This window comes from Cupressus sempervirens, chromosome 1 (assembly GCF_028749045.1).
Source record: "Cupressus sempervirens isolate cs-2001-9-10 chromosome 1, ASM2874904v1, whole genome shotgun sequence".
In the NCBI taxonomy this organism is placed as follows: domain Eukaryota; kingdom Viridiplantae; phylum Streptophyta; class Pinopsida; order Cupressales; family Cupressaceae; genus Cupressus; species Cupressus sempervirens.
This window is the reverse complement of record NC_143118.1, coordinates 437,441,091-437,513,179: the sequence shown is the minus strand read 5'-3', so window position 1 is coordinate 437,513,179 and position 72,089 is coordinate 437,441,091. Positions and strand designations below refer to the sequence as shown.

The 72,089-nt window shown below is 35.8% G+C and overlaps 1 protein-coding gene across 1 annotated transcript; it reads right to left on the bottom strand.

Annotated features, from left to right (window-relative positions):
* Positions 1-49,045: 49,045 nt before the first annotated feature.
* Positions 49,046-66,015, bottom strand: LOC149578157 (serine/threonine-protein phosphatase PP1 isozyme 3-like). Its single transcript, XM_089827707.1, has 3 exons — positions 65,700-66,015; positions 49,655-50,214; positions 49,046-49,556 (listed from the first exon to the last, which is right to left on the bottom strand). Exons 1-3 carry the CDS (start codon positions 65,875-65,877, stop codon positions 49,320-49,322), a joined length of 975 nt encoding a protein of 324 aa, XP_089683833.1. The 5' UTR covers positions 65,878-66,015; the 3' UTR covers positions 49,046-49,319.
* Between the last annotated feature and the right edge of the window lie 6,074 nt (positions 66,016-72,089).

Sequence of the window (72,089 nt, the reverse complement as noted above, 5' to 3'; positions counted from 1 at the left end):
TATGCTCTATATTAGGACTTAATTGGCATAGAAAATGAATTAATGGATGTTTGATCAGTACTTCATTATGATGATAGAAAATAGAATTATGTTGTGATTCAAAATGCTTAAATTGATCTTGTTAGGAAAGTTAATAATATTTAGATTCTTAAGGTTTATGACTAAAAGTATGTACAAAAAATGATGGAGAATAGGAAGTCAATTATGGAATGTGTTATTTGTGAATTGTAGAATAAAAAAATTATCATGTATCTTTACTTTCATATGTATTTTATATGTGACTTTTCAATGGATTATTGATGCTCAAGTTTAGTGTATAGGGAAGGAACCATGGAAACATAATGGGGCAAAAAAGTATAAACACATGTTAATATGACACTGCCAAGGTAAATATTTAGGAGATTTGTAAACCTCGTTGTGATGTGTTTATTTTGTGAATGTGAGATGTATGTGTGTAGTATGTATTTCATGAGTAGATTCAAAATATGTCATGTGTGATGTACAGTGATTTTTGTGTGTGTCACTTGGCACTTGTACTAGTTATGTGAAAATGACATGTTCTCTGAAGATGGATCATGTAGCCACCTTATCTGAAGTTAAATTCCTTAATTAAGAATTAGACTTAATTGCCTTGATTTAGTAAGGGAAAAAAGGGTTACCCCATAATAAATTTGAAATTGGACTTTACCTAGCATTATGAGGGCCAAAGTAGCTCTAAGGTGAATTTGTGATGAAAATAAACCCTACCCATGATAATACTTTAAGTTAGGAGGCTAATAGTGACCACTAGGGTGCCTAGAAGTCCTTGGAGACCACAAAAAGAATGCATTTTATATTGAATCCGAAAATGGGAGTCATATATAGGGGCATGGCCAAACTAGAAACCCACTTGCTCACTCTCTAACTTTAGAGACCTTTAGGGTTTGGAGGAAGATGATAAGGAGCTCTACTACAACCTTCATTGTCATTACTTGGTGTAAGGATGGTACCCATGATCCATGGTGTCTCTTCATTTCATTATAGATTTGATATGGTGTTTTCTTCATTGCATTGTAGGATTGATATGGTGTTTCTTCATTGTATTGTAGATTTGTTATGGTGTAGATATGGATTTGTGAAGAATCTTTTTGTATGTGTGTTGAATGTGAGAAGTTTTATGAGATTTATCTCTTGAGTCTTGTTTTTTTCATGTTGATTGTTTGTGTAAAATGGGTGTGAAGCATCACTCACCCTTGGGAGGGAAGAGATGCTTAGGTGAAGGGGTTAGTTGGGCTCACCCATGTAGTTGAGAAACTCTCCCATGTGGGGAGATGATTTTGATGTGTTTCAATGGAGTATGGACTTCGTGTTTACTTGCATTCTTGGGAGGTATAAGAAGGTGTATGAAGGGGAAAGATATTGATAATCCTTCAAAGGCATGTTACTTATGGGAATATGTGATTTTATGAGATTCATGGATTTGAAATGCTCCCCATGGAGAGAGCCCACCTTCACCCTATATCTTGATTCTATTGTAGAATCTAAGTACAAGCCTTTGGATGGGTTGTATTGTGTTGTGTTGAATCGCGTTGTTATAGTTTGCATGATATGTGAATGTAAAGGTGTACAACAATTTGTGCCTTGTTTCCCCAAGCTCAGTGGGTGGCCTCCTTGAGGCCTAGGTTGGAAGGTGAGCCTCCATGGTTCTACATTTTGCCTCTTATTTGCAGGTTTTTTTTGCTTGAGGCCTTGGATATTTGGAAATTGTGAAGTCTTACCTTTGCATAGAAGGAGAGAATACTATTGTATTTGTATTGAAATGGAGGACAACTCCATCTTATTATGGGAATTCATTTTTATTATAGGAGTGTTGTTATTGATTCCATACATGTTCTAATAGAGAGATTCTGAACCATCTATGCTTGTAAAAGGGTTCTTCCATTGTGTAGATCTAGATATGATGATTTCACCACCATATTTGCTTGTGTTGAATGCAATTCTTGAGAGGAATATGAAGGAGAATTTTCATTATGTTGATGTTTTTGTTTCATTACCTTGAATAGGAATGTATTCAATAAAAGGAATTATGTACTATGATATATAGTAGAAGAATGAATAGGAGATTATCTCTTTTTTATTCCATCCCTCCCAAGTCTCATTTAAATAGATGAATGCATTTTTATGTTCAATCTTGGAACTTATAGAAGAATGTAGAATGTGCAAATTAGTGGCTAATGATTTTACCTTAGTTATACTCATGAAATGGATGTCAATAATGTAAATTAAATGTTTGATGTTCATGAAATTATAAGCAAAAGATTTCATTTACATTCCATATTAGTGTATCTTACAAGATGATTTTGTTAGTAATATGATAGTTGTTATACGTTAGATTTGCTTCATAGAATAGATTTTATAATGCATGATACAATGTTCAGTTTAATCAACTCAATTATAAACAATTATAAGGAATGGATGAAGGAACTAGGCAAAAAAAAATTGACTTCAAAGCAGCCTATAGATGCATATTACTTGCTGGAAAATGTATGGCTTTTCAAACAAAACTCTCCTCAAAATATAGTCAATAAAATAATATAAACAAAATAAAATAAACACTTTCCTACCTATACCATTATTAAAAAATCATTAAGTCACAATCATAGTGATATAGCCTTACAAGAAGTTAATCAAATGAAGGGGCTTAGTACTTGTCAGCAATCAATAATAAAGTGAGCAATCAAAATAAAAATTATATATGTATATATATGAGGAGACAGGGTCTTAAATACTAGCGAGTACCCCTTTAAAAGAGAATTTTTTTTTTAAAATGCACTCTCCCTATACAAGGCGGCTGCAGCAAGTTTAAAGTCAAACTTTCTTTTTTTTTTAAATTAGTATAAGTTGGGTCGGAGAAAAGACAAGCATTTTCCCCCTTCCCCATACCTGGCAGCCTTTCTTGTAATAGGAGGGGCAATTAATAAAATAGGGAAGGGAGCCTTATTAGGCATGTAACCCTTCCCTCCTCCTTCCCACGTGGGAAGAGAGAGTAGGAAAGGGGAACATTAGGAGAAGTAAAGCAGGGGTAGGTTTAGGGTAGAGGTAGGTTAGGTTAGAATTGTTTAAAGTTTTGAATAATTTTTTTATTATTTAATTTAATTTATGTGTATGGGAATATGATAAATTAGATGGACATTTAGGTAAGTTTGAATTTTTTTAATTTGTTATTCTAGAGGCTCATTGAGCACCTTATGTAGCACATCCTAGAGTTAAGAAACTCCAAACCAACTTAAGACAGCTACATCATTAGCTGGGTATGAGGATACAGATTGCTAATATTGTAGCCAAATGTCTTGAGTGTCAAAGGGTTGAGGCAAAACATGGACATCCAGGTGGACTCTTGCAGCCCCATGAGATACTGGAGTTGAATTTGACTTGATCTAAAACTTGTAATTATTTCATAATATATCCTTAATGTTTTTTATTACTTCTTTATCATATATAAATATTAACATGATATTCTACAATTATTCTTCATAAAATTCACACCTAATATCAACTTTTACCACATATTTAGCTAACATCACCTTTATATTATTCTTGAGGAGTGAGAAAATGTTAAATGTGTTTGCACAAGTTGGCCTCAAAACTAATTCAAATCTAGTGAAATAAATAATTCTCTAAACTTGTTAGGATTAAAGAGACAAAAATAATAATTATATGTAAATATAACTAATATTAAAAACTAATAATGCACACATAAGAGAACACAAGACACAAATATTTAATTTGGTTCACCTAATCCATGGGCTACATCCACCAACAACAAGTCCAATATTCTTATTATCCATTGATTACAACCTGATTACAATCTTCAATCCTTTACAGCTCAATACTACAACAAAAAGATACTATCTTATCTTGCACAATGAAATCCCTAATCCTAAGTCATTTTATACAAGCTTTTTGTCGCTTACAAAATTAAGACTAGAATATTTCAACCAATATAAAATTAATTGTTCATAACTTTTACAATAGTAAATTCATTTTTGGCTTCAGGGGTGTTTCCCCTCGATCGCACCCTATATCAAGATAAGAAGTGTACCTAGGCCCGCTAACCCTAGGTATGCACAAAAGGAACTTCCCCTTGATCCCACATACGGAACTGCCCTAAGATCCCACAATGGGTGTTTCCCCTTGACCCCTAGCATAGTATCATTGCCCCTAAACCCCTGTAGAAAAACCTACAAGTAAACTCTGCCAAATGAAGTGGGGAAAAACTAACCTTTGAGTTTGATTAGGCTCCACATAATTTCAATCTCCCACTTGGAGACATATTAGACTCCATAATAATAACCTCCCACTTGGAGACTAATCATAGAAATGTTAAATTTGTAGCTCCCATTGTAATGTAAAACCACCCTAGACTTTGTTGATTTTTTATTTTGTTCAGTCTAGAAGACCTATTCAAGCTAGAGAGGAGTTTAGCTTCTCCCTTGCTACTACCTTTGTAAACATATCTACTAGATTATCATGTGTATGTATCTTTTCTAGCTTTAACTATCCATCATCCAAAACTCACTAAATGAAATGGTACTACAATAGTATGTGTTTTGCCTTTGAATGTAGAGAATAATTATTTGTAATATGAATGACATTCTAGCTATCTATAAACAAATAATTGTCCATTTGTGGGTTCCCCATCTCTTCCACGAATAATTGAAGCTATATCATCTCCTTGGTTTTTTTGTAGCAACAACATACTCGGCCTTAGTAGTGGATAAAGAATTTACCTTATGTAACCTAGAAATCCAACTCACTATTGTCCCAACAATAGTAAATTCATATCATGTAGTACTTTTTCTAGTATCTATATCCCTTGCCAAATCTGAGCTAGCATATCCCTAAAATTCAGTAGTAGAGCCCCCAAAATATAAATATTTACGAGATGTTCCTCTCAAATATCTAAGAATCCATTTGAAAACATTCCAATGCTCAATCCCAGGATGAATCATACACCTACTAACAACTCCCACTACATGTACAATATCTAGCCTAGTACATAACATAGCATACACTAAACCTCCTACAACTAAGGCATAAGGTACCTTGGACATTTTTTCCTCCTCTTCTTGTGTCTTTGGACACATCTCCTTAGTCAATTTCAAATGACTAGACAAAGTTGTGCTAACATCTTTAGCATTCTGTATAGATAAATTTTGCAACACCTTCTTAATATAATCATCATGAGATAATATCAATGTTCAAATTTTCCTATCTCTACAAATTTTGATATCAAGGATTTGTTTTGTTGCCCCCAAATTCTACATAGAAAATGAATGTGTTAGTTTTTTTTCTACCCCTTGATGTGATCCAAGTTAGACTTAGCTATAAGAATATTATCAACATATGAACATAAAATAATATAGTTATCATCATCTTATTGGACTAACCACCAACATTCCCCTTTGAGATTCATGACATGGCTTAACTACCTCCTAAGTTCTATAAGTCTAGTGGTTGTATCGGGCATTAAAAGTTTGATCTTTTGGTGCAACAATAACTCTAGCTTGTAACAAGTGGCATCAAAGCTTGGTCATAGGTTCAAAGCTCCTTAGGTAATGTTGAGGGGGGGATTTTTGGACTAACCACCAACATTCCCCTTCAAGATTCATGACATGGTTTAACCGCTTCCTATATTCTATAAGTCTAGTGGTTGTATCAGGCATTAAAAGGTTGATCTTTTGGTGCAACAAAAACTCTAGCTTATAACACATCCAACCTCTTATAATAAACAAAATGGTCTACATGAAACCTAGTGTATGCATGCTCATTCATAAAACTATAAAATTTAGTATACTATTGTCGAGGTGTTTTCTTCAATCCATATATACTTTTCTTCATTTTGCACACTAAATTCTATGTATCTTCAACCTCAAATCTCTATGGCTGTTCCATATATGTTTCCCCATCCAAATCACCATGAAGAAAAGTGGTTTTAACATCACATTATTCCAAATTTTAATTTTTAGTAGCCACAGTACTTAAAATAGTACGAATAAATGTCATTTTAACAACTGGATAAAATATCTCATCAAAATCAATACCCTTTTTTTGTGCAAATCCTTTTACAATTAACCTAACCTTAAATATTTTCTTACTTGCATCACCTTCTTTCAACTTGTAAACCCATTTAATATAATAATGCCCTTTAACTTGTAGGAAACTTACATAAATCCCAAGTCTAATTTTTCAGCAAGGAGTCCATTTCTTCTATCATTGCAAACTCACATTGAAGCTTTGTATCCACCTGCACAACTTCATCATAAAATTCTAGTTCACCTACATAAGTTAATAACATAGAGTACAAAGAGGGAGAGAATCTTTTTGGCGGTCTAATTATCCTTTTTGATCATCTAACATTCACTAGGGTTTGTGGCATTTTTTGTTTTTCTTATTATGGAGCATAAGGGAATACTAGAACATCTTATTTTGGAGTATCATCCAATACGACACAATCATTTTCTTTCTTCTCATTTTGTTGTAACAAATCATTGTATAACACTTTCTCATTGAATATTAAATCCCTACTTCTTACAATTTTATGATTTTAAGAATCTTGAAGTCTATAGATAGATTCATTAATGTCATATCCAAAAAATACACATTACTTAGATTTAGCTTCTAGCATGATTCTATTTTTTGAATCTTTATGTGCAAATTCTTCACAACCGAAGGTTCTGAGAAAAGAATAACTCACCTTCATACCAATTCATGTGTCCTCTAGAATACCACAACCAAAAGGAGTAAAGGGACCTCTATTAATTAAATATACAACAGTATTAACAGCCTTTTTCCACATGTTTAAGGGTGGCCTAGGATGCAATCTTATACTCTATGTGTGCTCCATTATTGTCTTATTCATGCTTTCAACCACTCCATTTTCTTGTGAAGTCCTTGGAAAATTTCTCTTACTATGAATACCATTAGAGGAATAATAATATTCAAGTTCTTTTTTGTAATACTCACCATCATTATTGGATCTAGGACATTTTAATCTTTTACCAGTCACATTCTCAACCAAGCATTTCCATCTCTTCAAACTAATTTGAAATACATCATATTAATATCTAAAGAAATAAACCTATTATTTTTTAGTTTCATCATTAATGAATGTAACATAATAATGAGATCCACCAAGGGAAGATACCTAAGTTGGTCCCCATACATCTGTATGTGCAAGCTCTAATTTCTTATTTTTCTTTTCCTTCCCTTTCTTCCCAAAACTCTCTTTTATTTTCTATACACACAACTTTCACACAAATCTAGATCTAGACATTTTAGACCTTTTAAAAATTTATTTAAATTAATTAATTTCATACCTTTCTCACTCATGTGCCCAAGTCTATTGTGTCATAGTGTTGTTTCAAAATCTCTAGCAATTAATTTTTATTCTTCTTGCTCAACTGCAACAACTATTCTTGAACACTAATTTTTCTATGAAACAATTAAAGTAGAAGGAATAGTATGACCTATACAAAGATATAAGGTGCCTACTTAAACACCTTTTTCTAAACAAAGGAACCTTTTTAAATCTTCTAATTTTTCATTAAAAGTAATTGTTCAACCCTCATCACCTAGTTGTCATGCTAAAATTAAATTCCTACTAAGCCTTGGAACATGTCTTACCTCTTGTAGTAGCTAGTGATTCCCATTTTGTAACTTAAGATTAATTCTCCCCTTTCTAACAATCTAATAGGGTTAACTTATCAATTAAATAAATAATTCTCACTCTATAACAATTCTAGCTCTGCAACAATTCCCACTCTTTCTAGAACTGCCATGGCCCTGGAGGGCCCAGGCATCCTAGAGGGCCCGGTGTGCCCAAAATTGCATATGGTGTTGGATCTTCACAGAGAAGATTCTTCCACTTTTTTGGGTATGGTGTTGGGTCTTTCCAGCACTTATGCACCCCCTTTATTAGTTTCTGGTGTTGACTATTCATGTGAGGTTGGTTCCACTACTTCCCCCCCCACCCACCCCCCCCCCCCCCCCCCAACTTGAGGGAGGGTAGAAATATGTTATTGTTGGTGATAAGGAGGGAAACACCAAGCTTGAGGATCCCAAGGTCACCCACAATATCATAGGACCAAAATTTTATTTCCCTGATAGTGTTGTGGACAACGTTGTTGCCTCCCTCAAACATTTTGTTGTGGGTCATTTCATTTCCTTCAAACCATCGATTGAGATGACTAGGAAGTGGGTGGCATAGAAATGGTCCATGAAGGGATGTGTTGGTTTCTCAGCCATGCCTTGTGGAATCTTCTACTTTTTCTTCATGGTTGATGATGATCTAGTGGTTATCCTCTCAAGGACCTGACACTATGGCAAACACTAGTTATGCCCCCTTTTACAGTTTTTGGTGTTGACTCTGCTCATGAGGTTGGGTCCACTATTACCCCCCACAGGGAGGGTGGAAAGATGTTCTCATTGGTGACAAGGATAAAAACACCAAGATTGAAGATCCCAATGTCACCCACAATATCATAGGACAAAAAATTTCTTTCCCTAATAGTGTTGTGGACAATGTTGCTACCTCCCTCAAACATTGTGGTGTGGGTCATTTCATTTCCTTTAGGAAATTGATTAAGATGACTAGGAAATGGGTGGCATAGAAATGGTCCATGAAGGGAAGTGTTAGTATCATAGCCATGCCTAGAGGCATCTTCTACTTTTGCTTCATGGATGTTAAGGATCTAGTGGCTATCCTCTCAAGGACCTAGTACTATGGCAAACACTATCTAGCCCTGGAAAAATGGAACCCTATTTTTGATGCTAGTCTAAAACTCCAAATCCTAGCCCCAGTGTGAGTCTACTTGCTAGGACTGCTACTAGAAATTTTGGATGAGAAGATCTTGAGATGCATTAGAAACACCTTTGGACATTTTGTTGTGGTAGACCAGGTAACCCTACTTAAATCTAGATTTATCTTTGCTAGATTTTGTGTGAATATTACCATTAATAGGAATCTCACAACCATGGTCACATTATCCTCTAAGTGGGGTAAGAGGATCCAACTAATTGAATATGAGAATTATAGACTATACTGCCAAAAATGTGGGTGTTTTGGCCATGTGATGACAACTTGCAATTCTTTGAAGGATAAACAAAAGGTGGACTCACTCAGCATTATTAAAGACTCTACTATGTTAGGGGAACCTTTTCCTACTCCTCTGGGAGTAGTTATTGAAGGTAAGAAGGATAGCTCAAGTGGAAAGCCACTAATGGAAAGTTTCGAGCAAGGCAAGGATGAGGTAGTTGGCAAGTTGATTAAGGTATTGAGTGTGGAAGTGAAGAAAGGGATGAATATGGAGGAGTGCCCATTTAGGAAGGAGATAGATGATTTACTAAATTCCCCTATTGTAGGAGAGGGTATTGTCGATCATTCCCTAGAGGAAGGTGAAATCAAAACCCCTAGTGGTGACCACATGGTGCTGGTTGAGGACCACAAGGAGTAGGTTTTTGCTAGAAAATCTTATGTTGGGGGTCAAGTGAGCTAGTTCAGAGAGCCCTTCGAGATCCTAAATTCCCTGGCTATGATTCATATCATAGTGTTGGTGACTCCTACCAAGAAATCCCAACCACTAATGGTGGTAGGGGTTCCTAACAATGGGGATCTTGATACAAGGGACCACTAGGAGATCTTTACCCCAAAAAGACTCTAATTGGTGTCTCTTGAGGAAGCAACAGCTAAATTCATGAGAAGCATTGAGGTGGCTAAGGGAAAGATGGATCTCTCCCAAACAAGTGTTATGGGTGAGTGGGAATTCCGAATAAGGAAAACTAGGGGTGACAAGAAACTAGATGTAGGGGTTGCTACCTTAGTAGGTTTTCCTAGCAATAGAATGACTTGTACGAAGAAAGCAGCAAGGGAGGTGGCTAGTGGAAGATAGCTTACACTAGATACAATTAAGAAAGGTAAGAAATGAAATTCCTCTCATGGAATATTAGGGGGTTGAATAATGCCCAGAAACAATATACTCTTAGACAATGTATCCTTCTGGAAAGGATTGACTATCTCCTCATTCAAAAAACTAAGATGATTGACCAAAACTTTACTAAGTTTTTTTATATGATATAGCTTGGGCCTACTTTCTTCCATTCAGAAGTGGAAGGGGATTCAAGGGGGTTAGCTACCATGTAGAACCCCAATGTCCTAAGGGGCAGTGGGATCCATAAATAAAAGAACTACATGGTTACTGAGTTCAGCAATGATAGAATGGTGTGGAATCTGGTAAACATTTATGTCCTGAATACCAAGGTTGGTAGAAGGGAGGTCTGGGAATAGGTTGGAAGAAAGGTGCAAAACTTTAAGGACAAGAGCTTGATGTGTATGGGGGTCTTCAACACTCCACTTTACCCTTTGGAAAATCTTGGTGGGATCAATGACTTCTCTGAGAGCATGCAAGATCTTTTGGGTTTCATTAACACCTATGAATTTGTGGATGTGGACCTATGGGGTAACCCCTTTACTTGGTCCAAGAATAGAAAAGGTTAGGACTTGATCCAAGTCAAGTTGGACTGACTCCTAGTTTCAAGAGACTGGCCTCATATCATCCCATCATCTTTGGTCAACCTCTCAAGAACTATTTTTGACCACTCTCTAATTTTGTTCAATTGAGAGGATATGATTGTGAGTGGGCATAAAACCTTTAGATATGAAATCATGTGGCATTCCCATCCTGATTTCAAGAATAAAGTGGAAGAATGGTGGAACATCAAAGTGGATGGGATTGCTATGTTTCAGCTAACTTAGAAATTAGATAACGTAAGGAGGAATTCTAAGGATTAGGCCAAAAGATCCTTTGGGGATGTGTTTAAAATAAAATAGGAGCTTGATGAGGACCTCAAAAGGTTTCAATCAGCCATGGCAATGGGAGATGTCACTAAAGCTACCGCTCTTGAGGAGGAGAACTATGGGAAGATGTGGAATGACACTATTAGCAAGGAGGAGATCATTTGGAAGCAAAGATCCCACATTTCCTCGTTGACCGAAGATGACAGGAATACTTCCTTCTTTCGTAGATCTACTTTGAATCATAAAAATAGAAATACCATTACCTCTCTGGAGGAGGAAGGAGGGAGGACCCTAAAGGAGCAAGAAGATATGGGAAGAAATGTGGTGGATTTCTTCATGAATGCTTATAAAAGAGAAGACAAGAGGAGAAACAATTTAATCAGGAGAAGTATACTCAAAAATATCCCAATTTTCTTAGGGGGTGAGGGAAAAAAATGTATCAAAAGAGGAGATTAAGAATGTTGTGTTCTCTATGAAAGCCTATAAGGCTCTGGGCCTGAATGACTTCCCACTATCCTTCTTCAAGAACTTTTGGGGAGTGATTAAAAAATAACTTATTTGGGCCACCAGAGATATGATCAAAACTAGAAGGATGCTAAGGAGGATCAATAAAACCTTTATTGTCCTTGTGCCTAAAATCCAAACACCAAGAACCATAAAGTATTTTAGGCCAATCAACCTCTACAATAGCTTCTATAAGATCTTTTGTAATGTGTTAGTTAACAAGATCAAACCTTTCATGAACATGGTTATTGGGAGTCCTCAAAAGGGGTTTCTTCTAGGTCATCAAATTCTAGACATTGTGATTACTAGACATTAAATCATCCACTCAATGATGGAAACAAGTGGGGTTCAGTAATAACATTGTGAATATCATAAAAACTATGGTGGAAACCACCTAATTTGAGGTATTTCTTAATGGGAATCCATGGAATAAATTTGATGTTGGAAGAGGTTTGAAATAGGGTGATCCTCTTTCCCCTTACCTTTTCATTATGGTGGTTGAAGTGTTAGGAAGGTCGATTATCAGGTTGGCTGGTTTGAGTAGCTTGAAAGGTATGAAACCAACTACTACTCTAACACCTAAGGTTATCCAAAAAAAATTGGATCACACTGTTCTCTTTAGAGAATCTTCTCTCTAGGAAGTCAGTGCTTGGAGGACCCTCTTCACCAATTATGAGAATTGCTCAGGTCAGCAAATTAACCTAGTTAAAAGTAAGCTTTTGTTTTTTAATACACTTGTGGTTTTGCAAGCAAAGGTTAAAAATATTCTTGGATGCCAGTCAAACAACCTATTTGATACCTATCTTGGCCTTCCTTTGACTATCAAGGAAGTTTCTACCACCTTTTGGAATTCTATTCTAGAGAAAATTCAAAAAACAGTTCTTGGGTCAAAGGGAAAATCATTAAGTAATGTGGGTAAACTTCAACTCCTAGTGGTGGCTCTTCAAGAAATACCAATATACTTCCTCTCAATATTCAAGGTTTCCCAGAATATGACAGATAAACTTGAAAAAATGCAAAGGAAATTCCTTTGGTATGGCATGGAGGAAAAAAATGAATGGAACTTCATCAATTGGAAGATTGCGTGCAAACCTAAAGATAAGGGGGAATCAAAATAATTGCTAATATGAATAAGGCTTTACTCACCAAGGTTAGGTGGAGACTAGTTGAAAATAATATCGATTAGGGAAGGATCATGAGGTCTAAATACCTAGCCAACACTCACTTTAGATAGAATCTCTTTAATAATGATCTCCATAATGGCTTGAGGATCTGGAATAACATTCTCAAATTTAGGCCCCTCCTAGAAAGGGTGTGAAATGGCTAGTTGGGAATGGTAAAATAATAAGATTCTAGGAGGACAATTGGATAGGTGGGGAACCACTCATCTACAACAAGTTCAATGGGCTCTAGGAACCCTTAAAAAGTAATGTGTGAATGAATGTGGAAGATTAAATTGACAATTAAAGGAAATGGAAGTGTTTATCCACCTTGGATATCCATAATAGAGAGGATCCCCTTGTTAAATAATTGGAGGAAATGATGTGCCACTACACTCTCCATATATATGCCCAGTGGGATGAGGTGATTTGGGATAGGAGGACTAATAGTTGGTTCTTAGTTGGCTTTTCTTACCATCTTATTTTTTAGAATACTCAGACCTCAATCAGCTAGGGCAAGGTCTAGAATAGACGGTTACTGCCAAAAATCTTTTTTATTGGTGCATAGTCATGCATTGTAAGATCCTCACTATCGACAACCTCTAAGAGAGAGGTATTCAAAAAACCAATTGATGCTACCTATGCAAGGAGGAAGAGGAAAGTATTGTTCATCTCTTTTTGGAGTGCCCCTATTCTTTAAAGGTTTGGTTCTACATCTAGAATAATTTTCTAATGGTTTGGGTCATGAAAAGAGGCTTGGAACAATTCATGGAGAAATGCTACTACCCCTTCATCCACCCATGCCTCAGAGTCCTTTGGAATCTCCTCCCCCAACATGTTTGCTAGGGCATTTGGAAGGAAAGAAACAATAGGGTTTTCTAGGAAGAAGAAAGGGGTGAGGAAGTGGTGGGAGAGATTTTGAGTAAGATCATCATGGAGAATGTTATGGTGGAAAAACTTAAAGTGCCACAAGAACTCTAGTGTAGGAAGGAGGTGGATATTGCTGGGAAGTGGAATATTCCCCCTGACTTCTAGAATTTTGACAATTCAAAATTGGTAGCTAGAAAAAATACCCGTTGGTTTCCCCCCACTAGGTCCATGTTCAAACTAATTTTTTATGGTGTTTCACAAGGGGGGCATGGCAGTAACTGGAGGTGTACTAAGGAATGAAAAGGGTGATGTGTTGGTTGCCTACTCAAAATATTTGGGTTAGGGAACCAATAATGTGGTGGAGGCTACTACCTTACTTTGGAGGATAAAATTTGTTGTGGAATTAAAGATGAAAAGACTAACCATAAAGAGGGACTCTAAACTCATCATTGACTCTGTTCAAGGGAGTACTCAACCTAATTGGGCCCTAGATCATATATTGGATGACATATGGTAGTACCTTATGACCTTGGATCATTATGACTTACAACACACCTTCAAGAAAGGCAATGTGGTGGTAGTTGCCTTGGTTGGATTGGGGTTTGATTTGGAGAACATAAAAAGTTGGAAGAGTGCTAAATCATTGTATAACTCTATAACTTCTCTCATTAGTAGGGAAAAGACTCATCTAAATCAGGTTAGATGACCTTCCAATTTTTGAGAAAGGGCCAATTTGGTGGAATTGCTATCATCATGATAGTTAAGATTGTCTTGATTTGGACAAGACATTTTGCAAGGTTTAGTTATGTGGATCAATTCATGAAAGGGCATGAAGAAGGGGATGCAATTACTAGTATCAACTTTAAAATTAGTGCCATCATTTTTTGGTGTTATGACAGGATTATGAAAAGAAATCACATTATGACTAAGGCTAGATCTTTAAGGTATTACATGTGGATTTATTACACTCCCTGTAATGATACTTTAAATTGGTTAGTACATTTTGGAATTTGTGGTCTTGTGAAGCACAAGAAAGATAGCTTTTTTACTACTGGTTACTACATTTCTAGCCTTGCCTTTGTGATTTTTTGGGTACAAATGAGAATTACTGAGATTGAGGAAGGGATATCATTGAGGAATCTATTCACATGGGTGGGGACTAGAATATATTTGAGCCCACTAAAATGGAGGATTTCTCCAAAAGGTAGGCCACTTAGATTCTATTGAAGGAATGAGGGATTGTCCCCTAAATGTAGGCTATGGCGGGCTATGATGAGAACTATTTGCAACAATTCATTGTTAGCTGGAAGGATAGGCGTGTGACCACAAATGGTATCACATTTAAGGTAAATGAAGAGTTTATTGCCATGGTGATAGGACTGGACATTACTGGTAGGAAATGGTAGAAGGTTACAATGGTGGCAGATGAGGCAAGTATGACTAGTTTCTTTAGAGGTAATGAGGCCTTAGACCATTACTGCAGTGGTTTTAGGAGGGATAAACTTCCAAAACACTAGGAAGATGTTTGTCTGATGGTTATGAAATACCTAACACTAGAAGGTAGACATGGTGTGTATTACTTTTACCATTTCCCACTTCTTAACTATTTTTGTAATAGGGAGGTTGTTTGTATTCCTTTCTTTTTGATGCATGTGCTTGAAGAGATTTTGATGGGTGTTAGAGAAAAAGGGAAGAAAGGGGCTAACTTCACTATTCCACACTAAGGGCTCATGTTTCATCTTTTCCAATTTCACTTTTCCCTTTACCCACCCCGTGTGATTGTAATTGACAATGTCCTCCCCTCTGGAGCTCCCCTACACTTGGAATTTGTGGGTGGAAATTATGCCCCCACCCCTCACCCTTCCCCTAGCCAAACCCTTGTTAAGGGTAGGAAGAACAAGATGGCCCTAGAACTAGCTACTAATAAGAAAATCAAAACAGAAAAGAGGGTGGAGGTGGATATTGGGGATTCAGATGAGGAAATTGATGGGGGTAGAAGAAGGTTGGGAATAATTTCTAAGACTCGTGGAAGATTTTAAAAATTGGCAAGTCGCTCTCAAGAGGAGGAGGAAGACACCAACTCTGAGGACGGTGACAAGAACTTGGGGGATGACTAGGAGAAGGGGAAAGATGAAACAGACAAAGAGGTGGAGAAATGGGATGATATCCGGGATGGTATTTGGGATTTTGAGGTAGATAATCCCATCAAAGACCCCTCCCTTGACCCCACTCGTGTCTCTAGCACCATTACGCAACCTCCAAGTGACAACCAGGAGAACTTCAAAACTATGATTGACTCCCTTGACACCATCTCCTCCCCTATTAAGAAAGATGGTCTGGAAAATCTAAACGTCCCCACTGATAATCTTGTGTCGTAGGATAGCAATAAAACTCTAGTGAACAACAAGGCTTTAAAGTTGGGGATAGAGGAAAAAGGGGAGGTTACCTGCAATGATCTCTAGGAGCTCAAAGATAGGTGCAATGTTGTACAGGAGGGCTTCTCCCTATTCTCAAAGTTCACCCTTAGCTACTACTACTCTTCAGCTATTGGCTAATGCATCAGAGGAGGATAGCCTAGGGAAGGAGGACTCGAAGCTTTTTTATGGCTTCCTTGTTGAAGATTGGGCCAAGGTGCTCCTAGCTAGAAAAGGAAAGAAAAAATATGCCACTTAGTGGCTTTTTGTTTTTTATTGTGTTTGATACTCTATTGGTTTTCACACTCCATCCTTTGGTGATGCTTTTTTTTTTTGGTTAAACTTAGTCTTGGGCTATAGATGGTATAGTGAGATGACCACCTGTATAATTTTTGATAAATTGTTAAACTCTACTGGTTCTAAGGGTTGCATCCCTAGTACTTTTAATTACCATTATTTTGTGTAAGAATTTGTCTTAGGGAAAAATTCACCCAAGAACTAAGAACTCAAACACAAGCACAACTATAAACCAGAAAGGAGTATGATCAAAATAACAATTTATTCAATTCAATATGCATCAAAGTACACTAGGCATGCTTGTATATAAAGGCCTCTAAAATGCATCTAGAATGCCAAAGAATCAGCTACATGATAAGTCATACAACCAGGCACATGTTCACCAGATATGAGTTATCCTCCATTAAGCATGGAAGTAAGTGTGATGATGAGAGGATAAGCCTACAAGGGTGTAACACGCAAATTAGTGTTGTAGACAACATGTGCTAAAAGGGGAGTGCAAATAACTATGTTGTCTACATGAGAACTCAGTGAATGATGCAAACTCTAGAGTTTTAGACACCAAGTGTCGAATTAGAGTTGCATACTTTTGTTTTGTCAACATGACAACTCAAAAAGGTACACAAACTCCTAAATGTCTCACAAAATAAAATAATAAAATAATACAATATAATATAATAATGCATTAACCTAAGTAAACTTAAGTGTAAATAGTAAATATGTATTTACATCAACACCCCCTTAAGTGCAACTTAGGGGAATGCCCTTAAGCTTACAAAAACTAGGATGAAATGCATGATGGGTCCTGGCTACTAGGGCCATGTTAGGTACCCATGTACACAATGAAATGAAATCTCTCATAAAGTGGAGAAAGAGGGAAAACCTCAAGGGAAAAACCCTCCCCCAAAAAGAGAGATGAAATATGTATGGATGGATGGAGTAATCAAGAACCCCCCCCCCCCATTATAACATACATCTAGTATATACAATAGTGAAGAATGAGAAGAACAAGACCTCATAAGAGGAAAAAGTTCCCCCCATAAGAAAGAAGAGGAAGAGAGACAAGGTAGTCCCCCCCAAATGAAGAATGTTGTCTAGTGATTGTTGTTCCAAGGAAAAAGCTAGTCCATGAGTTCAAAATGATGTCCCTCCCCTTTGGAAGAAACAATGGCAAAGGTACAATCCTGAAGATGTAAGGTGGCCCTAAAACCTACTCAAGTGTCCTTGTGTCGATGGTGATGGTCTCCCCTTCTAAAACTACTAAAAAGAACAAATGCAGATTTGGCAAGGATGTTTGTTGAACCTATTCCAATGAACCATCTGTCTCCTCAACTAATAAAGAGACCTTTGACAATTTTTGTTCATAAGGATCCACAATCATGCCAACCGATTGATCATGTAGAGAATGGACATGAGGGTTAGAGTGAGCCCTCACAACAACTATAGAAGGATCATCTTCATCAAAGAGAATATGTAAATCTTCAAGGTTGTCTCCCAAATCTATGGTGTGTGACTTCACAAAGAAACTTGCAATGTCTGCCATGTAGTCATCCCTTGTTGCTGGAGCTGGAAGACAACATGTACTCTACTATGCTAGACCTATCACTATTGCTATGTATGCATGTGGATTGGACTGATTTCATGACCTCTTGATGTAACTATTGATAGAACCCCACATGTTTGAATCTATTAAAGCATTATTGCTAGTGTCACTATCAGTTTCCACAATGTATGAAGTGTGGAGAGAATTAGAGGATAAGTTAGGTGAACTTTCCTCAAAATATACATCCTTCTCCACAAAAATCTCATGAGTCTCTAGATTCGTAAGTTTTTATGCCTTAGCACTACCTTCATAACCTATGAAAGTACAAGGCCTAGGTGCTGGTGCCTTGCATCCCCTAGAAGATAGGTTTTCCCATGTTGGACAACTGAAGACTCCAAAGTGACTCAAAACTAGTTTTCTACCACACCATGCCTCAAAAGGAGTCTTCCCATCTAGGGCATTATGAGGAGACCTATTAAGTATGTGAGTAGCACTGCTAATGACTTCAACTTCAAATGTTGGATCAAGAGACTTGGCTTTTATCATGCAACTTGCCATAGTCTTAAGAGTTCTAATCCTCATAGTTGCAACATCTGTCTTGTGTGAACTAAATGTTGGTGAATTCTGAAGATCAATCCCCTCAAGTTCACGAAATTTTTTAAGTCTTTTGTCCACATATCTACTTTCATTGTCCATCTGTAGAACCTTGATGGTTTTCCTTGATTTGTGTTCAACATGAGTCTTAAAGGCTTGAAGCTTATGAACCACTTCACTCTTGTGATGAAGGAATTAGACCCATGTGAAACATCGAAATTCATCAAAAAAAGTAAGGATGTAGCAACCTTGGCTGACTAAAGTTATAGCAAAAGGTCCTGCTAAAACTATGTGAACTAATTAGAGAACAACTAGTGCTCTTGAAGACTTCCCTTTATCATACTTCTCCTTGAGATGCATATCCATTGAACATGATGAACACTCACCCTTAAGAAAGTTGATTTTAGGTAAACCTTTGACCATGTGTTTTGAGTAAATTTGTTGAAGATGGCAGAAAGCAAGATGACCAAACCGCTCATGCGATAATTTGATTTGTGAATTTGAGTGAGTTAACAAGGCTTGAGAAGGAGACTTAGACACAAAATGGGAGAAGGAATAAAGCCTCTTGTCATAACTGACTTTCCCCACTACAACCAATGAATCATCTCTAAGACTATGTGCCATCACTAAATCTGGAAGGAACTCAACTTTGTGACCATCTCCAAGGTGAGTTATTTGGTAAACTGAGAGGAGATTGGAGCTAAGGTTTGGAATCTAGAGAACATCTTTGAATTCCCCATTTTCCATTTCCACATGTCCTTTCCCTTCAACTTCTATTTTAGTATCATCTCCCATGAAGATGTGCCCTATGACTACTTCAATGAAGAAAAATCTCCCTTTGAAGAACCCATATGATAGGAGGCAACTAAGTCAAGTATTCATTTCGAAGAACTCATATTTTCCATAAGTGCTTACCCTTTTCCCTTGGAAGATGTTGGAGTTGAATCCTTGGAAGTACCTGGCACTTAATTTTTTTGCTTCTTGAGTAGGTTTTCCAATGCATTGATTCTTTTAGTCTTATAATGATGCTCATCATGATTTGGCTTCTTGTAGTATGCACAAAAAAAAAATTCCTTCTTTTCATTACTCCCCTTCTTATTGGAAGAAGAATTACCCTGTTGTGACGAGGATTGTTGTGTCTCAGATTGTGATTTTTGCTTCCACTATTTTTTCTTGTTGTTGCTAGAAATTTTCCCTCCTTGACTTGATTGGGGCTCATCACTAGCTACCAATGCTTTGGTCTTCGATGTCATGAGAAGTCCCAAATCTATCAAGTGAGATTGTTCAACAATCAACGTCTCTACAAATGAATCAAAGGTAGGCTTTTGGTAAGCACTTCCCATGGTCAACTTGTGAGTATTAAAACTCAAAATAAATGAAGCATACTCTGAAGGTAGCCTCTTTAGGATGTGATGAATCAACTTGTCATCCTTCATGGGATCTCCACAATCTTTAAGTAGTTCCCTATACTCATTGGCTTTGTTGATGTAATCTTGAATTGTGTCAAAGTTATTTGGGTCCAAGAAAAGTAGATCATCCTTAATCTAAAACCCCTTCCACCTTACCTTACAATGCTAGAAGTTTATCCCAATCTGGTTTGGATTCTGCACAACTGGTAATGTGAAAGAAAAGATCTCTATGTACACAATTCCTAATAGCTCCTAAAGCCTATTGGTCTTGTTGTTTCTAATTAATGAGTTCTTTAGCATCAGTTGGTTTAGGAATTGTACCATCAACATACAAATTGTAACCTTTTTCCATTAATCTACTCCATGCAATATCTTTCCATGTAGAATAATTACGTGAAGTTAGAAGTGGACATTTAGGTGAACCCATGATGTAGAAAATGAAAAGAGCACACAAGAGAGACACAAAAACACAATACACACCCCCCCTTTTCACTCAATCAAAAGAACCCCCCACCCCCCCCCCCCCCCCCTTCCCAAAAAAAAAAAAGATGCTTTTGACACTTTATATGTTGTGCGTGTAGAATGGGCCACTTGTCAAAATGAACAAAGTGGACTTCTGATTTTACTTTTTACAACTACCTTTTGAGGCCCAAATCTGTCACTAAGCATTGTAGCTAAAATGTACAGCAATTTTGAAAAGAAATGAAAGTAGTATAATGTAGAAAAAGCCCTAATTTTGAAAGTGAGATTTTTGTCTACACAACCCTAGAATTTGACTATAGATCTAGAAAGTAGACAAAAAATAATACACTTTCAAAAAAATGAAACCTTAAAAAGTGTCCAAATAAGCCTGTATAGAGCATTTGAAGTTGTAAAATGTAGGATTGAATAGGTACAGTCACCAAAAAATGCAATTTCTAAAAAATCCTTGCATCAAAACCAAAAAAGAACACCACCACTAGAAAGTTCCAGAAATTATCACACCTGAATTGGAGTCTAGATGACTGAGTTATGGGCTCACAAAGTTAGGCTACCAAATTGAAAAGCAATCTATAGAAGGGTCAAGGAGGAAAACTACATACTTAGATTTGATGGTCAAATGGTTGTCATAGCAATTATAAAGGGCCTAGTTTTAATGGTCAAATGACCATCAAATTTAACCTTGTGTTTGGCTAATGTCAGTGAAAAATAGCTTTCCTAGTGATATGGCAATACATACTGCTAACATGGCATGGGTATGATCGTACGGACCATACAGAAATTGCAAGTAGGGTTTGCTTACATGTCTATTGACTGGACAATGACTATGCATGGTCTACTTAGTCAGAGTGCTAATTGGGTATCCACTTGCATTGTTGTTTCTCTACATGGCAGACAGGTGGGCAGCTGGAATGGTGCCACGTGGCTTAAGGGCATAGAGCCACATGTCCTCCAGAGGGTAGGGGATAACTGCCATAAATGTGCAATGGTGGCCAATTCTAAATTTTATGGGAGTTAGGTTATGGTTCGACGGTTACTAGAGAGCACCGCAATCCAAACATCGTCGATAGTGTTTTTGTGTCACCAATGCTGGAGGTTACATAGCAGTCATCATGATTTATCATGGCTGATAGGTTTCAATACTTAGTCCCATATTCATGGGAATAATGAACACTACGAGCTTTAAAATGAGAACCCCGCAAATGAATAATAAACAGCAAGTTCGCAAGTTTAAGGTACTATCATTGTGAATTGGTTAGTTGGATTTTGGTTCGCTGGATTATGTAATAAAAGGCCATCAATTGTGTGGAGGGGGGCCAGTCCCATTGAAGTTGAAGCCAAATTTCTATGGTATGGTCTGCTAACTTAAATGGTTTCTTGTGATAAAACATCATATACCTCCAAATTTACAAGGCTAGGGTGTGATTGCCCAGTTCTGCAAAAAAAATTCTTTATTACCCCAACTGGGCAAAAAAATTCCAAAATTTTGCAGTAAAATTGTGACGAGAATATAGAGAAATTAAAATTAGATCTGAAAAATTAAATTGTACATCTAAAAATGACCATACCCAAACTTGCAAATCAGGGCCTTTGAGTGCCAATTTGTAAAATAAAATTGCCTCACGATCGACTTTGGACTAGGGTAGTCAAATTTATAGCTGATTTTTACCGAATCAGCATTACAAACATAATGGTGAGGTCAAATCTGGCTCTAGACACTCCCAATGTCAGCTATTCTCTGGATTTGGGCTGAGGTACTGAAGCAATAATGGTTTTGAATGGCTATGTAAAGAGAAAATTTCCAAGCTCTTCCTTAGGGAAAAATTCACCCAAGAACTTAGAACTCAAACACAAGCACAACTGTAGACCAGAAAGGAATATGATCAAAATAACAATGTATTCAATTCAATATGCATCAAAGTACACTAGAAGTGCCTATATATAAAGGCCTCTAAAATGCATCTAGAATGCCTAAGAATCAACTACATGATAAGTCATACAACTAGGCACATGTCCACCAGATATGGGTTATCCTCCATTAAGTACAAAAGTAAGTACGATGATGAGAGATAAGCCTACAAGGGTGTAGCACACAAATTAGTGTTGTAGACAACATGTGCTAAAAGGAGAGTGTGAATAATTGTGTTGTCAACGTAACAACTCAAAAAGGTACACAAAATCCTAAGTGTCTCACAAAATAAAATAATAAAATAATGCATTAACCTAAGTAAAGTTAAGTAAGTGTAAATAGTAAATATGTATTTACACAAACATTCTGTTACTTTTGTTTTCGATGTAAATTGTTAAGAGTGTTGTGTGCGGTTTTACATTGGTTGTTGGTTGGATTTTTTTTTTGGTTGTGCCACTAGTGTTGTAAAGGGCCAGCCCCCTAGTTTTTCTTGCATTTATATCAAAAAAAATCTTAAAAGGTTCATTAGCTCCCAAATAAACTGACCCAAAATCCCCTTGGACATAATCAAGAAAATAACCTCTATGGGTGGTGTAGCATGGAATGAAGCCCCTAAATCTAAAACCCATGAATCATCAACATTTTCTAAGGAAAGAAGCAAATAATCCTCTTCACATTTATTACTTGCCACATTTGCCTCCTTGTTTCTTTTGTTTGTCTCCTTCATTGTTCTTTCCAGTTCAACAATCTTTCTTCTTATGACTCATTTTCCACAATACCAAAAATCTCTTGGTCCTCTGGATTAAGACCTCTTTCCCTTTGATTTTCCATGATTTTTAGAATTATTTCCTCTCTCATTCATTATGCCTCTACTTTATGCATTCAAGACACTTCCTGATATAGATCTACCTAAGCTTTTCCTATGAATTTCCTCACTTAGAATTATACCAACCACATAATAACTTTTTAGGGTATTAGAACCATATATATAGTTATTGACAACCATGATGACACCATTCCATCTTTCAGGAAAATAACAAAAAATCAAGATAGCCTTAATTTATTCATCAAAATTAACATTTACATAAGATAAATGTCTAGTAACTATATTAAAATCATTTAAATTATCAGCAATAGATCCACCTTCTACCATCTTTATATATTGAGAAATACCTTGTTTGAAGTGAAATACTTTTCATATAACTTTCCTAGGGTGTGCATCAACTCTCTATCATCTTTTCTTTCATAATATTAAATGTTACTAATTGTACTAGGCATAAACGAATACTTCCAAGTGCCTTTCTATCTAAAATATCCCATACCTCATTTGGCGTAGTTGTCTTTTTCTTAAATTTTCCTTAAAGATAGTCCTCCATTTGCATTTTTCATAACTGAAAGTTATGCCTATTAAACTTATAAAACTTCAGCCTACCCTTGTTTTTCGTTACTCCCACTCAACTATGAGACTTTCCTATAGAGGGTAACTGAAGCAACCTCGCTCTGATACCACTTGTTATGATTAAAGAGATAGAAGTAACAATTACATGCAAATATAACCAATATCATAAAATAGTAAAGTACACAAAAGAGAATACAAGACATAAAGATTTAATGTGTTCAGCCAATCCTTGGGCTACATTCACCAACACTGCATCCAATATTATTATTATCCAGTCATTACAATTTGGAATCCCTTGAAACTCAATACCATCACAAAAAACTACTAAATTGTTATAAATCTAAAATGCCTTACCCTAAGCCATTTTATACAATCTTTTTGTTGCTTACAAAATTAGGGCTAGAGTATTCTAACCAATAGAAAATTAACTGTTGACACCTTGTAAATTAATTTTTGGTTTTAGGGGTGCTACCCCTCGACCATTCCTTGTATCACAACAAGGAGTGTGCTTGGGGCTAGTGACCCCAACACCCTTATTATCTAGTGATTACAACTTAATTACAATTTGTAATCCCTTGAAACTCAACACCATCACAAAAAAATACTAAATTATTATAAATCTAAAATGCCTTACCCTAATCCATTTTATACAATCTTTTTGTTGCTTACACAATTAGGGCTATAGTATTCTAACCAATAGAAAATTAATTCTTGATGCCTTGTAAATTAATTTTTGGTTTTGAGGGTGCTACCCCTCAACCCTTCCTTATATCGCAGCAAGGAGTGTACTTAGGGCCACTAATCCCAACACCCCGCAAGGCACACTACCCCTTGACCCTGCCTAGGCCACTTCCCCAAGAACTTGCAAAGGACATTGCCCCTTGACCCCTAACACAGGGGCACTACCCCTAAACAAGCTACGCTGAATGAAGTGGGAAAAAATTAACCTTTGAGTCTAATTAACCCCCACATAACAACATAACTTTGTCCCTCCATGTTGGCCTCTTCATAAATATCTTCTTGTTGGATACAATTGATTAACTATGTGTTGTCTTTGATATTACACAAAAGTCATATCATTATCAGTCAGCATATGCTGAGCTCACTCCGGTAGTGAAGATAGTTCTTAGTGTCTACCGAGCATTCCTATGTTTGCCTAGTTTAGAAGGCAATGTCTACCAAGTTCACTCAGTTGTTGAAGGAAAAGTTACAAAAAGTGAGTGTTAACCGAGCTCACTTAGGTAACAAAGGAAAGTTCGATGGAACCAGTGCTAACCGAGCTCACTCGATTGCCAAAGGACTTTTGCAAGTTTGCAATGTTAACTGAGCTTTTGTTGGTTAACAAAGGAAATAGTGTCTAAGTTAGTTTCTACTATGTTGGGTCAGCTAACAAAGGATTTTCTTATTTTGGCATATTTAGATTAATTGAATTATCCATTCATTCCAACTTACTACGGTGATGATTACTAATTATTCTAAGTTGTATTTGAGTCAAATTGACAAAGTGGAAGATATAAGTATGAGTTCATGTTGTGATTGCAAAGAGTGTGAAATTACAAGAGATGATGATGTGATTGAAGATCTAATGATGAGAAGAGGAAGCAAAATTGAAAGATAAGTAGAATATCCTTGTGGAGTAGCAAAGATATATTTGATCCAGAAGGATCAAGTACAAGCCAGAATAGAGATCTATAATCAAAAATTTAGTTGCATTCAAATCATATCATCCCATTATTACTCTCTAACAATTATAGTAGTGATCTAAATCTCCTAACCGAATTGGCTTAACAACTATTTGCAAATCCTCTAACAATGTGGCAATTTCATTGAATTATTCTCAAGACCTCTAACAAGGCCACTCCTAATAGGGTGATTAAATCCTTTAATAGGGTCACACGTAATAGTGTGTTTAGTAACCTTAATTTAATAGGGTTGGCTCCTAATAGGGCTCACCTCAAAAGAGTGAAAATAGTAACTAGTTGCAATTGGTGGTTTTTCCCAAATTGGGTTTCCATGTTAAATCCTGGTGTCAAATGTGTTCATGCTATTTTATTTTATGTGTTTGCAACTAAGTTGAAGTAATGGTAATCATAGATAACATCTAAAGGCTTATTTTTTAATCATTTGCTAAGCTAATCCAATTATTACTGAGTTATAGCATTATGTGTGTGTTTATCAAGCATGAACAACATTTAGTTATCTATTTGCTTTTTGTACTAACATCTAAGGGATTTGGGATTTATTTTTGTAGTAATTGATTCACCCCTCCCCTCTCAGTTACTCCTCTTATATTTCCAACAATTGGTATCAAAGCTTTTGGTGCTTATATAGAAGGTTTCAAGGAACTAAGCCAAAGATCAAGATACCTTACAAAAGAGAGATTCCCAAGCTGAACAGAGATAATTTTGTAGCATGGAAAGGACTAATGAGGTTACATCTAACTACCATTAGTTATTCAAGTTGAAGGTATCTTGATGTTGAATACAAGACTCCCACTGTAACTTTATCAATTGAAGACATTGCTGAAAAGAAGAATCATAATATCATGATGATTGATATTGCATCTACTCTTAGTTATGTTGAATTTGATGAGGTAAAGGATTACAAAACTGCTTTTAAAATGTTGAACAAACTGAAAGATATCTATGGAGGAGATGACAATGTAAAAAAAGCCAAAGCAGAAAGCCCTAGAGGACAATTTGATCAAATGAGAATGAGAGAAGATGAAAACATTGCAGAATATGTAGAAAGGATCAAGGCTAGTGTAAGTACAATCAAAGCATCTGGAGGAGACATTAAAGAGGAAATTGTTGTAAGTAAAGTACTCAGAACTCTTCTTCCTATTTATGCAATTAGAGTATATGCTATTCAAGAAATGAGATGTGATCCAAATAACCAACTAGGCTTGGATGCTCTGGTTGGAAGATTGATAGCTTTTGAATTAGATAACTATGATAACTATGTTCCTACTTCAAAGAATATTGAATCTACATTTAAAGCTAAACTCACACTCAAAGAAAAGGGCAAAAAGTCAAAGTCTAGTCAATCAAGAAGTGAAGAAGACAGAACATCAAAAGAAAGTTTAGACAGTGATCTTGAAGTTGTTGAGGTCCTACTTGCAAGGAAGTATTCAAAAGAAAAAGGAAAGTACAAAGGTAAAGTTTCTCTAATCTGATTTTCTTGTAAAGAAGTTGGTCACATTGCTGCTAGGTGTCCAAACAAGGAAATCAAGGATGAGAAGAAAAGCAACAAGCATAAAGGCAAGAAGGACTACAAGAACTACAAGAACTACAAAGACAAAGGTAACAAATCTTGTTTTATAGCTAAATATTCTGATAATAGTAAAGATGAAATGGTATATATTGTTGTGAAAGATGAATTTGATGATGAAGGAGATAAGATGACACTTATCTCTCATGTTAAAAAAAATGATATATGGATTATTAACAGTGGTTGCTCATATTATATGGCTGGTGACAAAACAAAATTCGAGCACATGGACTATTATGATGGAGTAGTGTAAGATTTGGAAACAATGAACCTTGTAACATAAAAGGAAAAGGATGTATCTTGTTGACTAAGGAACTTGTATGTGACAATGCTTATTAGGTTAAAGGACTAAAGCATAATCTACTGAGTGTGGCACAACTAAATAACATTGGATTCAAGGTAGAATTCATGAATGGACAAGCCAAACTGCTAGATGGGAAAGGAAATTTGGTTGGATCTGGCAAGCAAATAAAAGGTAATCTATTTTATCTTGATCTCAATGATTGTTCATGTTTTATTGCTCAAGTAGAGGAAAGCTAGTTATGGAACAAAAGGCTGTGTCATGTGAATTTTGATAATCTAGTCAAGATAAGAAAACATAGAAGAGTAAGAGGTATTCCTAGTTTGAAGAAACCTGACATGGGTCTATGCAAGAATTGCCAAATTGGTAAGATGGGAAAGACAAGCTTCAAAAGTAGAGAATATCAGTCAGAAGAAGTCTTGGAAATTGTTCATATAGATTTATGTGGACCTATTGGAATAGAAAGCTATAGTGGAGAATAGTTTTTCATTCTTTTTGTTAATGACTATTCTAGAATGATGATAGTAATGTATCTAAAAGTTAAATCAAAAGCCTCTCAAAAATTCAAGTGGTATTTGGAAAGAGTAGAAAAGGAAACTAGAAAAAGGTTGAAATGCTTGAGATTAGAGAGAGGTGGTGAATTCATCTCCCATGAATTCAATAATTTCTACATTGAAAGAGGGATTAAAAGACTAGTATCAGCCCCTAGTACACCACAACAAAATGGTATAGCGAAAAGAAGAAACATATCCGTTATGGATTGTGAAAGAACCTTGATGATTGAAAAGAATGTTTCTCTCAAATACTAGAAGGAAGCTATCAGCACTGCAGTTCATACCTCGAACAAAGTTTAGTTGAAGAAAGATTCAAATAAAACACGTTATTAGCTATGGTATAGCTACAAAACTAATGTAAGGTACTTGAAAGTATTTGGCAGCAAATATTATATATTGAAAGAATCTAGAAAAGAAAAATTTGATGTAAAAGTTGATGAAGGAATATTTCTAGGATACTCTTGCAGAAGTAAAGCATACAAATGTCTGAATTTGTCTACTTACAAAATTATAGAAAGTGCACATGTAAAAATTGATGAATTTGCAAAAAAGAGTGAAGAAGAAAGCACAAAGGAACCTAAAGATTACAGAAGACTTGTTTACTATGAACCTAATACCATGCCAAATTTGTCTAAAAGAAAAGAAGCTTCATCTCCCAAGTCCCCAAAAACTCCTATAGTTATTGAGTTGCAAATAGTGCACAACCCGAGCTACAAGGGCCCGAGTCACAATCAAAGGCTACTGAGCTAGTTCAAACCGAGCCTGATGGACCCAAGCCATAAACAAATAGGTCCAAGCTTGAAACTAAAATTCAAGAAGAAGATGGTGGAGCTCATTCAAGATCAAAGAGCCTATGTTAGCAAGATATGTTAGAAGACATCATGCACCTGATCAGATCATTAGAGACAAATCAAATGGAATAATGACAAGAAGCAAATTTAAAAGTACATGTTTACTTGTTGAATTTGAACCTAGAAATGTTAAAGATGCTCTAGAAAATAAAAGTTGTATTGAAGCAATGAATGAAGAGATAGAATAGATAAAAAAGAACAAAACTTGGACTCTTGTTCCTAGACCCAAGGATAAAAATATAATTGGTACAAAGTGGGTATTTAGAAATAAGTTGAATGAAGATGAAAAAGTTTCAAGAAACAAAGCAAGATTGGTATGCAAATGTTATTTTGAAGAAGAAGGTATTGAATATGGTGAAACTTTTTCTCCTATGGCAAGACTAGAAGGTGTTAGAACCTTATTAGCATATACAACACATAAAGGATTTAAAGTATATCAAATGGATGTCAATTCTGCATTCTTGAATGGAATTCTTGATGAAGAAGTTTACATTGAACAACCAGAAGGCTTTTTAGATCCTAGCAGAAGAGATATGGTTTGCAAGTAACACAAAAAATTGTATGGTCCCAAGCAAGCTCCCAGAGCTTGGTATGAAAGATTACATAATTACTTGGTACATATTGGTTTTCAAAGGACAAATGACAATAGTAGTTTGTATATCAAAGAAGGACCAGATAAGAAGATTGTGTCAGTAGAAATATTTGTTGATGATACTCTATTTACAAGAATGATGACTTATGCAAAGAATTTTCAAAAGAAATATGTAAAGAATTTGAGATGTCCATGTTTGGTGAAATAAAGTTCTTTTTTGGTCTATAGATACAGCAGAATAAAAATGGTATCTACGTCACTCAATCTAAGTATATCAAGGAAATATTGAAAAAATTTGGAATGGAAGATTTAAGACCAGTTGGAACCCCTATATCTATTGGACATAAGCTCTCCAAAAATGATGATTCCCAAGAAGTAGATAAGACCACATACATATCAATGATCGAAAAATTGTAGTATGTAGTACACACAAGGCCTAATATTGCTCTAGCAGTTGGAATAGTGGTAATATTCTCTGAAAATCCCAAGGAAAATCACATTGTGGAAATCAAGAGAATCATGAGGTATCTAAAAGGTACTAAAGACTATGGTTTATGGTACAAACTTGGAGGCAATTTGGACTTGAAAGTGTTTACTAATATTGATTGGGCAGGAAGTCTTGATGATAGAAAAAGCACTAGTGGTGGAGCATTCTTTCTTGCTAAAAGACTAGTATCTTGGACAAGAAGCAAAATTGTACATCTCAATCCACAGTAGAGGCAAAATATATAGCAACAGTGGTCAATTGTTCTAACATTATTTTGTTCAAACAATTGTTGGAAGGAATGAAGGTAGAGATCAACGATCCAATTGTCATATATTGTGATAACACCAGTGCAATCAACATATCAAAGAATCTAGTAATGCATTCCAAAACAAAGCATATCTCTATAAAATATCACTTCTTAAGAGAGTTAGTGTAAGATAAAGAAGTTAGATTAGAATATGTGAATACAAAGGAATAGATTGTAGATATATTCACCAAGCCATTACCTAAGGATGCATTTTTGTATCTAAGAGGTAAGTTAGGGGTCATTCCCCTATCTGAAATTTACTAAATGAAATTTAGTGAATGCATCAACTAGAACATGTTGAAAATCAATCAGTTGATGTAGAATTAGCAAGGGCATATTACAGATGAATCAATACTTAATGTACATTGGTATTTATAGAATTGTTGTCTTTGGCATGTGTTTTCAAAGAGGGAGAAGTTTTCTAAAAGAGGGAGAATGTTCTGAATGAACTTGATAATAGTTGTTGCAGATAGAATCCAGTGAAAGGAAGAGCTCATACTAACAGAGGGAGATCTCAAGTCAAAAATCCAAAATTTCATTGTGCTATGACATGTTGTGTTTCCATCAATACCAAAAAGGGAGATTGTTGGATACAACTGATTAATTGTGTGTTATTCTTGATGTTACACAAATGTCATATCATATCAGTCAGTATATGCCAAGCTCACTCTAGTAGTGAAGATAGTTCTTAGTATCTACTAAGTGTTCTTGTGTTTGCTTAGTTCAAAAGGCAATGTCTATTGAGTTCACTCAGGTGTGAAAGAAAAAGTTGCAGAGAGGGAGTGTTAACTGAGCTCACTTGGGTAACGAAGGAAAATTGGATGGAACTAGTGTTAACCGAGCTCACTCATTTGCCAATGGATTTTTGCGAGTTGACAATGTTAACCGAGCTTCTGTTGGTTAACAAAGAAAATCATTTCTGAGTTAGTTTCTACCGAGTTGGGTTAGCTAATGAAGGATTTTCTTATTTTGGCATATTAAGCTTAATCGATTTATCTATTGATTCCAGCCAACTAAGGTGATGAATACTAATTATTCTAAGTTGTATTTGAGCCGACTTAACAAAGTGGAAGATATAAGTATAAGGTCAAGTTGTGATTGTGAAGAGTGTGAAAGTACAAGAGATGATGATGTGATTGAAGATCTAATGATGAGAAGAGGAAGTGAATTTGAAGGATAAGCATAATATCCTTGTGGAGCAGCAAAGATATATTCGATCAAGAAGGATCAAGTACAAGCCAAAACAGATATCTGTAATCAGTAATTCAGTTGCATTCAAATTAGGTCATCTCATTGTTACTCTCTAACCATTGTAGCAGTGATCCAAATCTCCTAACAAAGTTGGCTTAACAGCTATTTGCAAATCCTCTAACAAGGTGGCAATTCCATTGAATTATTCTCAAGACATCTAACAAGGCCACTCCTAATAGGGTGATTAAATCCTTTAACAAGGTCACACCCAACAATGTTTTTTGTAACCTTTAACAAGGTTGGCTCCTAACAGGGCTCACTTCAGAAGAGTGAAAATAGTAACTAGTTGCAATTGGTGGTTTTTTCCAAATTGAGTTTCCACGTTAAATCCAAGTGTCAAATGTGTTCATGTTATTTTATTTTATGTGTTTGCAACTAAGTTAAAGTAATAGTAATCACAGGTAACATTAAAGGCTTATTTTTTAATCATTTATTAAGTTAATCTAGTTATTACTAAGTTATAGCATTCTATGTGTGTTTACCGAGCTTCATCAGTATTCAGTTATCTATTTGATTGTTGTACTGACATCTAAGGAATCTAGGATTTATTTTTGTAGTAACTGGTTCGTCCCTCCCCTCTCAGTTACTCCTCTTATATTTCCAACACTTCTTAGTTTACCGATCACAATCATAAACTATGCAAGTCCAACTAATTGAAGACCATGTACTTTCTTTGTTTATTGTTCTTTACTCTATGTCATGTAAACCTTATGAAATCTTAACATCCTATGAATACCTAGTAATTATTATTTCATAATTATCTTAAAACATATCTAATAAATATATCATGTAATTCATGCATCATAATTCATTAAACAAATTGCCACACACCTAGATTACCAAAATTGTCCCTACTTTACCCAGTTCATCCAAAACTTAACCATTTGAGTTGTATGATTAATTTCTTTTGGGTTCCCTAGCGAGGAGTTACATTTACGGTCAATCCAATCACTTGTATAATTCATGTCACCCATAGATCACCTAGTTTCCAACAATGACAACATAAGAATGATGATCCAACAAAAATACTCATCTAATCATATCGTACAACATGATCATCATGCCAATATTTTGGGCTCAGATTTTGGCTGGTTTGTTGAATTTTGCAAGAAGATAGTTTTTTTTAAAACTAGACTTCACTATACACACTTTAAAAGGAGTTTTTTTTTGGCTTTCAATAATTGATAGGGGGCACACAAAAAAATTTACATTTCAACATGTCCACTTACAAAATTTGTAAAAATATCAAATATACATTAAAAAATTATTAGAAAATTATGGGATAAACTATGTGGTGTTAGCTAGCATCTCATAGGATTGATAAGAAAATTTCAAAAAAATGTTAAACTTTTAAGGGGAGCACACCAAACACCATTTTATATTTTTTCACAAAAAATAGAACCACTTTTTATGTTCCCCCTTTTTGAGGGCCTTAAACTTCTAGCATTTTCAAGAAAAAAAATACTAATTTAGAAACTAGATTTAAAGGACTAGAACCATAATTTTTGTTGCATCTAGAAATTTGGATGCTAACTTTCTTCAATTAATCGTCAAATTTCAAAAGTTATTTATTTTAGGAAAAAAAAGTTACATATTATCCCCCCTTATTGGTATGTTAGGCATAAGAAATGTTGGAGAAGGAGGGGTGGATTAGGGTTGCAACACCTTCAAACCAATTTAGCAATTTGCAACTTGACCAAATGCAACCATAAAGTATAAATTTCAAGGTTTAAGCACAAAATTAAAGCATACACCATAGAGGAACTCACATCACCATGATTTGTTCTCAAGGAAACCCTAGCGAAGGGAAAACCTTAGTGGGGATTGAACCCACAAGAATATGCACTAATCTAGAAGTATCTCTATTAGGAGATTTGACCCATTTAAGAGTCATTACATAGCATTTAGTACATGGGTCCCTATTAGGAGACTTGACCCTATTAGAGGTTTGCAACCCTGTTAAGAGTTGATGAGAACAAAAGAGAGCTCACTGCTCTAAAATGGAGGTTATATCCACCTTCTGGACTCATTGTCCAAATAGAATAAAAGTAAACTATTACATAGCATCACAATGTCTAATTAGTTCCACTAGACATCGCATCTGCTCTTATCTATAATTTAGCATCAAGGCTCACACATCACATTCGTATTACATTACATTCCATCCACATGTGCTTGCATGCCAAACGTCTTTCTTTTATATCCTTATAATTCATTAATCTAGTCAACTTAACTAACCCTTCACAAAATGTGTCCATTCAATTACCAAAATACAAAACTAGCCTGTATAATCCAAGAGTTAAGTCCTTGGATGTTCTCCAATATCACTAAACAACTGGACTAACAAGGCAATTCAATTAACTAAGCCACAATACTTGATTACTAAAAATTGTCTCAAACTCTATCATACTAGACTTGTTTAGCTTTGCATCACCAAAACACATGCAATACTTCATCCAAGCTCAAGTAGCCATAGCTCATACACATTGCATTTAGCATATTCCCAAAATTGTGGCCTCTTCTGGTAAGTCTATTGTTATTGTTGACCAACCAAGAGAGCAAAATGTTCTTACTACATTACATGTGAAACCATAAATAAACATGTATGAAAATAAGAGTACTATGATGTTTACAGATAATGTAGCAAAGTCTTGTCTTATATTTAAGATAAGCTATTACTAGACTATTATTTGTAGGCATGTCATTGATATAGCAAGATGTTTTTCATAGCTTCATGAAATTGTCCACTAGAACTTGTTGACCTAATGTAGTCCACATATTATTATTCTTCTTTATCATGCAAAATTGTATACAGCATGAACTTCGTGGACTTGGGCATTTTTACATCCTTTATCATACCAAAAATTATTTTCATCACAAATGATCATACAAATAAGAGTTGTTTCCATCAATGAACCCAAACACATCTAACTACTCACTTGCCAACACATTGCCTCATCTTTTTCCATTTACCCTAAGACTCAACCCAACTATTGACTTTATCCCCTTAACCTATAATGTAATAAAAGGTTCCACAAGTGTAAATCTAGCCTTAAGTTCTAGAAATAATTTAGAATGTAAAGAGAATATCACAGCCACAAATACTAATTAATAATAAGATTTAACTCAACTGTTGATTTTATCTCATAGATATCTTATAATCTAATATAATTGTTGTCCAACTATTGATCCTTTCATTAGGTTTCAAAAATGACTAAAAATACAATATATAATATCATATCCACAAATGCTATTAACATTAAGATTCAACCAAACTATTGATTTTATACCCTAAATAATTTATAATATAATAGGAGTTGCTTGTGCAACTATTGGTTCTCTCTTTAAGCTTCTTAAATGACTCATAGCACAAAAGAAAAAATCATAACACAAACAATATATTAATGATTGAAGTTGATTATATCTTTGATTTTACCCCTATTTATTTTTATAATCTAATAAATTATTTTCCTAATGTTGACCATTTCTTCAAGTACCTCCATGACTCATAATGCAATAATATTTAATAAAAGCTTTCCCAAGTATAAATCTAATCTTAGGTACTAGAAATAATTCAAAATGCAAAGAGAATATCAGAGCCACAAATACTAAATTAAAAATAAGATTTCACTCAACTATTGATTTTATCTCATAGATCTATCTTATAATCTAATTTAATCTTTGTCCATTGTTGATCCTTTCTTTAAGTTTAAAAAATGACTAAAAATACAATATATAATCTCATATCCACAAATGCTATATTAACATTAAGATTTGACCAAACTATTGATTTTATATCCTAAGTAGCATATAATATAATAGAAGTTGTGTATGCAACTATCTTGTTCTCTATATAAGGTTCTCAAATGACTTAAAGCATAAAAGAAAAATAATACAAATACTATATTAATGATAAAGGTTGATTATCTTTGATTTTTACCTATAAATATTTTTATAATCTAATAGATTATTTTCCTAATATTTATCCTTTCTTTTAAATACCTCCATGACTCATAATGCAATAAAACTCATTTTAATGTTCTCCAAATGACTTGTGGAATCTCTACTTAAATTCCCCTAATAGATCATAATGAAAAATCAAATTTGAAATAGCACATATTCCTCAGATATAAGTAGAAAAGTTTGAAAGATTGTGCTTAGGATAGAGTTTCCATAGAGTACAAAGAAGTACTTAAAAGGGAAGAGAATTGTGTATCCCTGTGGTACAAGCCTTAAATATGAGACCTTGGAATTTGGCGGCCACCCCTACCTTCATATCATTTTTTAATGATGGCTAAAAAAATTTCATGTATTTCATTTTATGACTTAATAAAAAAATTGATTGTCAATTTTTTTGGTTTTAAGATAATTTAAGGGATCATTTTAAATTTAAATATTTTATAAATGAAAATAATAAATTATTATTAATAATATGTGTACAATTCTTAATGAAGATCTTAAAATTATAAATTAGTAATATATACAAAAATCTCAAATAAAAGAAGAAGTTTCTAAGTTCATGTTACTTGAAGAGATTTTAAATTAATAAAATTATGTAATTAGTAATATAAAAATACATAAAAATAAGTTTTCAAAATATGTTATATTCTTATTCCAAAAAAGTAGCTGAATTAATATAAATATACAATCATCAAAATAGAAACATATATAAAACTAGCACTCACATGTTTTTGTACATGCAAGGAGTGCACTGATAGGACATGTGATTTAAAATAAAAATATAAAATGAGCATTAATAATGTAAACATAGATCTTATTTAAAGTTAAAATAAAAATAAAACAATGAATTTTAAAATATTTTAAGAAATATAAATATTAATTTAGAAACATGTTTGAGATTTTTTTATATTAATCATCGAGAGTTCAAAGAGTAACAAAAAACAATAGAGACCCAAGGGCAACTAGCAAGCCCAAGAGGTTAAACCAGAGAATAAAAAATCACATAATATAAAGAATGAAAGTACAAAAAGAGAGGAGGCTCCCAAAACATCTAAGTGAGAATATCATCCCGATTTTCTAACCAGGTCGTCCAGCCTTATGGACCTTCCATCCAAACAACCTTCTTCCTTTCCAGAATCTAAGCATACATGTCAAGTTTCTCATACGGAGGAGTACCATTGTTTTTTATTTCTTTGATCAAGTTATCAAGAGCTTTGTCAAACACACTTTTGTCTTCTATGGTACTGGCCCATTCAAATCCATGGTTCATTTCATATATGAACATAGAAGCCTGTCCATCCTTAAGAAACCTCAAGAGGTTTTAGCGTTCCAGGTTCATAATGCAGCAAATCTGCAAAGCAATCTTAAAACGGATGAGTTTTCTATAAAACCCAATAAGACTTCTGTCAATGCCTTGAAATTTGGCTTCATTTCTAAATTTCCAAATGTTCCAAAGAATGAGAGATGAAAGAATGTGCTAGAAAAGGTTAGCATCTCTTCTTAATCCTTGTATAAAACTAATAACAATCTCAAAACTATAAACATGTTTAGTAATGTAAATGTCAAACATTAACCAGATTTCTTTAGCAAAATTACAATTAAAAAATATATGCCTCATAGTTTCAGGGACTCTGCAAATGGAACAAGTATCGAACCCAGTAAGATGATTTCTAGCGGGGAGCTTGTCAAGAAGGAGCTACCATTTAAAATATTTAACTTTAGGGGGAATAGGGGATTTCCATAAAATGTCAAAGGATTTTTGCCACTCAATAGAACTGAGATTACAATACCAAATCTTGTTAATATGTTCAGTCACAGCAGTGTCATCAAAGTTAAGAAACTTATAAATATCTTTGGCTTTAACTTTGGTAACCAGAGATCCATCCCTCCATCTAAAAGATAAATAATGATGGGAGTCCACATCAGTACTCCTAGGCAGATTTAAAGAAAAACAAGCATTCTTAATTAAATTATAAGTTCTGATTTGGGAATTAGGAAGGTCATACATTATGGACAGACTGTACTAGCTAATGAGAGTATTATGTTCCATGATGTCCATAATGCATTTAATGCCCTTAGAGTTCTAGGATCTAGCAGAGCATCCTTTAATGAGAGCAAGAGGTTTGTCAGAATTAGCAAGGTTCCACTAGATAGAACACTCTCCATGAATAGTATACTGGTAGTCAAAAAGTTGGAATTGTCAATGAAACCTATGACCAACTCCCAAGCCTTCCAAATGGATCTAAAGACCCAAGTCCCTTGAACGGCAACAGCAAAGCGGCCAGCCACAAAGTCACATAAAGGAAGACCTTTCCAAGATTTGGCTTTTTTTGGAACACCACATTAAATATTATTTATGATAAGAACCTTTCAAGGCTCATTACCCTGAAGAGCCTGGAAGATCCATTTGGAAGCAAGGGAGATTCCTTGTAATGTCAAATCTTTCAATCCAAGACCACCGACTTTTTTATCCAGATGACACCATTTCCATTTCACCATGTGAGCTTTTATTTTTCCTTTACCATCTGACCAAAGGAAATTACAAATGGCCTTTTGAAGTTCAAGGATTTGGTAGTTACTAAACATCCAAGCAGATGAGTAATATATACTATAGGAAGATAAGATTTTTTGACACACTTGAACCCTTCCTGCAAGAGAAAGAGTTCTATGATTCCAGCTATTTAATTTATTCATAATCTTATTCTTAACCCACCCCCACATATCCTTGAGAGAGGGAGCAATAGAAAAAGGGACACCAAGGTATCTAACAATCTTGTGAGGTCCACCCCAAGAGTAGGAAAATTGATTCAACCAATCAGGAGGAGACTCTTTCCAGCCAAGCATAGTAGATTTAGGATTGGAAACACGAGCTCCAAAGGCTTTCCCAAATATCTCAAACTTTTGGTTAAGGCAATGGATATTATGCTGAGAGAGCTCCAAAAAAAGGGAGGTATCATCGGCAAATTGAATATTTAAATGTTCAGAATTATCAAGGAGGGTAACTCCATGGACTCTAGGAGAGAGGGAATCATCACAGAGAAGGTAAAAAAGAGCATTAGAAGCTATGACAAACAGGGTAGGAGCAAGGGGGCAACCTCGTCTAATAGAGCGAGAAAGACTAATAGGCTGTGAAAGATTACCATTAACTTCAATAAGAGTAGTGGCATCAGTAAGCAAAATTTTAACATAACTACAGAAAATAGGAGGAAAATTGAAAGCTCTAAGCATTTTAAAAATGAAATCCCACTCAATTCTGTCATAAGCTTTTTCAAAATCAACAAGCAACATAGCATTGTTCTAATTAGAAGTCAGCCCATTCCATAGTTTCCCAACTAGTGATTAAGGTTTCCAAAATGTATCTACCCTTAATGAGCCCAGTTTGAGTAGGGTAGATAAATTTGGGAAGAACTTTTTCAAGTCTGGTGGCAAGGACTTTACCAAGAATCTTGTATGAAACATTAAGCAAAGTGATAGGCCACCAATTCTTGATAAGGGCCTTGTCACCAGACTTGGGTATGAGTTTAATAATACTCGTATTAATAGATGATCCCAAAGAACCATTCTCAAATGCCTTAGAGTAGACATTATAGAGATCATGCATAATCCAAACAATATTAGCTTTATAAAATTCAGCAGGGAGCCCGTCAGGACCCGGAGCTTTATCATCCTTAAGCTTACGGATAGCATCAACAATTTCCTTAGGGGAGACAATATTTTGAAGCTGGATAAGATCCTCCTCAGAAATTTTATTGGGAATAAGGCTCATACAACGATCCCTGATATCAACAGAAGTGGGGGAGTCCTCAGAAGAAAAGAAATTAGAGTAGAAATCGTGAAAGGCATTGATGATGTCAGGAAGAGACAGAAGTTCTTTATCCTCAACAACAACCCTGTCAACTCTTTCCTTCACATGTTTTTGTTTTAGAAAGTTAAAGAAAATTTTAGATCCTTTATCCCCAAATCGTAACCATTGGTTTCTGGATCTGATATAAGCTCCTTTAAATTTATCTTGCTGGTGTTTTCTAAGTTTATTTCTAGCAAGAGAAACTTGCTCTACCAGAATTGAAGATGAAGGCTGGGCTTGAATACTGGCTTCCAATGATAGAAGATGTTCAGTTAAATCATTTTCAATTCTTCTAAAATCTTTGGCTTTTTTCTGGCCGAAAGTCTGAAAGACCTTTTGCCAAGATTCAATATTAGTATTCCATCTAACTATATGTGAAATATTTTTATTGTTCAAATTAAAAGTTCTCACCATTTTGATAGCAATCAAAACATTGGAATCAGCAAGCAAGGAGGTATTAAGAATAAACTTCTTAGGACGAGGGGCAGAAAGAGGGATAGCATTTCTAAAGTTGATGGTGGCAGAAATTGGGGAGTGATTGGATAGTGTGGTGGGATGGATAGCAATAGAAGGAGAGGAAGCAGAAGAAAAGAATGAGAAAGAATCAAGGTTGGCGTAAAACCTATCTAGCCTAGAATAAACCCGATTGGCACCCTACTGGAAATTGCACCAAGTGTATTTAAGAACAGAGTTGTCACAAGGTTGATCATAGAAGGGATCAAAAAGATTAAGAAGTTTTTCGAATCTATCCCAGCTATTCTTTTCTGATCATTTCCATTCAAAAGGAACACCTCTAGACTTATCAAGATCTGACTCAATCATATTGAAATCCCCTCCAATAATCCAAGGGATGTTAGGAAGGTTAGACATCCAATCCCAAAGTTGAGATCGTTCTTGATAATCATTGGAGGCATATAAAGAATAGATACCGAAGCAAACATCACAGTCTTTAATAACAGCCCAGGCCACTCTATTACATGGAGAAATACCTGAGTTATGTATATGATTAGCTCATTTAGGATGTAGAAGATGAGCAACTCCTCCTTTTCCTTTAGGATGGTTGGAGAAAATCTTAGCAGCATCCTTCCAAATGCAATCAAGAGCAACATCAAGAGCAAATCCAACAGTTTTAATTTCTTGCAACATCAAGAAATCAAGATTATTATGCATATTAACAAATCTCTTAACAATAAACTTGCGTTCTAGAGACTCAAGGCCTCTCACATTCCAAGAAAACATCTTCATGAGGAACTATGTTTATTGGTTCTAGTAGAGAGACCATCATTGTCTCCATTCTTCTTTTTGTTCTTTGACCCAAGAGGTCTACCTATCTTCTAGGAGGGGAGAAATTTCATATTCCCAACCTCATCATCACTGTTTCCCTCACAATCCAAGCCCATGGAAAGATCCATGCCAGAAGAAGGGTGATTATTGTTAAACAGAGGATTGGCATAGATAACCTCTATCATAGAACTGTCCTCAATTTCATTCAAAGCAGAGAAGGAATTCTTTGTAGAAAGGTCCTTAGTGCTATCATTGTTTGGAACACAGAGATTAGAGCAAGGCGCTAACCCTGGGTCTAGAGGTAAACAATTTTGAGTGTCTACCATAGTATTGTCAAGTTTTTCTTTATCAACATGTGGAGTGTTGTCCAATAGTAATATAGGACTGGGGTGAATGATTTCAATAGGATTATTTTTGGCCCTTCTTGACCGGATTTGATCTAAAGCCAATTGTTGGGCATTTTTTCGTCTTTTATTCTTTCGAATTGCAACAATTTGAAAATCATCAAGACAAGCGGGATTATTAGGACCAACTTCTTTATAGGCAAATATAGGACAATCTGGAGTCGATTTGCTAGTAAATTTTGAGTCAGAGAAAGGGTTGACAAATTGTTGTGAGACGCCTGGAGTGGAGAGAGGAGTAGAGTTAGGGTTCTTAGGATGAGGAATAGAGGGCCTACGAGAAGCAAATGATTCGATCCTAGAATTCGAGTTGACAGTTTGGGTAACCAATATAGGGGTATTAGTAGATATAGGGCTAGGATTTGGTTTCTTAGAAGTGGGATTCTCAGAAGTGGTATTAGGGTTCTTGCGGTTAGAAATAATAGGACAATCTTTTCTTTGATAGCCCTCACGTTTACAAAGGAAACAGGTGTTCAAGCCCCCTAGAATTTTGATAGGGCAAACGAAGAACTGACCATTGATATTAACCTTAAGATCCGCTGGAATGTCAATCCTTGGATTGATGGAGATTAAGACCCTAGTGTCGAGATTAGGTACCAATCAGGCAGTTTCATCAATCCTAATGATCTTGCCAAATTCCTCAAGCAACTAGGGTAAAAATTTCCAGAGAAAGGGAGGAACATTTCGCAAAATTAACCATCTAGGGCATGATAGGGCTAATATTTCATCTTCAACCACTTCCTGAGACCAAGGAAGAGCCCTGAAAGAGGTTTTACCTACCGTCCAGTAATGGCGGTTTAGGGCCTCTAACTGAGACTCATGATTTTGGAAGAAAATAATGAACAAACCCCTTTGAATCTGCTTGCAAAAAGAAATTTTTAAACCCATTTTGATATTCTAGAGGCTATTAAATTAATCATCTAAGAATTTTCGAGGAGGGCATTTATCCACATCAATGCAAGCAAAAAAGATCGCAATGTTTGCTAACCTATCTTTTTCTAAAGCAATTTCTTTTAGCATCTCACTGTTTGGTGAAAGAAAAGAATTAGTCGAGGCAGAGACAAAGGCCTTACCATCTCCGACTTGTTCCTTGCTTCCAAAAGCTTTAACAAAGCGAGCCATCGAGGAGATGCCATTAGAGGCAGGAGCAACCGTCCCAGCGAAGGACTTTTCAAGGGTTTGTGCAGATGAAATGGCATCCGCAGAGGCAGAGGAAGAACTATTAATGGGTTGAATGGGGGGCAAACTGATATCAGGGGCTTTGGGGAGGACACCATCATGCAGGGACGGCATCCATAAATAGCAGACAGAGATTATGCACAAGCAAAATAGAGGAAACTTAAACCATAAAAAGGAAAGAAATGAAAGCAACAAAGAAGAGGGGTCGAGTAGCAAACCACGTGGAGGAGAGAGACTCTCCTCCACCTCACCACCGAGTAGCTGACGCTAGTTCCCAGAGGCAGATCGCAGCCAGATCGTATGCCAAAAACCTTTGAAAAAATTCGCTAAAATCTGTCGCAATGCAGAGCGAAATTTTAGTTTTTTTCCAAATCTGAAATCATTTTCCAACACTTATGAAAATCTTTTGAGATTTTTACAAATATTACTAATTTATGTCATGTTTTATTCTAAGTAGAGTACTTTTACTGGGTGAAATATTTTTCCATTTTAACTCAAACCATTTTCCTTACGCAACCACTAAACTTACAATGCCCAAAGATAAAATCATGGATAACTCCATCAGCTGAATTGAGATGGTTGAGAAGCCTGCATTTTTATACTTCTGACCATAAATTTTAGTTAATACCATCAAGTAAAAGAGATATGTAGCACAAACGCAATAAAATTGTGTTCACAACTTCACTGCAAAGTGTATCGATTGATGTACAAACATAAGAACCTAGCACAAAGTAATGAATATCAAACTTCCCATAACTACCCTAGGAAAGTATTTTCCTTGCATGCCATCGTCATCTAAACTGCGTACATAAAACCATAAACAATGAATGCAAAGTTATAACAAACCATTAAATTGTTGACAAACATGAACATCATCTTTTTCTTTGTGGTAAGAGCTCATTTCCTACATTATGCAAACAAAGAGAGATAGAAAGAAGGATATGCAGTAGAAAATAATGAAAACTTAAAATAAGTGATGGATATAAGAAAATGGAAAGGCAAGAAAGTTTCCCAACACATTTAGCATAAGATGAGAAAAGTTTCCCAAAGTTATTTTAGAAACAACTAAATTCATATAGAATTTTCCCATTTTAATAGCTTATCCACTAGTTACAGATTTTAAAATGTGTAACATTAAATTACAAAAGAAAATATTATATTTTTTTTTATAAAAAAAGGTGAGGACTAATTATGAGGGAAGAGTCTTACAACTTTTCTGATAACAAAATATATTTTTATCATGCATATATATTATACATATTATAAAATCATATTTTGGTATATTATTAAATATAATACTAAGTTGTCTATAACAAGTATTGACGGTTTACTAATAAATTTATTTGTACGGTTCTCTAAAATTTTAGTCTATCAATTCATACGGTCTTATAATTTTTCATCCTGTTATATACGGTTAAAAAGTGCAAAAACGACCAATACAGCCATCAAATTCCAGGCCTATATGAGACCATGTGATATAGATTTCACTCCCTTCATCACAATGGACAACTTATATGTACCCGTATCAAGTGTTAATAGTGGAAGAATTTATATTTTCATATAAATTATACCGTAGACAATGCCCTAATTCACAGGGCTTATACACAGCTGGAGAAGCATCAACATCATTGTTCTTACATGGTGATGAGTAGTCATGATCTGCATCGCAGCCACTGAAAGAATCACACTCAGCCTTCGCCCATTCTCTCTTCATTGTCATCTTCTCGTCCTTTCAATTGATAGAATGATTGAATGTGTAGATCCAATTTATAGTAGTTCGAAGACTATTTTGTCTGTTAGGCTTTGTCCCGCATTGTAAGGAAGAAACACGGAAAAATATAAGAGGTAAGAGTAAGTTTGATTATAAAGTACAATACTTGGGTTGTGATCATCGTTGGGGTACCACATAAATGCATGGATCTTTTTAATCTTACTACTACACACCTTACAATCATGGTACTTTCTAGGTGTTGAATAATATTTGTAGAGCTACGGAGCATGTGGAAATGCTAGATACAATACATAAGCAAATTTTTATATGAAAGTGTGATAGAATTATGTACTTATGGAGAAGTTTTTCTATGAATTGGCATGATCTCATGTAAGCAATTCCATAAATGTACTGCGGAAAAATAACCAAAATTTAACACGTTTTGTAGAAGCTTTCTATTTTCAGAAATATATCATTTTCTGCATATGGTTAACTTCATGTATGAGTGTAAGAAAATTTAATTGTAGCAGCTTCGTTTAGCAATCAGCGTAAGAGTGCGCCTAACACAGATCAGGGTCCACTTGATGTAAAATGCTATTTGATACTTACCAAGAATATCTGAATTTTATTTTGATACTTTATTCAGTCCTCTCGTTATTTAGTTTGATAGTTCGATGTATAGCTTTATATTTCTTAAATCCAGCAGCAATTAATTGGACTCCCATAAAAATAGGTCTAGTACTGGATTTTCAATTATCTTCTATAATGATTGATAGATGTTTTAACTGTAATTATCTTTTTTATCAGTACAATTTCATATTCTAGTAGGCTATATTTTCCTTCTGGAGAAGCTACGAGTTCATTGATTTCTAGACTTTGACACGGCTTAGACATCTCATGCTGTACAAATAGTACTGGCCCAACTCAAGTTTATGAATCTAGCTAACATTTTGATGTACCTAGTAATTATTTAATGGTTGTAAGCATAAGGTGGACCAAATCTCAGAGTTGCAGAGCTAATCTATTTGGCCTGAATTATTAGTGGGCCTGAGGAGTCATATTGATGCAGGAGCATCTTGCATTGGAAAATTATTGGAAAAAAAAAAAAAATTTAAATTGGACAGAAAAAAAAAAAAAAAATGGAAGAGAGAGAAAGTGACGAAAATTAGAGGAGAAATAATAATAAAAATAAAAAGGAGAAAAAGAAAAAAAAAGAGGAATTTCTATTTTCGAGGTGCATAGGTGGCATAAAATAGAAAAATAGTTGTCATTCTATTAATCGAGGTGTGTAGGTGGAAATTCTAGAAGGTTTTGGATAAATCATGTATTTAATATTTGTTGGGTGCTTAGTTGTATTTGGGTGGGAATTTAATATTTATTTAAAGATAGTTGTATCTCACATTGGTTGTGTTTGTAATGTCTTGGGTTAGAAGTGCCTATTTAAGCAAGGCATATGAGCATTTCTAAATGAAGCTCAAGGGGGAAGCTTGAGGAATAGAAGCTCAAGGAGAAGCTCGAGGAGTGGAAGCTCAAGGAGAAGCTTGATATCATCTTGTGGGTATTGTAAGGATCTTCAAGTATAATAAAATTTCTTGTGAAGCATTTTTTTTATTGGTCTCCATATTGTTGCTTTCTTGATTGTGAGTGGGTAAGGGTGGTGTGGCCCTCTATCAGTGGTATCAGAGCAGGAGATCCTGAGTGTACAAGCAGATCGCCGAAGTGTGAGGCAATTTGTACCAGGATCTTGGTTAGGCAAAGTTTATCAGAGCTGGTGGACTGCAAATCTATTGTCCTAGACTTGTGATGTGGTTCCTGATTGTTCGTGCGAGGTGGCAGGTTGCGATCTGACTTGCAAACAATTTGGTTGTCACAAGGAGCGTGGGAAGGATTTGTTGCAGAGGGTTTACGAAGATCTTGGAAGATGGCTCCAAGAGGATTGGACCCTAAGATGATTGCCAAAATCCATGATATAGTGGAGAGGAATTTTTCTAAGATGATTTCTCGGTTGGATGATAGATTGGCTGATCAAGTTAAGGAGGTTCCTGAGAGAAGATGGCATCACAAGGTTGAGGTGGAAGAGGTTGGTTTTGTTGATCAGTCTGTGGAGTCTGATGCAAAACCTGTAGAGCAAATAGAGGTTGTTGCTGAGAATATTCCTAACCTTGCTAATGTTGGGATGGAGGTTGGTTTTCATGATCAATTGGTTGAATCTGACATGGAGATTATGGAGCACTTGGAGGTGGATGATCCAGTTGTTGGGGGTGAGTTATGTATTGCAGAGCATCTTGTTGTGAGCAATGAGGTTGTTGGTGTTGAGAGTTTGGCATGTATTGATGGAGATCTACATGTTGGTGCTGATATGAAGTTTGTTGTTGCTGATGCGGGGTTTGTTGCTGCTAGTGTGGATTCACTAGTTGTTGATGTGAATGAGAGTTTGCTAATGAAGCATTATGTTCAATTTGTTTTTGTGCATGAGCTTGTTGATTGGATGGTTGAGATGTTGGTGTGGAAGATTTGCATGGTGGTTTTGTTGTCCCTATTGAGGTGGAAACCTTTGGTGAAGATGAAGATGGTTGTAGATTTTCTTTTTGGCGTCCAAGTGTGGGGACACACTTTTCTATCTACCGGAGGAGTCTGATGCAGGAGCATCTTGCATTGGAAAATTATTGAAAAAAAAAAAAAAAATTTAATTGAAAAAAAAATTGGAAGAGAGAAAAAGTGACGAAAATTAGAAGAGAAATAATAATAAAAATAAAAATGAGAAAAAGAAAAAAAAAAAAAAAAAGAATTTCTATTTTCGAGGTGCATAAGTGGCATAAAATAAAAAAATAGTTGTCATTCTATTAATCGAAGTGTGTAAGTGAAAATTCTAGAAGGTTTTGGATAAATCATGTATTTAATATTTGTTGGGTGCTTAGTTGTATTTGGGTGAGAATTTAATATTTATTTAAAGATAGTTGTATCCCACATTGGTTGTGTTTGTAATGTCTTGGGTTAGAAGTGCCTATTTAAGCAAGGCATATGAGCATTTCTAAATCAAGCTCAAGGGGGAAGCTTGAGGAATAGAAGCTCAAGGGGAAAGCTCGAGGAGTGGAAGCTCAAGGAGAAGCTTGATATCATCTTGTGGTTGTTGTAAGGATCTTCAAGTATAATAAAATTTCTTGTGAAGCATTTTTTTTATTGGTCTCCATATTGTTGCTTTCTTGATTGTGAGTGGGTAAGGGTGGTGTGGCCCTCTATCACATATAGCGAGAGTAATTCACTCTTTATCCTGCCATATGCTTTAATTAATCAAGGAACAAATGGTTTTCAAATAGGAATAGAATATAAGCAGTGTATACTCCATGTTGACGATGTATTTTCTGACGAGTTCTCGTGGTCGAGGATCAATGCCCATGACTCCATTGTATGATGTACGGTTCACCCCAAACTTTTTGTTTTTTCAAATAACCCAAAAAACTATTAATCCTGTATGCTTGCAACTATTTTTTGGTAGTGCAGATGCTTCACATGTTGGTCTTCACGTACGAGATGTCATCATTTACATTTGAAGTAAGATCCATCCATAATTGTATTACATGGATTTCATCATAATTTCTATATCATGCGTAGCTTTTCGACATTAGAAATTTTGGACTGGGCAGGGTAAAGCTAGTAGTTTGAGAGAAACTTAGAGGTAAATGCAGCTCACAGGAGAGATTTATGTGTAGAGACCAACATAAAAATGAAGTGTGATTGTAATTAGAGTGTTACGGTAGACGTGCGTGTTGTATTTCTTTCAAATACTTGATATTATGAGTATTTCAAAAAAAAATTGAAAACAATATCCATTTTCAAACTCACATTCTTTTGCCATTTTACACTCGTGCACTTTAATCCACTGAGTGTTTGACAGTGGTTGATTAAAACTTCAAAAGCCCCACATTTACACAGTATTCAAAGTTTGGGCCATTGTTAAGGCATTTATGGAGACATTAGTAGTTTCTGAAGAGAATCAATGCCCATCATCTATATATATAAACAGCAAAGGACATCAACAGGATGGGTGCTTTCTCCAACTAAACATCACAAAACAAATTTTGAAGGAGCAACATTAAAAATGATAAAACAGGAAGTTATTTAACTGAATGCAGCATGGTTATTTAAGCTTTCTATGAAAGTTAAATCATGTTTCATGAATTAAAAAGCAGATTCAATGCCAATGTAGTGGAAGCAACTCACGTCAACTGAATTAATGACTGCAGATAATAGGTGGCTTCCGTGAGATTTCCATTACCTTCTTGTGTACCTACAATTTGTTCTGAATGCCTTTTGTAAAAGCATGTTCTCTGAACAAGATAGTATAGCTGACCAGATCAATCATTATAACAGTATTCTTTAGCCAAACTTTAAACGAGATATAATTCTCATGGTTAAATAAGAGCAAGTAGATTTCCACAATCCATGACATCGGCTGTGAGCTGTTTCTGAACTCGAATGTGTGAATATTTAATACCTAAATACCTGGTTTGACCAATATATAGGTAACTCTGCTTAAACCAGTAATATACATTTCAATTGATTTGTGCTTTCAAAATGGATCGACTCCACCAGTCAGCCAGGTCAATCATTTTAGTGGTATTCTTTGGTAAAACTTAAATAAGCCCTAAAGGCCTACTTTGACCAAAACGTAACTATGCTTAAAGCAGTAACATACATCTCAATGAATTTACCTTATTAAATTGAATTGTACTTCGCAGTCAGTATTTTATACAACAAAAGAAGCCATTTTTTTAGCTCAAACATATCGTAACCAAAAAATTGTATAACTACCAACAGAGTTAGCCATATTTGCTTGAATCATCCTGAAACGCCACTTTGTCAAATACTCGAGTGAAAAACTGTAATTGAGGGCAAAACGGACTCATAACAATTGCCCTAGTATACTACCAGGTACGTCTCCAACATTAGCAAAATTATAGAAATAAAATACAAATGTTCCAAGCAAACAAAAGACTTAGTACAATAAGTACCCCTCCAAAAATTTCATGCCTTTGATTGCTAAGAAGCCTTTAACAACTAGTTCCTCAGTCAAATTTACAATTAAAATAACTGGTCGAGCAAGTATAAGATTGGAAATGCTGCCAAATTTTAGAAATTGTGGTCAATGCACTTCAATAACCCTGACATTAAAGTTGTCTTTGCTGTGAACATCGACTGGCAATTCCATGGGTAAAACTTATCTATGATAAGCAAACATATGTATTTGTCCCAAACGCATTCTCATCATATTTTTGAAGATGAAGATACATTATTCTGCAGAACCGTTAACAATATCAAAAGTTGAATTCATTCGGAGAGCATATGTCATTTGACAAGAAGATCCTTTCAGAAGCAAGTGACCATATTAAAAAAAACATGGTCACATGCACTCAGAATTTCCACAGACAAGAAATAAACAAAAGGTTTGCTCACACCAATTAATTAGTCAAGGATTTCATAAATAGATACAAGAAGTTTGTTTAGAACAAAAGAAGATTATTCTACGGAAACATAAGGAATATCAGAAATTGAACTGATTCTACAATCACAAATATCATCTGACAAGAAGACCTTTCAAGCAGCCTTTTAAAAACAAGATGATCACATACACTCAGAATCTGCACAACCAAGAAATATATAGAGGGTTTGCTCGCGCCAATAAAAAAGTAGAAACAAATTTCTCACGCAAATCATGAGTAGAATGCTACAGGTGCTCTTCCTGTATATTGGTATAATGTTCTTTAACATACACGGCATGATTTTTTACTGCAACATTTCATCAGTGGGTGATTAAAAAACATGGGGAAACCTCTTCCCTTGGAACGGATGTGATTGGTATAAACCAATCAATATAAGTACATGTACAGAAAGGAGTGTGCCTCCCATCTTGGACTCAGAGTGAGCTAACCTTAGCTCCTCGTATGGGTGTTCCAGGCTTTGAAACATTTGAAGTGCCAAAACCAAACTTAGGTTTTTTCTCTGCTGGCTTAAGAATCTGGAAGGAGCACATCAGTGTTTCATCCACACTCATCATTGCACCAGCATTGTCGAACTCACCACAATAATTTGGTGCTGAAAAGATTGTAACAAGTTGTCTATCAGCAAAAAACTCATAACCATCCTCCACCACCTGCAGAATTAGATTTGATCAGTATCATGTATTTGTTTCTTAACAAGTCATAAAAAGGATGCTATGTAACAACAAAGTAAAAACAGAACAGGAAAAACCTGATGAGCTCGACAAATGAGATCTAGATCATGCTTCTCAAGGAACTCGGAGACTTTGTCAGGACCAAATGTATGTGACACTCCTCTATCATTCATTCCCCATCCCGGGGTGTCTTTACTAGGATCTGACCAAAGAAGATCACATAATAATCCTGTATCTGGAACATCTGTTGGCCGAGGTATATTCCTGATTTGATCTAACCGGTCAAGATCCGGTGAAAAACCCCCATGCATGCAAAGTATCTTCTCATCTATGAGAGCTGCCACTGGAAGGCAGTTAAAACAGTCAGTAAATACCTTCCATAATCTCACATTAAATCTGCGCTTGCATTCATCGTAGAAGCCATATATACGATTAATTGAGGCACACTCATGATTGCCCCTTAACAGGAAAAAATTTTCAGGGTATTTTATCTTGTATGCTAGGAGAAGACATATTGTTTCTAGGCTTTGTTTGCCACGATCTACATAGTCCCCTAAAAATAAGTAATTTGCCTGAGGAGGCAAGCCGCCATATTCAAAGAGCCTTAAAAGATCAGAATACTGTCCATGGATGTCACCTGCAAAATGTCAATCCATAAAATCAGAAAACAAAAAATATGTATTCTTTTACAAGATGTTAGAAAATGGAACTACAGAAAAATAAGGCATGACAAACAAATAAAACGAGGTAACTAAAGAAAATAGCTTAAGGTCATACCTAGTCTCTAAAATCAGAAATATATGCAATGGCAGACAATCTTAATATGACCAATTTCACAGAGAAAGTGCATTGAGTTCTTCACCCATCATAATAATACATAAAAGAACAAATCATTTGCCACAAAGATATACAGCATTAGATATAATAAATAATAGATAAACAAAAATGGAGAGCAACCTGATTTAGAAAACTAAAAGACAGGTGAAATCCCTATGCCATTGAAAGCACTTGTTAAATTATTAAAGAGAGACAAGTGAACGAATGCATAGTGTTCAATCATGAACCACAAACTAGTTTTTGCCTTCCACTCTTTCTAGCTCAGCAAGGGTCACCCAGTACTCACCAAATTTCACAGAGAGGATTTCATAAGCTTTCACTAACTTAAAGGTCCACAAAGAAAGATACTAGTTTAGTAACCCTCATAAATTTGATATAGTATTCATGTATTGCATAAATACAATAACTAAATATACAGAAGTCAAGATATCACACCACCACTTCAGAGATGTGAGAATTCAAAGGGCGATCATTTCCTGGATGCAAATCTTTACTTGGCTATTTCTAAACAAAAATGTATGCATCCCCTTTAAGATATTATTATATTGATTACTCAATTTTATAAGTGCAAGCTGCCTGTGCAGAGGAAGCATGTAAATCATTGATGGCTTCTGTTTCACTTTGATAGTATGCTACTTCATCATTGATCAAGATAAATATCAAATGTCGATTGACAGTTCACAAATATATATATAAGAAAATCGCAATAAGCAGAGCCAGTAAACCTTAAAATGACATCCTTAAGGAATGTAGTGGCTCTCCATAAAGTCCCTTGTGTAATAAAAAGTTGGAATGTTTGTCATCGATGAGGGGGGATCACAAAACATGAAGAAGAGTTGGAAAGGAACATCAAATCACCATTTCTAGTGTATCATCTGGAAGCCAGTCAGCAATCTGTCATAGGAAGATGGGAACAGCAATTGCCACTACCGTGTACAATTTCCAAATAATGTTTAGCGAATACACGTCTAAATAATACCAATGATTGGGAACGTAAGGAAGAAAGAAGGGATTCGCATACATCTAAAGACCTATATTTCATTGGAGACGTGTGCAATATATATGAATATAGTTTGTCTTTGGATCGCTGATCAAATAAATTTAGAACCAGCTATGAGAAGGCTGTCGAACAGAAAGTATACAAATATGGACCACAACCAACTTGTCTCAGATATCTCCAAGTTGCATATAGGCTTGGGTGCCAGCTTTGATTGATGCCTTCCATTACATCCACGGCAACTATCCTCCTTGGCCGCATTGTAATTCGTCACCACAGTGATTAATTATGATAGATAGATTAATAATTTAATATCCATCTATATCCTGGATGTGCATCAGCAGGCATCCACAGGGAGATTGTGTAATGGGCACCCCTGGATGTCCCAAAAAACTAAACCAAATTGCTGAAAGGAATTTTGTCAAACAGTTTGCATTCAACTTCTTATTTCTCCGTTTAATGTTTTAAACCCCTTATAATTCCGGAAATCAAACATTTATTGTTTGTTGTGTTTCGTGCATGGAATTGGTATCATACAACATAAACAAGAAAGCAACTACAATGATATGCAAAGTGGAAATGAACTGCTGCTAATAAAATGTTATTTTCAGAATTCATAAAATCAAATACATAGCAGATTTATCAACTCACTAATTACTTCAGCAATATTGTCATAATACTCCAGCCCATGCTTGCGAACTTGCTGCTACAATACTTTGTCCTCCAATCAGTCCACTACCTTCATAATACCATTCCCTTCAAGCGGCATAAGCGTCGGACAAGTAGTGAAGAAGATATGAGCAAAATATCAAATCTGCCTGTAGCCGGAAATGCAACTAAACTGCCTGATAATGAAGCCAATAAGAAAGAATTCCAAAGGCCAAACCCCAAGGGAATGACGTCTAGAATGTTACAAGAGAGGATAGACGTCCTCAAATGCCGAAAACAAAGCTGCAACTCACACACCAATTTCTTCTCATATTCAACTTGCCTAATGAAGCCACAGATGCTTCCTTTTATTCTATTCCCACGGGTCCGCTCAACTCATATGGGCAATGTGGGATAAAAGATGTGTAATATAAAACATATATTAAAATACCCCTTATGTCTCCCTTGGGTACACATCACCATAAAATAAATATTAAAGTAACACTTTAATATTTTACAATTAAATTAGACGTTACTTTAATAAAACTTCAGGCATTGAAATGTATTAGCAATCGAACTCCGAATAATGCGAGTGATAGCTCATCGGAAAGCTCTCACCGAGGAGTATCGAATCCAATCACCAAAATTGACCTGCACTGTGTCCTGCCGACTTACTAAAAATAGTAAGTATGCCTGAAACTGAGTAAATCAACTTCGTTTTGGCCCAAACTGGAAATGACTGGGCCAAAACACTCCAAGATCCCATTAAACCCTTCATTAGCCCTCGGGACCATGTAGAACAAGGCTAACGCACACACACTTGGTCAACTGCTAAAATGGGGACATTACAGTCCGCCCCCCTTGAAATTGCTTGTCCTCAAGCAATCTCAGTCCAGCCTGCTGAATAACCTGCTCACTCTCCCATGTAGAATCTTCCTCCGGCAGGTCTTTCCATCTGACCAAATACTCCTTCACTATCCTGTTTCTAAGCTTCCTCTCTCTGGTATCCAGAATAGCCTCGGGTACTAACACAAGCTTCCCCTCCTCATCCAAAGGGGGTAAATCTGCAGAAGGCACTACACTCTGACCAATGGCTTTCTTAAGCCTAGACACATGAAACACATTGTGCACTCGATTGCCTTCTGGAAGCTCAAGCTCATAGGCGACTTTGCCCACTTTGCGAATCACCCTGTATGGACCATAAAATCTAGGTTTCAACTTTTCAGCTTCGCTCTTCTTGAGCGATGACTGTCTATATGGTTGTAGCCTCAAGTAAACCATATCCCCTACCTCGAAGCTGCGCTCTATTCGGTGCTGATCAGCATACAATTTCTGTTGATTCTGGGCCTGTTGTATATTCTCTTTGAGCACTCTCAGGATGTCCTGACTATCCTGCAATAAGTTTTTGGCTTTGGGCACTCTACTGTCCCCCAAAACTAAATCCGTGAAGCTAGGTGCTTCATAACCATAGAGTGCCATGAAAGGAGTCATCTTGATGGACATATGATAAGTGGTGTTATAACAATACTCTCCCATATGCAACCATCTGATCCAAGCCTTTTGTTGTGTAGTTACATAGTTCCTCAAATATCCTTCCGCCCATTTATTCACAATCTCTGTTTGCCCATCTGTTTGCGGATGATAACTAGTGCTAGGTGTAAGATCTGTACCACACAACCTAAACAACTCTTGCCAAAAAACACTCATAAACTTACTATCCCAGTCGCTGACAATGAATCTGGGCAACCCATGTAACTTGAATATCTCTTTAAAGAAAAGCTCTGCCACCTGTGCTGCTGTGTAAGTGGACGGAATAGCAATGAAGTGAGCAAACTTCGTCAAGCGGTCCACCACCACATAGATGCAATCCCTTCCCTGTACTCGTGGTAAACCAGTGATGAAGTCCATCGAAATACTTTCCCATTTCCTATCAGGAATGGGCAAGGGCTGTAATAAACCTGCAGGAAATGTGTGTTCTCCCTTATTCTGTTGACAAACCACACACTCCCTGACATACCTCTGAACATCATCCTTGAGCCCTTTCCATGAAAACCGCTCTCGGATCTGCCTATAGGTCTTGAAGACCCCCGGATGTCCAGCTGTGGGTGCATCATGAAATGCCTTCAGTATCGCCTCTCTCAAATGTGATGATGGAATCAAATAAACCCTGTCCTGAACTCTGATCAATCCATCTATCACCTCATAGCGATCATCCTGTATGGTACCTGAAATCAATCCAGAAGCCCAAGCATCTCCGACATACTCTGCTATAATCCGATCTCTCCAATCTCCTGAAATCTCTGCCAGAGCACATAAGTGAGGTCTCCGAGATAAGGCATCAGCCACCACATTTTTCTTACCTTTGACAAACTCTATGTCAAAGTCATAAGCCTGCAATTTAGTCACCCATTTTTGTTGCCGGTCATTAAGATCACGCTGGCTCATGAAGTATTTAATACTGTTGTGATCAGTCTTGATCACAAAACGTCCACCTACCAAATATGATCGAAATTTGGCCAATGCATGCATTATGGCCAACATCTCCCGGTCATAGACAGAATAACTTTTCTCAACTCCTCGGAGCTTCCTACTCTCGAATGCAATGGGATGCTTCTCCTGCATCAATACTGCTCCAATCCCATCACCAGATGCATCACAATGAAGCTCAAAAGGCTTCGTGAAATCCGGTAGAGCTAGAACTGGACATGAAGACATTACCTGCTTGAAATGCTCAAAACACCTCTGTGCTGCCCCTGTCCACACGAAGGCTCCTTTCCTGGTAAGATCTGTCAAGGGTGTAGCAATCTGTGAGAATCCCTTAACAAACCTCCTATAAAAACCACATAAACCAAAGAATCCCTTAAGCTGTGTAAGGTTTGTGGGAGTAGGCCATTCTACAATAGCTCTAATCTTTTCGGGATCAACCCGAATGCCATCTGCACTAATGATATGCCCCAGGTAAAGGAGTTCAGTCATGCCAAACTCACATTTAGATTCCTTGGCATATAATGACTCTCTCTCCAGAATAGATAACAGCTCCTCTAGATGATGTAAGTGCTCCTCCCAGGTCTTACTGAAGACCAAGATGTCATCAAAGAAGATCAAGACAAATCTCCTCAACTGCTTCCTGAATACCTGGTTCATACAACTTTGAAATGTAGCAGGTGCATTGGTTAGACCAAATGGCATAACCATGAACTCAAAGTGGCCATAGTGACATCGGAAGGCTGTTTTCTCAATGTCCTTTGCTCTCATCCTGATCTGATGGTATCCGGATCGCAAATCAATTTTGGTGAAGAAGCATGCCCCATGCAACTCATCAATCAGCTCATCAATCCTAGGAATGGGATACCTGTTTTTAATTGTTTTCTTATTCAGTGCCCTGTAATCGATGCACATGCGCATCGTCCCATCCTTCTTCTTTACCAATACTACTGCTGAAGCAAAAGGGCTCTTACTGGGCCTGATATGCCCCATCTCCAACAAATCCTTAATCGCCTTCTCTATCTCATCCTTGTGTTTCTTAGGATGACGATAGGGAGTAATCATAACTGGTTTGGCTCCTTCCTCGAGCTCAATAACATGTTCCATCCCTCTGTCAGGAGGAACCCCATGAGGAATATCGCTAAATACTTTAGCGTGTCTATCGAGTATCTTCTGGACATCTAGTGGATGACTCTTTTCTTGTGGCTCTGGTGAAGTTGGCATAATGTGGCACTCTGCCGCCCACTCTATGTCATCATGACGAAAAAGTCTCTGCATTCTCCTCAAGGACACTATTCTGCAACCTCCATCTGAAAGCCCTCTAAGTACCACAGTTCTCCCCTCATGCTGGAATCTCATCTCCAATTTCGCTAGATTGAGTGTGAACTCAACTAGTGAAGCCATCCATGTCATGCCGAGGATGACATCATAATCTCCCATGTCCACAACATAGAACTCATCCTCCAACTCGTAGCCATCTCCAAACCTGATGCGAAGATTAGATATCTTCCGAGTGCATAATAACTTATCACCGTTAGCCACCATGACTCTAAACCCATCATGCTCCTCTGTCTGTAACCCTCTCCTGGCTACCAACTGTGCATCTATGAAGTTATGTGTAGCCCCAGTGTCAATAAGAGATATCACTTTCTGCCCCTGGATAGTACCCCTGACCTTAAATGTGATTGCCTTTTGGGCCCCTGTCAAGCGTGCCAACGATCTATCATCCTTAGGAATGTTGCTCTCCTCTATAGTGTTACCCTCATCTAAATCGGAGTGCTGATCCTCCCCTTCTGACTCTGACTCTTCTGCTGAAAAATACTCCATTTGATTTGCTTTAGCCTTCAGAGAACATTTATGAGATAAGTCCCAAGGCTCTCTACAATGGAAGCACAGCTTCTTCTTTCGAAGTTCATTCAAGGTTTCATTGTCTAGTCCTTTTGATCCTTCTTTGGGTTTGCTATACTCTTTCTGAAATGATTTTTTGTCTTTGTCCTTGCGGTAGGAAGAATCTGTTGAATGGTTTTTTCCTTTGTATACCGAAGGGGCTAAATCTCATGCCTTTTTAGTTGCTTCAGCTAACGTGAGTGGATCATGTCCCTTCACCCAACCTCGTAATGGATCAGCAAGACCATCACAAAATAACACCACCAATCTCCTAGGAGAGATATCAGTAACAAGTACAGACAAGCGCTGAAACTCGGCAATGTAAGCATCCACAGAACCTGACTGTTTTAACTGTGCTAGCTCCTTGAAATGTAACTCGGGATCCTTAGTGTCAAATCTCCCAATCAATGTTTCAGTGAATTCCTCATAGGATGTAATCTGATTATGCCCCAAAGTCACCATGCCATGATGCCACCATTCATGTGCAATGCCATCCAAGTGCATAGCCGCATACTTGATAGCCTCCTCCTCAGGCATAGGATTTAGCTGCAAGTATGTATCTACCTTCTGCACCCAAGCTCGTGCAGTCATCTTCCCTGAAGCATCATAATAAGGTAAAGAAAGTTTTCCAACTTTCTTCCTCAGCTCAAAGTTTTGATTCCTCCCTCCTGCTTTAGGCATGTGTCTCATCCTCAAGTCCATATAATCTCTAAGAGAAATATTCGCCTGAAACTCTGGTCCACTAGCCTCCCAGTCCCTCCTGAACTGATCCTGTAACTCGGTAATCTGCGGTTCGTTTACTGGATGAACCGGATCTCTGGGTGGAAAAGTGGGTAGAAGAGGTCTCGAGCTCGCAGTCCGTGTTGGGCGTGCAACGTGTCTAAAGTTATCAGCCTCATTCCCATTATTGCCGTGTCCATTATTACCATTAATGTTATTCTCAGGACCATTGTTGTTGCCTTGGCCTTCATGGTTATTGTTTCCCCCGTTGTTATTGTTTCCCTCGTTGTTATTGTTTCTGTTGTTGGCATCACCTGGATTAATATTGACACCCATCTGTCTAGCCATGAGCTGCAACATCATGTCCATTCGCCTATTCTGCTCCTGCTGCATACGCTGCCCCTGCTCTAATGTATCCAGTAACTGTCGGAACAGTACCTCCTCCTGATCTGGACCAGCATTTCTGCCTCCGCCTAATCCTGTATTCCTGTCATCTCGATCACCCATATTATTGTCCTGATCACAGAATATCTCCTCTGTGTCTGTATGGTTGAATTCAATGTCCCCCTGCACGGATGTACTAGACTGTTTGCTTTGCAAGTCTGAAATCCTATTTTGTCTTGCTCTGGTATCGCGGAAATTATAAGACCCCTGTCGCATGCTCAAACATAAATGCTTAACCTGTGTTTTTTTACTTACTTTTTCCCTCTATCCGGCTGTTCCAAATTCCCTATAAGACCTCCACAGGATGGCAGGACTTATAGCTCTGATACCACTGTAATGGGCACCCCTGGATGTCCCAAAAAACTAAACCAAATTGCTGAAAGGAACTTTGTCAAACAGTTTGCATTCAACTTCTTATTTCTCCGTTTAATGTTTTAAACTCCTTATAATTCCGGAAATCAAACATTTATTGTTTGTTGTGTTTCGTGCATGGAATTGGTATCATACAACATAAACAAGAAAGCAACTACAATGATATGCAAAGTGGAAATGAACTGCTGCTAATAAAATGTTATTTTCAGAATTCATAAAATCAAATACATAGCAGATTTATCAACTCACTAATTACTTCAGCAATATTGTCATAATACTCCAGCCCATGCTTGCGAACTTGCTGCTACAATACTTTGTCCTCCAATCAGTCCACTACCTTCATAATACCATTCCCTTCAAGCGGCATAAGCGTCGGACAAGTAGTGAAGAAGATATGAGCAAAATATCAAATCTGCCTGTAGCCGGAAATGCAACTAAACTGCCTGATAATGAAGCCAATAAGAAAGAATTCCAAAGGCCAAACCCCAAGGGAATGACGTCTAGAATGTTACAAGAGAGGATAGACGTCCTCAAATGCCGAAAACAAAGCTGCAACTCACACACCAATTTCTTCTCATATTCAACCTGCCTAATGAAGCCACAGATGCTTCCTTTTATTCTATTCCCACGGGTCCGCTCAACTCATATGGGCAATGTGGGATAAAAGATGTGTAATATAAAACATATATTAAAATACCCCTTATGTCTCCCTTGGGTACACATCACCATAAAATAAATATTAAAGTAACACTTTAATATTTTACAATTAAATTAGACGTTACTTTAATAAAACTTCAGGCATTAAAATGTATTAGCAATCGAACTCCGAATAATGCGAGTGATAGCTCATCGGAAAGCTCTCACCGAGGAGTATCGAATCCAATCACCAAAATTGACCTGCACTGTGTCCTGCCGACTTACTAAAAATAGTAAGTATGCCTGAAACTGAGTAAATCAACTTTGTTTTGGCCCAAACTGGAAATGACTAGGCCAAAACACTCCAAGATCCCATTAAACCCTTCGTTAGCCCTCGGGACCATGTAGAACAAGGCTAACGCACACACACTTGGTCAACTGCTAAAATGGGGACATTACAGATTGTACGCTCCCTGTGGGTTTCCAAGAGCACCCGTCTCTGGCTCAGCCTCTTCTCCAGGAAGCATCTGGTATCTTAGCTTTTTTAGGTAATTAACATAGTTCATTATTCTCAATGTATGCAAGTATACTCTATAGATATCTTAAATATATCTATTTAAGACAGAGAGATTTCAGCCTTCAGGAATTGCATTGAATAATTATATATGATATATATATATATACAATATTTGTATGAAAATCATTTTTTAATGTATATCTAAGCTATTACATAAACAGGGACATCAATATATTAGAAGATAAATAAGAAAGAACTAACATTATTTATTATAATTTTTACTTTAGAACTATTCTATTATAGATTTACTTTATCTTTGACTGGAGAGCTATTTTATTTTTCAATGGTACTACAATAAATCATTAAGAAAACTAAATCAAAAAAAATTCTTCACTTAAAATTATTTGATTTTATTACTATATGACTATCATTTTCCATAAGCAACTGCATTTTTGTCATTTGAACTTTTTACTATAATCAAGTATATTCAATAAATATTTATTTGTAACTTAATGTTTTATTTAAAAAGTATACGAAATTTATTTGTTTGTTATACTATATTACGACGTACTAAAATTTATTTAAGATAGCTAGTTGAATATACAGTATTTTATAGAGTAACCAAACATTTTTATTTCATACATATTTATAACTTTTTATCATTAATGCTGATTGACAGCCATACATTGATGATTATATTATTATTTTGGTAATAGATTTAGTTAACACATTCACACCATTATACTCCACCCATTACTACTACTGTGAGTTATACCTCTCCGCATACGTACATAACCATGATTATTTATTATTTAAGGATGGGGACAGAAATGACTAAGTAAAAATCAATCTGAATTTCCGATTATGCTTCTAACCATCGACTGCTTTGCTCTTAAGTTCTTTAGCAAGGGTTACCTATAGAACTACACTGTACATGCAATGTAAGAAAGAATAGGTATCACAAAGTAGCTAATTTCCTTTAGTTTCAAAATAGTCAAAGATTTCAGAGAATCCTTTTCAAATTATTTTCCAGAGACTTGCCCTCGTTGGCAAGTTGCAACCCATAATCCTGTACAAAAACTGTGTTGGTCACAATTTAGACTTCCTGTGCTTTGCACAAATGTTTGGCTAGCTTGCATGTCTGTGAGTTCCTATTTTAAACAAGCAATGTACATGGATGTATAGCTATGTTCCAGTGTTTTGGGTAGTGAGATGCATTTCAGGGAAAGCAGTCAGGGAGGAACATGACATCAAAATTCAAGTCTAGATATATAACCAATGCTTTTACACACAGAATGATTTATTCTCAAATTATTTTGCTAGGGCTGCCTACAAATTTAAGCTGTGCATGCAATGTAGAGGCAGTGGTGGCAGAAAACATTTTAGAGTTGCAAATATCCTCTACTTTCAGAACGGTCAAAAGGTTTTAACTAATTATCTGCAAACCTATGTTCCGGATCATTGGCAAGTTGCAATACACAACTTCTGTATTAAAATTATGTGGCATTCACAGTTTGGCTGGATGCCAGATACATTAGTGGGTTCCTAAAACAGACCTATGTCCATGATATTTCAGGGACGGCAACTGGAGAGAGCAAGAAGGGGGGTCAAGGGCATAATGTTTTGGGGATGGTGGGTGATAACATCAAAATTCAAGTTTAGGCATTCATACAATATTTTAAGTATAAAATGTTCATTGAAACAAAAGCAGCAACAAAAAACAGAAATTTAAGGATTGGTATTGAATTTTCGCATGACAACAAAAGGCCCAAAAGATACCAAATCATAAATGAAAGTGTGATGGTAACATGCATTTTACACAACTGTATGCAATCCCAGTTTTACTCATTCTACACCTGTATACGCTCATTTTATTACTGTCTGCTCTCCTACAGATAAATGCAGTCATGGAAGCACCAATTGGTGAAATCTAAAAGGTTAGCATTCCCATAATAACCATATGTTGCCATTCAACAGGAATAAATTTCCATTCCTTGTCATATGCAGTCATTCAACTGTCAATTTTAGAAATTTCTTTCCATACTCACATGCAGTCACAAAATTTCCCTCTGATAAAGAGAAGGATATGTATGTTGTCATTACACTTCCATCCTGTAGTTGTATGCATGCAATCAGCAGCTGCACATTTTCATTCATAGATCAGTGCAATCATTAAAAAGTTCTATACTCTTTAAATGGTTGTGGGCATTCATTCATTTGCTCTTTGTACAGGAGATTTACAGTTTTGTTTAAAAAAATCAGCCCCCATCATGACGATCTGACTGCCCTAAGACAGTTGACATTTTTGGGTAAAGGAGTGCCTTTCGAAGGTCTTGCTCAGTTTTCCAACACAACCAAGATTCCATACCAGACCAAACATTAAAAAAATATCTAGCCCTACACAAGAGAACCCCTATTGATACTCCAACCTGTGCATTGTAACACATTTTTTCGTAAAAACATCTAAAAAGATGTGGCAGATATCAGCATAATTTAACACTAAAACACAAGTTGAGAGTTTAAAACTATCTATCAAAAATACACATTTACAAGTGTATGTGCTGGAAGAAGTTCAGAACTATCAAAACAACTTAGCACAGCTAACCATGTCTGCAAATACAGATTTAAATCCAATACGACTGAGACTTGAGGACGTACAAAGTCATATTCCCAAGAAAGAAAGAAAAAAACTCAAGACCATCAATAACCTTCTATCGCCAAGCAAGTTAGCTCTCTGAAACAAGAATTGCAAAATGAAAGGAAGAGCCATAGATTTAACATATGAAAACTTTTTTCAAAATGATATGCATCAATGTTAGAATAACAGCAAAGTTTTACAAGTTAACACATTAACCATCCCGAAAAAAAGACACATGTATTCAAGCACAAGAACAAACTAAATGTCTTTTCATTCAAAGGGAAAATGAAAATTTAAATGCCTGGAACAGCTTAACGATTGACACGAGATAAAATTTCATGCACAAGATAATATAAAGCATAGCAATCACTATCCTCACTCTCTCATTTTAAGACAAGCATTCAGAAGGTTCCTCATTTGAATCAAACTAAAATTCTTGGTGAAAACAAAAAGTTTCCTACGAAATTTCATTTTCATGCCAATATCCTATGTTGCCAGATCTGTTAGCTATGAAGCTGGACCCAGGTCTAATTAATACCCAGTTCAGATTCCAATTCTGTTATATTTGAAATTTGGCATCTTACCCCTCTATGAGTTATGAAAGCATTTCATTGATGAAACACAGAAGGTTCCTCATTTGAATCAAACCAAAATTCTCGATGACAACAAAAAGTTCCCTACAAAATTTCATTTTCATGCCAATATCCTATGTTGCCAGATCTGTTAGCTATGAAGCTGGACCCAGGTCTAATTAATACCCAGTTCAGACTCCAGTTCTGTTATGTTTGAAATTTGGCATCTTACCATGAGTTATAAAAGCATTTCATTGATAAAACACAGAAGGTTCCTCATTTGAATCAAACCAAAATTCTTGATGACAACAAAAAATTCCCTACGAAATCTCATTTTCATGCCAATATCCTATGTTGCCAGATCTGTTAGCTATGAAGCTGGCCTCAGGTCCAATTCATACCCAGTTCAGATTCCAGTTCTGTTATGTTTGAAATTTGACAGCTTCATACCCCCCTATGAGTTATGAAAGCATTTCATTGATGAAACATACTACACTGATTGCAAGAGAGACTGACAAAATAATAGCAATCTTGCTACATTTGCTATCAATAAGTGAGCGCTTGGCAGTCTGTATGCTTGCTTGGTTGTCAAGGTACCATCATATTCTATTTGCAACTATACACAATAGCTTCTGCCCTTTGATTTTTCAAGTGAAAGCTCATGGTATAACTATAAACCCTTGTTTTTATAGTCAAAGTCACGCCTCTTTACCCCATGCCTTCTTCCATTATGCAATCACTGGGCCAATATTAAAAACTTATGTTGAAATTAATATTTTTTAAATTTAACACTGTATTTAATATTTGTATTATAAATATATTGCAAAGCTTAATTTTTAATTTAATATAATATGTTTGAGGTTACTATTATTATCGAATAATCTATATATATATATATATATATATATATATATATATAGTGTGTATGATAGAAAGAATTGGATTAATTACAGATGAAATTTGCGTGTATGTGTGTATATGATTTTTCGTTGATGAACCCAACCTCAGAAAATTTTTCCCAATCCATAAACAGTATCTGCAAACCCAAACCAAGATTCAAATCAAAATCAGCAGTATTGCCAATAACAAATAGGATGCAATCCCACATAGAAGATCTGATCCAAGTTTTCTAGGTTGCCAATCCTGGTTCTGATTCAGATTCGGTTTCGGATTCCAATCCCAGATTTGGCCCAAAAAAATTGGGCAGGTCCTGATACCACAGATGTATATATAGATTTTTTCAAATATGTATGTATGTATATTCATAAGATTCACACATGTAACATGTACAATATTCATTCATCATTGGTTCAAAACTTCAAACATATTATAATAATAATAAGTTAGAAGCTCATCAAATGACCAAATGTCAGCTTTATAGGTTGAAATTTAGGTTTAGATGCTTTTAAGATTAAAAAAATATGAAAAATGGCATGTGGGGCCTGTTTTTGGATTCCCGCAGAATCCTCCGGATTTCAGCAGGATGGCAGAACCCTCAGATAATCTGCACGTCTGGCGGAATCCAGGAGAAGTCTGGGCAGAATCAGGATCCAGGCCCAAACAGAGGGATCCGGTAACTTGGCATTTTTCCTTATGGGTGACTGCAAAGACATTTGAAACTGACAAACAAAAATTAAGGACTGCTATATATTTCATGATCCAAGGGGCAATCTTCTTGCAAATAGTCTACCATTTGTCCAGCAAGAACTGCTGAGAAAATTGAGGTAGGCTCTTTTTATCAGTACATTCAATTATTGCAACATTTCCGTAAACTTTTGTAGTAGTAGAGTTTTGATGTGGTTTAAGCACAGCAATGTCAATGGTAGGAAGTATAGTAGAATTTTAAAAGTGGATAGAGTGCTAGAATATTTATGGTAGGAAGAATAGATTTAATAGTAGTGATAGCCTGAGTTACAGTCGATTATAAGTTATTGATTAATATTTTGAAGTATTATTAGTGCACGGTTTTGTCCTTCAGGTTGTAATGGCCTGAAAATTGGGTTTCTGTGTTGTGATTGTATCTTGCTGTTATTTAGTATCAGGACCCTTTTGCTGCTGATTTAATCAAAAACCATAAGATGGGTTCAGAAGCAAACAAGCATGTCTAAGTTACCACAGTGTCAATATAGCTTGGTGGATATAGAGGCAGTGAGAATTTTTAAAAGTTCTACAAACTATCATAACATAGAACAGCAAGGATTAATAATGTCTACTAAGAGATCATACTGTAATGCACAGGATGTGGTTGCCCTTGAGTAGTCTAATAACAGCTCATACTGTAATGCCAGAGATAAGTTTCAATAAATCTAGTAATGTCGGATAGATTTATAATGTCTAGTAAGAGATCATACCTAATGTACGAGAAGAGGCTGCCCTTGGTTATTCTAGTTGCGAAGAGATTTTTCAATAAACCTACAAACTATTGCAACATACAACAACAAGGATATCATAATATCTGGCAAGAGATCATACTTTAATGTACAGGATGAGTTTGCTCTCGATTCAAACAAAAAACGCCCAAAAAATTTCAATTGATGTAAATTATATCCCTAATCATTTCTCATATGATGCAAAATTACCCAAATTCCATTATTTTTATAAAAGTTCAAATCAATACCATCAAAAGTAGGGTCAACCTTGCATAACCCTCCCTTCAAGTCCAAAAAAGTTCAAAACAGAGACCCAATTCCCACCAATCCACACAGCCATCAAGTGGTGGAAGATTTGCCTTCATTAAATCATCAATCTATGGAACAATGAAATGCCAAAGGATATCATCGACTAGAGTGTGTGGAAGAATATCGTAATCTATAGCTAGATGATGACGTACCAGTTAATAAACGGGTTTTCACAAGCCTTGTTGACCCAAAAAGAAACGAAATGAAAAATACTGTGATACCATATAACAAAGAAAAGAAGAAAGAGAAATTTCCAAATTATCCTCCAGTCACCCCAAACCAAGCGCCCGGTTCCCATAAATTATACAAAACTACCGGGCATAACTCTCCATTCCAATGAAAGAAACAAAAAAGCCCTTCAGGCAATGCCACATAAAGCAACCTGATATCTGACGGGCTACACAAGCACGTTTGATCTAGCCTTAAGAAAAAGAAAAATGCTATGTTTATAATGAATATAAATCACATCCGCTGCCGTTCAAACGGAACCGAATTCAATATTTCAATTCATCTAAGGCCCCAAACGAATCCATTAGCAAACACCCAACTCCGATAGAATAACATAATCGAGCCCTACAACCCCAAAATCCATTACAAGAAACCTTGCACAGATGCCATCTTAAGAACCCACATCGAAAGCCTTAAATTTAATTCAAATCCTGAAAAATAAAATGGAAGCTGTAGCAACTGACCGCAGATCTTGATGGGTGCCTCGAGCTCCAACAGGTTAGGTTGTCCGAGGAAGATCTCTTTCGAAGTAAGGCAAAGCTGGCGAACCTCAGGCTCAGAGAGCTGAACCTGTTTTCCGGGCTTAGAACCCTTGACTTCCAAAAGCCTGTTTATGATATCATCTAGAACGGCAGGGTCCATTCAAGCCAATACAAAAGCCCTGCCTCTTCCCGGCGGTAAGCCTCTAAATCAGTTAATGAATATATCCTCTTGATTGATTTTTTCTTCTTTTCTTCTCCTGCGGCAACACCCAAGAGTTTTTACCCTCTTCGGCAGTCCAAAAATACATGGGTGTTAAAGCTTTGTCTTTAACATTCCTCTCAACTTTCCAGTAGAGGTGACAGGGAATAAAGAATTTTTAATTTTTTTTTAATGCAGAAAACTGATAATGAAGATGGCAACTGTTCAGCGGAAATGGAGTATATCCAATATTCATCGCAATGAATGGTAGAAATTTGCGTATCTATACCAATTCCCGTTTGTTTTCGGCCCATTTTGACGAATACGTTAATATATATTGTACATCTGAATGTGTTATATTTTATGTTATTCAAATTTAGTTTGTAAATATTTATACTGTTCCAAATATTTGATTTTATCTTAATTATAGGCATTCAATTTATTGCCTATTTATTATTATATTCATTATACTGTTCTAAATATTTGATTTTATCTTAATTATAGGCATTCAATTTATTGCCTATTTATTATTATATTCATACTCATATATATTGACATATTCAATCTGTACCTTACGATATTAGTTTCTTTTCCCAAGTCAACCTAAGTCAATATTAGGAAGTTTAGGTTTGGGTCAAGGGATTTAGGATTTGAATTCAAAAATTTGATTTTGAATTTCTACATTTTTCAAATTTTATGAATTGACTTGGTAAAATTAGTGCAACACTTTAGAATATCTTGGTATCTAAAGATATTCATTTTTTATTTAAAAATTAAGAGAATATTATTTTAAAAATATTTTAATTAATGATAAATTTAAAAATAATAATAATAATTTAGTAAGTGAAAATGAGGAAAAATAAAAATGATAAGAAGAAAGGTCAATTATAATTAAGGTCGTCACAAGAAAGAACAAAAGGGTGAGAGGGGTTTCTAGTGAAAAGAATTAATATATGTTACATGAATCCCTAAGTCACAATCAAAAAGTTAGAAGGGCTTCAATCTAGCAGGAGAAAAAATGTGTTTGTACATTCATTTTTGAACCAAAAACAAATGGAGAATATTGGAGGTCTTGACCCTTGATCGATGAAAGTTTGGACAACAAGGGATGACATTAAAGGTGTAGCAAATTACAATTAGGATTAGAGGAAGAGATTGGTTTTACTTGAACTCTCTCTTATCTCATTTTGTCCATGCTAAATATATAGTACTTTGTATTTGTAAAAAGATTTATCTTATATTTAGTTTCGGTTGACTAAATGTTTTTTATTAAGAAAAACAGGCTTTAAAAGGGCCCTAAAACCTAGACATAAAAAGATTAGTCTACAGCAGAACACATAAGGCTACTAAGAGAGCCAGAAAGCAAAAAGAAAGAACATCTCCCTAAACAAAGATACAAACAGAAGTAAAGTCAAGGAGAGATGCCAAAAAACCAAGGCAACCCACAAAAGGCCAGGGCGCTCAAACAATGTCTCTTAGCATTTCAGCTACGTTGATCTCCAGCTCTGATAGCTTGCCTATTGCCTCCTTCGTCTCAGAAAGCTCCTAGTTTGGGGCTAGGGTATCCTTTTTCCTAGTGTTGGATCTAGTTCACTTCCTTGTGCCTTCATCCAAAGTCCTATCCTTTAAGTTGTGGGTGTCAGGGTCTTGCTCCTTATTGATGCTCTGATCGTCCACATAGTGAATGAACTTCTTGATGTTCTCATTGTCCTTGAGGATGTTAGAGCTCTGCTCAACTATACCTTGTTGTTGATGTTCTCATTGTCCTTTAGGTTGACTAAAAGTTATAAGAACTTGAAAATAGATATTCTTATTTTGTATAAATTCAAAGGAGTTAAGGAAATATAGATTTACCCATATTAAAGAATGTTCTTGTATATGTTTTAGTAGTAAGGATGTAGTTGGTTTATAGAAAAGTCTTATAGGGAAAGCTTAAATCCTTTCCTTTTCTCCAAAAACCATTAAGTTTATGCTTGGCCTATATATATTTTATTATTGTATCCCTTTTGTTGGCATAAATGTCAAAAAGACTAAACAACAAGACAAGTGGAGATTACTAGTGTGACCAATTATGATCTGGTTGGCATTAATGTTAAAGAATAAGACATAATATCAACTAGTACAAGATTGTGATCGGTGATGCAATGTGTACACATGGGTGCATCTCTCATCCACAAGTGACCAATGATAAGGTAAGAATATGACAAGTAAAGAAAGTCATAAGGACATTCACACTTCGACAAATGGGGCTAAGTATATAAGCACAAGTTGCAAGAAGTCAAGAAAGCATGAAGAATGAAGTAGTTGATGGTCACAAAGATTGGTTTGAGCCAAGACAGTCAAATGAAGTACAGAAGCAAGATACACATGACTGACACATCATGAAGTAGGTGGATTGTGCAAGACATCCCAATTACTGAAGTTGGTACTATCACATCAAGGGGAGACCAAAGAATTTGAATTTGAATTATTTCCAAATAAAAAAGTTATCAAAGTCATAGAACATCTATGACTTTTGTTTGTACAAGGTACATCTGACAAGAACAACGCATGATAGTGACATGAGTACATGTTAAACATAGGCTAGTGAATTCAAAATTTGAATTCTCAATGTATGGATTATGCCTATGTGATCAAGAATCATAGAAAAGATATTATTTAAAGAATGAAGGTTAGATTGTGTATTGAAAATAAAAAAATGCTAGAGAGATGACACAAGTTGTAGCTAGCACAACTGAGCACATTAGTCATTATATCTAAGTTGCAGCAGAGCTGAGAGAGAGTAGAGAAAGTTGCAGACAGGTCCAAGGGCATCAAAGTGATCTACGTCAAGCTAAGTGAAGTAGTTATTTCATTTAGATCAGCCTTTCTATTATTTTCTAATCACTACAATATCAAATCCCATTTAGGATGAACTTTAATAAGTTCTTTGTATCAAATCCCATAATAGAGTGACACATTAATTTGTGTTCTAAGTCCTTTAACTAGGCTTATCTTAATCAGGAAAGAATCTCATAGGACTATATTACATCCCTTGACTGGATGACACTTAATAGTGTCGTTGTAATCTTTTAACTAAGATAAGCTCTTAACCAGATGCACTTCAGGAGAGTGCAAGCCTTGTGAGGATCAACTCACACACCATGGTTTTCACCCTAGTCAAGTTTCCATGAGATAAATCTTGTGTTATGTGATGCTACTTGTGTCTTAATTATTTTTGCTTAATCCTAACTAGTTAAGTTGTAGTTACACATTTTTGCAGACCAGTGTGAGGTATGTTTAAGAGAAGTTTTGAAGTTATTTGCAATATACTAATTCACCCCCACTCTTAGTATATTCATCAATTTAGTGGACCAACAATTGCTATAAGAGTCTTGTCCTCTGAAAGTAGGAGTTTGATAAGTCAAGAAAAATATCAAAACAATGAAAAGAGAAGCACTAAAGTTTTTTGAAAAACTATACCATGTAGTGTGGAAAGATGAAGTTACATCTTAGAACACTAGAGATGCATACTAGAAGCATGTTCAAACCAAGTATGTTGAACTTGCAAGAGTGCTCAATGTAGATCAAACAAAAGAAAAGAAAGCCCATGTGGTCACCATGGATGCATTGATAACTACTCTCCATATGTCGAGTATGTTGATGTAGAAGACCTTGAGATTGCTTATGAAATTTGGGTGAAGCTTAAGATTGTGCATGGAGGAGATGAGTATGTTCAAAAGGAAAAGGTTAACACTTTGAGATGAAAATACAATTACATGAGGATGCAAGAAGGGGAGAACATCAAGTAATATAGCAAGAGAATAAAGGACATATTGATTGGCATAAGAGCTTTTGGAGGCAAACTGGAAGAGGATGATGTAGGGAAAAAAATTGAGAACTATGTTGCCTTAGTATGTCATCAGGGTATTTGTAAGAATTTGGTATAGCTCTGATACCATGTAAGAATTTTTCTTAGGGAAAAATGACGTCAAGATCAAGAAGCTCAATAGATAGCACAAAAGAGACTAATGATGATCAAATGATAATCTCAATAATGATCAAAATGATAATGGATATCAGATGATTGGATTAATCAGATAATTGGATATTAGGTAATTAGATATGAGATAAACATCAGAACTAATCACATGTCCATCAAGACTAGATTATCCTCCATTGAGCATAGGAGTTTGTGCAATGATGAGAGGATAAGTTTACATAGGTGTATCTCATATAGAGATGTTGTAGACACCATATGCTCAAATAAGTTGCTAACTCCTGTGTTGTCAACAAGACAACTCATATGTCTATGCATATTCCTAAGTAAACTTAAGTAAAGTGTAATAATAATTAATTATTTACACTAACAGTATCAACCATTTAGGAGCTAAGATCACTAGAGAAAGGTGAGGTATCTCTTGGTGCTCTCATAGGAAGACTAATGACATTTGAGTTGAGCAACTTTGATAATAGTCAACTGAAGGGTGAAGTCGTATTCAAATCTTCGATTGCACCCAACAAAGGAAAAGAAGTGGAACAAACTTCCAAATATAGAAGAGATCTTGAAAGTTTCCTTGGTGAGGAAGTTGAAGAAGAAGAGATGGAGGCTATGCTCACAAAAATACTACCAAGAGATAAAGGGAAGTACAATGGTAAACTTCATTTCAAGTATTTTAACTACAACAAGATAGGTCACGTAACTACTAAATGTCATGAGCCCATCAAGGAACAAAAGAGCAAGAAATGGACAAGCTTTAAAAGAAAAGAGAAGAAGCACTATTATATTATTAAAGAAGGTGTGACTGATGAGGAGTTAGCCTATTTTAATGACGATGAGGAGGAGAAAGCATTTGTTTTTATAAAGGAAGAAAGGGTGGAGATAACCCTAATATCAAGCACTAACCACAACAACAAAAATGAATCATAAATAGTTTTTATTCTCCCCACATGGCAAACTATCAAAGCAAGTTCCACAAGATGGAAGAGTATGATGGAGGAACAATAAGATATGGCAATGATTCTCTATGCATGGCAATAGGTAAGGGTACCATATCCTTGAATGACTCTACTGATTGTGAAGATTTTTATCTAGTGGAAGGTCTAAACCATAACCTCTTGAGTGTAGCTCAACTAAGAAATAAAGGTTATAGATTTGAGTTTAACAAGAGGTATTGTTGGAATTCTTGATAAGATAGGTAAACTATTGATCTCTGTAGTTTTTTTATCTATTAGTGTCAAATAGTCATGTAGAAGGTAGAGTTGGTTAGTCATCATTGCGACTGGGTCACTCTATACAGGTTGAGTTGTATTTATTAGACTTGTAAATAATCTTGTATATGTCATGCTCTATAGGATTCAAGCAAGTCTATGGTCATCGATTGTCCCTCTGGAAGTTGAGTCTGGTGAAATCTGAGAAAAGCAGAGTAAGTTAATGTTAAGTCATGCAGAAGGAGCTGCACTATTTGAGGTTGAGCGTTAACAAACAAAATAGTTATGACCGAGCATCAAAGATAGTATGTGTCAAGTAACACTATTTGAACAAGAATATCTAGAATGACACAAAATTTGAGGTAAATCATTTTGAGCCAACATGTAAATGACATTTAATGATTGTGGAGTTTTTTACAAAATTTAGTTACACATTTTGATGTGGATCATTGATCCCTACGAAGGAAAGTTAGCCAATCGGAATAAGAGGCTAAAAGGAGAAACATCCAGATTGTTTATTTTATTTTAGAAGACTCTGCATATGTCTATTTAAAGGTAGATCCAAACCCCATTTCTTAAGGATGTGAAGTGATGTGAATGCTTATGCGAAGGAGTTGTGTTTTGGAAGCTGCAAGCGAAGTTGTGAAGTAACAAAGTATAGCGACTGAGTGAAGCAGTGAAGTACTAGAGTATAGAGACTAAGTAAAGAAGTGAAGAATAGAGTAAAGATATATTAGATAGGAGATTATATCAGAGATTGGAAAAAGGAGATCCATAATCAACATTGTGAATGCAAACTAAAGGATCGGGTACTAATACATTTTGGCAAGTGAATCAAGGTAAATCTCTTAATAGAGTGGTCCTAACAGGCCTAAGTAAATCTCTTAATATAGTGCTTAAGATAGGAGATCAAATCAGAGTTTGGAAAGAGAATATCCATAATCAAAATTGTGAGTGCAAACTAAAGGATTAGGTACTAATAT

What these genes read in the sequence shown, in the direction of transcription:
- LOC149578157 (XM_089827707.1), bottom strand. Translation starts at nt 65,877, where the DNA reads ATGGACCCTGCCGTTCTAGATGATATCATAAACAGGCTTTTGGAAGTC. An exon ending in GGCACCCATCAAGATCTGCG is followed by an intron (nt 50,215 to 65,699) that starts GTCAGTTGCTAC and finishes GACATTTTGCAG; the next exon opens with GTGACATCCATGGACAGTAT. An exon ending in TCATTTGTCGAGCTCATCAG is followed by an intron (nt 49,557 to 49,654) that starts GTTTTTCCTGTT and finishes CTAATTCTGCAG; the next exon opens with GTGGTGGAGGATGGTTATGA.